Genomic DNA, 60,948 nt, shown 5'->3' with positions numbered 1-60,948 from the left:
CCAAGAGGCCAGTACGGGGCAAGCTCAATAGGTGTCAGCTGAATGAAGGAATGTAGGAATGATTTAATTTTTAAAAGGGGTTAGCGCCAAGCTGGAGGTAGGGGGAAATGTTTCACGGCAGAGGAGTGAGCTGAGCTTCTTGGAGTGTTGTCTTCATAGAACCGAGCCTGGGTCGGGCTGATGTAATGAACCAACCTGTCAGAAGAATCTCAGTAGAAAGTAGGTCAGTTTCTTCCTGTCTCTTTAAGAACTAGAGGCTTGATTTCCGCGCCTGCGCATTGAGAGAGTAAACACCTCTCTTTTTCACCCACCCCCGCCCTATCCACATCCTTATTGCCCCAACCCAGCCTCCTCCCATTCTCCCCTTCTTCGGGTGGGGTAATGGTCCGTTCCAGGGAGTCTGGCTCGTTCTGGAGGGTAGCGAGCGTACAAATGGTACATTTCACTGCCTTCATTACCTTCCGCTTTTCGCGGCTTGTCTGTTCTACTTCCCCCTACCGAATGAAGCTCAATAGGCTGGCCCAAAAGAAGGCGGGGGAGTCGGGTTGAGGGGACCGGTCTGAGCCGGTCTCCGGCGCAGGCGCACTGCGGATAAACAGGAAGCGGGAGGTAGGGGCAGCTGCAGAGGAGATCCAGGAGCTTCGGGAGGAGGCAGCGGGAGTACGAGGATTATCGGAAGGGCAGCAGAAGCTACCTGAGAACGAGAAAAGGAGCCTTGGCCATCTGCCTCCAGCGAACGAGAGGTCGCAGCCTCGCTCTCTGCTTAGGCTTCCGGCTCCCCAGCTAAGGCTGAGGCTGCGGCTGACAAAGGGCTCGCGCTGGTGCCGCCGCCCTTCTCATCCGGGCATTAGGGTCCCTGCGGAGAGGGAGGGGGAAGGGCAGAGGGGGAGGGGAAAGAGCGGAGGGGCGCGCGCTTAAAGCCGAGGCCCTTTCTGGGGCTCTCCGGGCCGGCGGCCCTACGGACGGAGGCGGAGGAAGACCTGCAGAGGTGGCGGCGGCCGGGGGCAGGAGGATGGTGCAGAAGGAGAGCCAGGCGGCGCTGGAGGAGCGGGAGAGCGAGCTCAACTCCAACCCTGCCGCCTCCGCGGGCGCATCGTTGGAGCCGCAGGCAGCTCCAGCCCCTGGAGAAGATAACCCAGCCGGGGCCGGGGGAGCAGCGGTGGCCGGGGCGGCAGGAGGGGCTCGGAGGTTCCTCTGTGGCGTGGTGGAAGGTGAGCGTTGTGGCGCGGGCTGGGCAAGAACGTCCTCACTCCCTCTCCACCCCAGTAGTAATACGTTCTTTCCTTTTTGCGGGGGCAGGGGGCTCTAAAAGGGGGTTATTCCCTTGGGTCTGCAATTTGACCCTGCTGAAATGAGGGAAGAGGCGAGAGGATGGGCAGGTCTTTTTTCGCGTTCTGAAACGGCGTCGAATTTCCTCCTGGCTATTAACAAGCCTGACCCCACCCGCCTCGGGCTTGGAGCCAGGCATGCTCCAATGGAAGCGGTGTAAGGAGCCTAGTCTTAGGCTCTGAGTTTTACGTCTTTGTACCTTGGTATGTTGTTCTCTAGGGTGGTTTGTGTTAAAATGGAGAGAGGTGTGTAGTTTTGTTGTCCCCACCCTTTCGAAAAAAGACTACCGTACAGGTGTGCTAGTTGTATTCCTGGAGTGAAGAGAAGAACTGTCGTCTTACAGTTGTACAAATTCCTTTTTGCTTAGAATTTTTGTTTGTTCTTGTGTTTTTTTGTTTGTACTTGTGTTTTTGTTTTTTTGCTGGCCAGTCCCGAACCCCCCACCCTTTGAAGATTGATTTGCAGCCTAGAAAATTGCCCTTTGCCAACTACTGTGCCTTGCCTCTGAGGGATGAAGCTTTGACTTTAATAGTATCTGAGATACGGAATTTTAGTGACTGCAGAAGAGGTGTAAAAGTTCCCTTCTCACTTCCTTCCCGTTTCCATTTAAAAGGAATGATGGACTTTTTTGGTGGTTGGGGAAAATGACCAGAAGATTGTATCACAGTTCATGAATGTAATGAACAAATGTTCGGCTGTGCATTCTAAGCTAAGCATGAATCAGTTTCATTATTGCTCTTTCCTGGAGTACAGCATGTATTTGAACTTTCTGAAGTATTTTGGCTGACCCAGGGTTTCTTAGCTGTATACTTTATTAGTTCTCCCCTATATGTGGTGGGCATAGGAGTAACACTGTAGAAAATACTGGTCTTTATGAAAAAAACAGAAAGATGTGGAAAAGGAAAGAAGGATTGTCCTCTTGGTTGAGAGCTTTGGTACTCACGGAGTATTCATTTGAAAGATGGGTGGTGGTTATGCTATATTAGATAAAGTTTGATTGTAGGAGAGAACAGACTAATTGGCAGCTACCATAAGGAATGAAACGATTCAGCAAAGTTAACTGTCTTGCAGAATTTTCGGGAAAACAGAATGGAAAACTGCCTGTGTATTTGACTGGAGTCAGTGTTTATGAAAACATGATTGCTTTGTTTGATTTATCCATTGATGTATATATAGAGCTAGAATCTGTGCTTTGTTATGTAAGATCTTGGGGTGGAGGGTGGGAAAGGAGTGCTGGGGGATTAGAAATTTTAGAGCTAGACTAAAGTGAATCTAAGGAAACTTGCCTGTCCATTACACCTTCAGTAATTATGGAGAAAAGTTAGTTGTGGTTTAGATCAGTTGGTTTGTTTTTCAGAATAGTATTAAAAGGGAACTAGTTTACTTAGAATTGTCTTATCTGTCATCTTTTCTCCTTCCAATTCCCTAGTATGTTTTCTTGGTGACTGAGCACCTGATATTTTTTTGGTGTTTGTTTTGCTTTTCTTTCCCTCACAAACCTTTGTTGATTTTATTTATTTATTTATTATTTTTGAGGTTAATTTGTGCTTTTATTTGCCAGTATAATTTAACTACAGTGGCCTGCAAACTTTTTTGATCTAAAAAGTACATTTTACATCACAATCCAACAAACGCACACACATATATAATATGTATACATATATAAAAGTGAAACAAAAGTTTTGCTAAAAACATCTACCCTGAGTGTTAATTTTTTTTTTTTTAAGACTTTTTTTTAAACCAAGTATGAACTGCACTGACACATCATAATCACCAAAGCCCCCAGTTCATCTTAGGTTCAGTTTAATGAAGTGAATAGTGTTGCACGTTCTATGGACAGACCTTTGTTGATTTTAACTCATGTGTAACAGCACTGCTTCCTCTTTGCGGTGCCAATTAACTAAAACCATGAACCTTACTCTGAAAGAGCAAAGGTAGGATTCCTGAAGATTAAAGTGTTAGTCACTTGAAAAAACAAATTTTTTTTTCATGTTGAAGCAGCTCTAAAGGAAAGTTTAATGCCTACTACTTAAGAGAAAAATGATAATGCAGTGTGTTGTAGGAAAGCTATAAAGACTTGTGAAATTTACCTAATACTTTAAATCACCTGTAAGAGAGTAACCATTGAATTGTCAATCTGGACAGTTTCATGTATTAGTATGTAACGAATTTTTCTTTGGCCTGTCATTGTCTTTGTGGTGCAGAGTAACCATTCTATCTAGAGTGGAGCTTATTACTGTTCAGAAATTTTGGTTTTTGAGTTAGTTTCTTAAACTGTGTGTGTGTATGTAAGGAACATTATGTGTTCAAAACACAGTTTGAACCACTTTTATGATACTCCTGGGAGGTGGTCCTTATCTCTTGCAGATGATTAGACTGAGACAGGTGGAAAATAAAGGTTAGGCAAGCTGTAAGGTGTGATTAGCACAAGCCACAACTCTAAATACCAGTTTGGTGCTTATACCACTACTTAAGTCATCATTCTGCAGTTCTGTTTCTTGCAGTGTGCATTACTATTGCTTTGCCCCCATCTAGGATACTCTGGAGTGAGTCACGTTCTTGAATTTTCAGTTGTTCATATACATTTGCTCTGGAATTGAGATTGCTTGAGAGTTTCCTGTTTGGGCCAGTTCCAATGTTGAATTTGTTGAGTGTAGTTTAAGGCATTTTTTGGGTCCCTTTTATAATTTTGGGAACCAAAAAAAAAAGAAGCCATCATAAAACTAGATGAATCAGATTCTTTTCTAATTCTGTCCCTGGTTTTTTCCCTACCTTACTTGTTTTCACCCCTTCCCCCTCTAAAAGTGGTTTAACTCCCCTTCTAGGTAGTAATTGTTATTATTAGCAGTTTGTGGTTACTTTGCTTCCCCTTTCCCCACTGTAAGATTGAGATAATCTTTTTAAAAGTTAGATTTAAATATATTTAGTCTTTTTTGGCAGTGAAAAGAGATGATGTTTAGTTATTTTTAGATGACTTTATCACATAAATAATGTGTTCATGGTAGAAAAATCAGAAAATTTACCTAAGCAAAAAGGGAATTAAAATCACTGTAAAATATCACCCCAAAATACCTTAATGTTTTACTAAACATCCTTCAGATCTTTGTATATTGTACATATTTTTTACAAAGTGGTATTGTATGTATTGTAACCTGCTTTTCTCAGTAGATTATCACATTCTTATAATTTCATTCTTACTTTGGATCTAGGATTTTATGGAAGACCATGGGTTATGGAGCAGAGAAAAGAACTCTTTAGAAGGTAATTTTTTTATTATGTGAAGGAGAGTCTTAAACAATTAACATTTCCTTTTTTTTTTTTTTTTAACATTTCCTTTTGTTTGAGGAAATACACTGAATAGGCCAGGTGCAGTTTGATGATTTCTCAGTTGCAGAAGTTACTTTACCTTGGTCTTTTTCCTCTTCTTCACCTAAGGCAGTGGTTCTCAAACTTTCCTGGGAAAGCTGGATAGGTTTTGGGCTCATCTGTCTTACTCAGAACTGTTGTGTTTTTATTTAAGACTGTTTATAATAGGTTGACATTCCTTATAATATTTAATTTTTTACAACTCCACTGGATTACAAAAAAGTTAAAAGCTACTGCCCCAGAATATTAGCTTTTTAAGAGACGGAGCTGCTCCAAGAAAAGGAAAAAAAGTGAGATTTACAGGTTATACATGTTGCCTGTTTATATACATGTAATTTTTTCTCCTCTTAAGGCTCCAGAAATGGGAATTAAATACATATCTGTATGCTCCAAAAGATGACTACAAACATAGGATGTTTTGGCGAGAGATGTATTCAGTGGAGGAAGCTGGTAATCTTTTTCTTTTTAATCCATAAATTCTGAGTACATGAAGAAAACAGCTATATTTTAAATGTAGTTGTACAAGAATTAAGTATTCCACTTTCACTTTGTAGGTAGTTTTCTTTTATATGGTTACTCTGTGTGTTAGTGCATGTTGAAAGAGTAACTCTAACAATGTGTAGCCATGGTGTGATTTACAGGTATACCAGTCTGACTTCACTTGTTCTGTGGTCATAAATTGTGCTTTTTAACTTCTGCCAGTGGACTAAACAGTGGGCCATTAGACAAAGAGGTGCTGAAGCAGGGCTAGGCCTAGGGCAAGGCAAGTGAGGGGCCTGCCGGCAGTGCAGATTTTAAAGGACTCCAAAAATCAGTAATCAAGATAAATAATACTTTATTATCCATTTTTTAAACCAGAACTAATGCAAAAAATCCACGAACAAAATACCAAAATTTTAAATAAAGATAGGGTTAGTACTACTGATCCTTTTGCTTCAGGCTCAAGTATGGCTTGGTCTTGACCACTTGATTTCTGTTACTGGTCCTGTCTTTATTTAAAATGAAGAAGGGCCTCACCTTAGTCTGGGCCTATACTGAAGTGAAAAGCCATCCTGAACTATCCTTGTTACATGTGTTCTTATGTCGAGTTAGTTACATAAAGTTCATAAATAAGAGAAGTAAATTAGACAAGTGGTGCTTTTCTTTGGGGACTTGAGTGAATGGGGGAACATTTTCATACCTTGAATTAAATGGTAGCTAACAAGATATCTGGTTACAGAGCCCAGTCAAGGCACTGAAGGCAGAAGGTTTTCTTAAAATATGAAAAGCAATTAAAACTCAATCTAGTGTTGTTGTTTACTACTCTATATAACTTAAGTGTCTTCAACTTGATTATTTTCTGGTGATGCTGGTAATGAAATTTAATATGATCAAAATATAGTCAAATGACTATCTTGAGATACCACTGAAAGTTATTTAAGGATATATCCTGTGGTATGGAATAGTCAATTTACTTAGGAATTATGGAATTATGACATTATGGAATGTCAGTTTACTTAGGAAAATTGTCTTTCACATTTTAGAGACTTAAAACTGTGATGAATATTTTTCTTGTAGTTACAAAGATGTCAAGATTGTTAAGGCCATCACTTAACCCTGGTTCTTAAGAACACATTTTTCTTTTTTTCCAAATTATAAAGTTGCTATATGTAGATGTATTTATTTAGGAATTCCAGTTGTACAGAGACAGCAAAAACAAAAGCATACCTCTCAAATACTATAGGAAATAAAAATGTTTTGTATTCAGTAAGAGAATTGATGCTTAATTCAGTATTTTTGAGAAATGGCAATGCTTTTATTGAGTTCAGGGTGACGTTAAATCTCATCAGGTTTGTGCCATTACGTATTGTCACATTGGACCTGACAATTTTGTAGAATTTAAGGGACTTTTTTTTTTCTTGACTCATTGAAAATTGGAGAAAATAACCTTCAGTTTGAAGGTGAAGGCTCTTTTAGTTTTTGTGGTGCTTTCTTAAATCATGGACTCTATTCTTTAGAGCAACTTATGACTCTCATCTCTGCTGCACGGGAATATGAGATAGAGTTCATCTATGCTATCTCACCTGGATTGGATATTACCTTTTCTAACCCCAAGGAAGTATCTACATTGAAACGCAAACTGGACCAGGTAATTTCCTTACTTTTTCATTATTTTTCCCTGAATCAGTACATGAAACTAAAAGTTTTCTGAGTTGCTTTTATGATGTAAAAAGGAAACCAAATTCATAGTACTTCTTTGTTTCTGTACAAATTTTTTTACTTTAACTCTTTTGATAAGAGGAATATTTTCTAAAGTGAGTCAAAAGAGCTTTACTGGAGGTACCATTGCGTCTCAAACTTCAGTTTGCATAAGAACTGCCTTAAAACAGTGCTTAGAAGTGATGCTTAAAAGGGTTCTTATAGGCTCCATTCCCAGAGATTCTTAATATAGACTTGAGGTGGAGACTTACCTCAGATTCCAGGAAATTCTGAGTGGTCCAGAGTCACATTTCCAGAAACTCTGTTGGGTGCCTGACTGAATTTCTGAGTGAGGTTATAGAAATAGGTTCACTCAGTTATATGGACAAGAGATGTAATTCAGTTTGGACATGATTGGCTAGTTTCCCAAAATGAGAAGAAAAACTAGGTAAACGTGTAAGCTGTTGGTGAACCTGATTGGAGTCTAAATTCTACTTAACATAAAAGCTGCACATGTTTTTTGGTAAAGTAAGTGTGCTGTTTTTTAAAATATATATATGTTTCTTTTTTCTTTTTTTTTGGCCATGTGGTATGCGGGATCTTAGTTCCCTACCAGGGATTGAACCCACACCCCCTGCATTGGAAGTGCGGAGTCTTCACCAGTGGACCGCCAGGGATGTCCCCTATATATGTTTCTTTAAGCAAAAGTTTATATTGGATTTCCCTGGCGGTCCAATGGGGACGACTCTGTGCTTCCAATGCACGGGCTGCGGGTTCGATCCCTGGTCAGGGAACTAAGAAATCCCGCATGCCACGCAGTGTGGCCTTTAAAAAAAAATATATATATATATATATATATATATATATATATATATTATTGGTATATATTATTGGTGGCATTAAAATGGCTGGTAAAAAATTTAAAGTAGTTTGGGAGGTTCCTGGCGGTCCAGGGGTTAGGACTTGGTGCTTTCTTTGCTGGGTCCAGGTTCAGTCTCTTTTCGGGGAACTAAGATCCCACAAGCCGTGTGGTACGGCCAAAAAAAAAAAAAAAGTTAAAGTAGTTAAATTTCTGTGAATAAGCTTTTAAAAGGTTATTTACCTATTTGATCATATTCTACTATGTTGGTCTTTCTGATTGATGGCCTAGATTTATGTGCAAATGTGCAAAGAAATTAATTAGCATCAATGTATCTTGACTGGAACAGGTTACTTGGGTTTGTCATGTCTTAGAGTTTATTTATTGTTCACGGGTTTTTTTCTTTTTTTCTGTTTGGTTTTCTATAGTTGGCAGTGAAGGAGGTAGAAGGATAAGCTGCATTATAGAAGCTTTGTTAGACATACTGGCACATTGCATTCAAACCCAAATGAAAAAATGGGTCCCACAACTGTCTAGCTGTTTAACATAGAAAATATAAAGGCAGTGGCTTGGCATTGAACATTCTGTTAAGGAAAATATTTGACTTTTAAGTATAACTATTAAGTATATACTTTAATATTTGAAATCCTGTGCTTTTTACTCTGTAAGATGAGCTGGTAAAGCATCTTGTTTTTTTTTTTTTCTTTTCCTAGGTTTCTCAGTTTGGATGCAGGTCATTTGCCTTGCTTTTTGATGATATTGACCATAATATGTGTGCAGCTGACAAAGAGGTATTCAGTTCTTTTGCCCATGCCCAGGTCTCCATCACAAATGAAATTTATCAGTACCTAGGAGAGCCAGAAACTTTCCTCTTCTGTCCCACAGGTATTGTATATAATAGCTTTATATTTAACTAGTCTTTTTGAAATATATAACTTTCAAAAGACCATGTATGGGCTTTATAGTGTTGTCTCCTCTCCCTTTGGTATATAAAGGTAGGAATTCTTTTTCTAGAAGATATTTCGGCACATCTTAAATTGGAGAGATTTTAGGGATTAATAAATGACAACTGAATAGGCAAAAGATTTTATGTATTTTTTTTGGTACTGGAAGTATATGAACATTACATGTTCAGGATTAGAGGAGGGGATAGTATTATAAAAATGAAAGCTAGAAAAAAGCAAATTTACATTGCTTTTAACTTAGTCACTTCTCATATCCTCCTACTTGTTCCTTTTTTCTGCCCTTGCATATCTGTATCCCTTTTCATTCCTCCCACTCCCATCTGGGCTCTTAACTTCCAGTAGTCAGCATAGAAAGCTTAATAATTTTTTCTCCCTTTTTCTTTTTTCCCCCCTCTTATCTCTCCCTGGTTCCTTCCATTGAAAATGTTTTTTCTCTTTTTTTGCCTCTCAAAATTCAGCCTATAAGAAAACTTCCCTAGGCTTGACTTCTTGTTCAGGAAGAGTTAAAAAAGTTCTAAGAAATTTTAGACTGATTTATTTAACTGTGTATATGTCTGTCTTAGAGTATTGTGAGCCATGAACCTTATCTCAGTGGTCTGATACTATGTGAATACTCAGTGTTTAATAAGATCATACTTGGTAATTACTTAATTCACTGCAAATTATAATCAATTGTAGTTGAGTACTAATAGCCAGGAGCCTAATATTGCATTCTTTCTATTATGATATTATGAATCCAGTCTGTTTGGCCTCTTATTGTAACTGAGAAATGTAGGCAATTCAGAATTATGTAGAAAATGCTAAAAATTCTAATTATTTCTTTAGTAAACTTGTATTTCTGGTGACCATAGGACCATAAGGATTGATCTGTCCTAATACTAGAGGAAGAATATCAGATTTTATGATTTGATTCTTTTTTTTTTTTTTTAAGTTGAGTCATAAATGAACTACCCACTTGAGTTTACTTCTTTTGGGATGTAACATGGAGGCCTTTTATCATTTGGATGAAAATAATTTAGAATTGGTAGACATTTTTATCCCTATTCAAAAACTCATGACCATTTCACTCCTGACTGTTTTACTGATTAATTTTTCCCCCTACATTCAGAATATTGTGGCACTTTCTGTTATCCAAATGTGTCTCAGTCTCCTTACTTAAGGACTGTGGGTGAAAAGCTCCTACCTGGAATTGAGGTGCTGTGGACAGGTAAGTCTTATAAGATTTAGACAGTAAAACTTTTAATTAACTAGGACCTTGGGAGTTGGTTGTTCTGGTTAATTGGATACTTTTATTTATTTTTAAAGTTTATTTTTATTTTTTATTTTTGGCTATGTTGGGTCTTGGTTGCTGCACGCGGGCTTTCTCTAATTGCGGCAAGGGGGGGCTGCACTTTGTTGCAGTGTGCGGGCTTCTCACGGTGGTTTCTGTTGTTGCGGAGCACAGGCTCTAGGTGCGTGGGCTTCAGTAGTTGTGGCTCTCGGGCTCTAGAGCGCAGGCTCAGTAGTTGTGGCGCATGGGCTTAGTTGCTCTGCGGCATGTGGGATCTTCCCGGATCAGGGCTCAAACCTGTGTCCCCTGCTTTGTCAGGTGGATTCTCAACCACTGCGCCACCAGGGAAGCCCCTAATTGGATACTTTTAAAAAGCTGAGCCTTGGGCTTCCCTGATGGCGCAGTGGCTGAGAGTCCGCCTGCCGATGCAGGGGACGCAGGTTCGTGCCCCGGTCTGGGAAGATCTCACATGCTGCAGAGCAGCTGGGCCCTTGAGCCATGGCCGCTGAGCCTGCGTGTCCGGAGCCTGTGCTCCGCAACGGGAGAGGCCACAACAGTGAGAGGCCCGTGTACCGCAAAAAAAAAAAAAAAAAAAAGCTGAGCCTTAACCAGAACATTTTGTTTTAATTCTCTTTCTTTTACAAAGTACACATTCTTCACTTAGTATTAAAAATATCTTTGAGGTTTTATAAAGCAGAAACTAATACACCATTGTAAAGCAATTATACTCCAATACAGATGTTAAAAAAAAAAATCTTTGAGGATTTTTCAGTGAGTCTGAATATCAGTTACTGGTAAACAATAGATCTGTAGGGATCTGGGCTAACAGGTATTGATCCCAGCACTAGGAGAAAGTTGTATTTTATAAAATGAAAGCTGTAATGCTGGATTGACAGTTAGTAATCGATGAGCTGTATTAGCTTTCATTCTAAGAATTAAGGGCAGAAATCCTCCCGGGGTTTAGGTTAATTAGACTTTGTCTAATTGAGGATATATTATAATGGTAAAAAATGGTTAACATGGAAATTTCTTTTTTACTGATGTATCACTTTGCGGAAAGTTACCCAAACCTTAAATATTCCTACCTTTTAACCACTAATTCTATTTCTGAGAATCTGATCTGAGGAAATGTAGGGCAAGGGGAATAAAGCTGAGTCAAAGGACATATTGCTGTGTTATTTTAAAAAGAAAAATTGTTATAAAATATAACAAGGAAAATAATTATATGCAGTATATTTTGAAGAACCATGTATGAGAGTCTTTTTTTTTTTTTTTTTGTGGTACGTGGGCCTCTCACTGTTGTGGCCTCTCCTGTTGCGGAGCACAGGCTCCGGATGCGCAGGCTCAGCGGCCATGGCTCACGGGCCCAGCCGCTCCGCGGCATGTGGGATCTTCCCGGACCAGGGCACGAACCCATGTCCCCTGCATCGGCAGGCGGACTCTCAACCACTGCGCCACCAGGGAAGCCCAAGAGTCTTTTTGTTGTTGTTTTTGTTTTTAAAAATTTCCTCTGAGGATTTATTTATTTATTTAATTTATTAATTTATTAAAACATCTTTATTGGCGTATAATTGCTTTACAATGGTGTGTTAGTTTCTGCTTTATAACAAAGTAAATCAGCTATATGTATACATATATCCCCATATCTCTTCCCTCTCCCTCCCTCCCACCCTCCCTACCCACCCCTCTAGGTGGTCATAAAGCACTGAGGTGATCTCCCCTGTGCTATGCGGCTGCTTCCCGCTAGCTATCTATTTTACATTTGGTAGTGTATATATGTCCATGCCACTGTCTTGTATGAGAGTCTTTTAATAAATGGTGGTCATTATTTCTAGGTCCCAAAGTTGTTTCTAAAGAAATTCCAGTAGAGTCCATTGAAGAGGTTTCTAAGATTATTAAGAGAGCTCCAGTAATCTGGGATAACATTCATGCTAATGATTATGATCAGAAGAGACTATTTCTGGGCCCATACAAAGGAAGATCTACAGAACTGATCCCGCGGTTAAAAGGAGTCTTGACTAATCCAAATTGTGAATTTGAAGCCAACTATGTTGCTATCCACACCCTTGCCACCTGGTACAAGTCAAACATGAATGGAGTGAGGAAAGATGTAGTGATGAGTAAGTAGATGACTTAATTCTTGACTTTGGGAGGAGAGTTGGGATTAAGTAGAACCATTGGCAAGTATGCATTCTTTTGTCATCAGGATTTAAGAGGATTTTTTTAAGGTGTTGTTTAGTCCTGTGAATGAGATGTATATGATAGAAAAAGGGCTGCTTGGACTGCCTTTGCACAAGTTACTTAATAACTTCTTGGCCTCAGTTCTTTGTTTTTAAAATGTGTCTTAGCCTTTCAAGTCTGAGTAACTAGACAAGGTAGTCTTTTAGTGTTCCTATTATCCCTTGAATAATTCTGATTGAATTTGTGTTTTCAGGTGATTTTATTAAATGGTGTATTTTAGATGGCTAAATATTCTCCTCTGAGTTACTTAATATATAATTTAAGTTCAGCTTACATTTATGAGACATTTTCTCATTTTAGACATTGGCTTACTGATTTTTATTTATGAAAAATTCCGAATTGAGTTCCAAGTAGGAGAATGCTGACTAGTTGTTTATTCACTAACATTTAAACACCTATTTATCAGACACTAAGGATGCAAAGAATAAAATAGTCCCTACTTTGAAAGAATTTAGTCTGGTGTTAGATAAAGCAGATAGGCATTTAGTCTGGTGTTAGGTAAAGCAGATAGGCAACTGTACTATAGAATGATAAGTGCTGAGATTATTATCTACAGAGTGCTAGGGGGAACACAGGAGGCAGTGATAACTTCTGCTAAGCGAAAGTGCTGGTAAATGATTTCATAGAGGAGGAGTTACTTACACTGGGTTGAAGTATGAGTAAAGTCTGCAGGGCATTAAAGGGTTGGTGGGCTAGAGATGAAAATACTAGACACTGAAAATTTCAAGTTACCTGAATTTTGGCCCATTGGGGGGTATTGAAATGTCACATTATGGTGCTTAGTGGTATGTAGTTGAAAGTTGTGTTCTGTTTCTCAGTTCTGTACCCCTACTTCCAGTTCTGTTTATTGAATTAATGCTTCCCTTCAAGGCTCAGTCATTGCCACCCCCCTCTCCCCAGTAAAAAACACAGAGTTAGGGATATAATCTCAATCCTCTCTGTATACATGGCTGTTCGTATCTACCTCTTTTAAGGCAGAGCATGAAGCATGTTAACGACTAGTGGACATTAGCCAGACTGGCCTGTGTGCAGGGAAATAAGAAGGAAAGCTAAGAATAGTGGGATTTGAATACGAAGCCAAAGAGAGTTCAGACTTAATTTTTTCTACCGCTATCCTGGTTCTTTTATATGCTTATTATCTGTGCTCATATGTGGGCTCTATCAATTTTCTCTTCTCCCCTCAATGCATTTATTAATGTGCCCATTATTTTTTCATAATTATTTGCCTTTTTAAGTTATAAACCCCTGAAGGGTAGGGAATCTTCTTTATGGGAAGTATAGTGCCTTTAACCTTGCATTCCCAATAATTGATAATAAGTGGACATTTATGACTGCCTTGTCCAGTGATTCTAAAGTTAATGTTTAATATTTCAATTGGAATTTTACATTTAGCAATGCATTTAGATGACTATTCTGGGTGAAGCGGTTCAGTGAAGGGTCTTGGTTGTGTTTGCATATTATGCTTAAGGTTTGTTCTTGTTCCAGTTCTTTGCTTCTCTGGGTTTACTGTAACAATTAGTGTTTTGTAATGAAAACTGTTTTTGTGCTCTTTCTCTCTTTTTTGCAGCTGATAGCGAAGACAGTACTGTGTCGATCCAGATAAAGTTAGAAAATGAAGGCAGTGATGAAGATATAGAAACTGATGTACTCTATAGTCCACAGATGGCTCTAAAGTTAGCTTTAACAGAATGGTTGCAGGAGTTTGGCGTACCTCATCAGTACAGCAGTGAGTTTGGCCTTTCTTTGTAAGGGGGTTGGATCACATTGTTTGAGACATAAAGTAAAGGACATTTGTGATGTGTCTTCTTATAGGCCTGCCAAGCAAAATGAAATTTAGGAATCTAGAGGATAAGGTTTTTTAAGTTTTACTTTTGGTCTTAAGTAGCTTTTATTTTGATGGAATGCTAATTTGTTTTTTAATATATATATATATAAATTTATTTATTTTATTTATTTATTTTTGGCTGTGTTGGGTTTCTGTTGCTGCTCGTGGGCTTCCTCTAGTTGTGGTGAGCGGGGGCTACTCTTCGTTGCAGTGCGTGGGCTTCTCATTGTGGTGGCTTCTCTTGTTGCGGAGCACGGGCTCTAGGCGCGTGGGCTTCAGTAGTTGTGGCATGCGGGCTCAGTAGTTGTGGCTCACGGGCTCTAGAGCACAGGCTCAGTAGTTGTGGCGCACGGGCTTTAGCTGCTCCGCAGCATGTGGGATCTTCCCGGACCAGGGATCGGACCTGTGTCCCCTGCATTGCCGGCGGATTCTCAAACACTGCGCCATTAGGGAAGCCTGCTAATTTGTTTTTAAAATATCTTTTTTTGAAGTAGTTTTTAAATACACAGCTTCAAAAGAGAAGAAAGTAATAGGTGTTGGCATGTTTATGATCTGTGTTTCCCCTCCTCTCTTCCCTTCCCCACCTCCCAGTGGTTTAGAGATATTGTACTTTCTTGGGGCTCAAATTATTTGGAATCTCAAATTGAGGCTCTTAGTTAGAGATATGGTAAGAAGAAAACATTTCTCTAGATCTAATTTGTTCTGTTTCTAATTCTGATTATCTCTGGCAATTTGTTTTTATAGGTAGGCAAGTTGCACACAGTGGGGCTAAAGCAAATGTAGTAGATGGGACTCCTCTAGTTGCAGCACCCTCTTTAAATGCCACAACTGTAGTTACAACCGTTTACCAGGAGCCCATTATGAGCCAGGGAGCAGCCTTGAGTGGTGAGCCTACAGCTCTGACCAAGGAAGAAGAAAAGAAACAGCCAGATGAGGAACCCATGGACATGGTAGTGGAAAAACAGGAAGAGACAGACCACAAGAATGACAATCAAATACTAACTGAAATTGTTGAAGCTAAAATGGCAGAGGAATTGAAACCAATGGACACTGATAAAGAGAGCATAGCTGAATCAAAATCCCCAGAGATGTCTATGCAGGAAGATTGCATTAGTGATATTGCCCCGATGCAGACTGATGAACAGACAAACAAGGAGCAGTTTGTGCCTGGTCCAAATGAGAAGCCTTTGTACACTGCAGAACCAGTAACTCTGGAGGATTTGCAGTTACTTGCTGACCTATTCTACCTTCCTTATGAGCATGGACCCAAAGGAGCACAGATGTTACGGGAGTTCCAGTGGCTTCGAGCAAATAGCAGTGTTGTCAGTGTCAATTGTAAAGGAAAAGACTCTGAAAAAGTGAGTATGCTTAATTTACCTGTTTCTCTGGCCTGGATGGGTCCCCATGCTGTTGATACAGGGGAGGTCTTAAATGAGAATTGACCACATCTTAGAATGTGTTCCGTAAAGTAGGTACGGACTCTGCTGAATCTGATATATACAGTTTCTTAGTTTGACCTTGTAGTAGCTAAGAATGAAGGAAAGTCAAAATTGATTATATTAGGAATATTGGTCAGTTTGGGGAGACAAACTTTTATTGTTTGTCTTTAAAAGTTTAAGCCCATTGATTCTTTAATGTTTAGTATAAATTTGCAGGTACCTGATAACATAAACAGCTTAGTTTATAAACTGTGTTTTAGATTGTTGTTAAACTTTCAATTTTTTGAGTGTTTTTATTGATCCTCAATAGATTGAAGAATGGCGGTCGCGGGCAGCCAAGTTTGAAGAGATGTGCGGACTAGTGATGGGCATGTTCACTCGGCTCTCCAATTGTGCCAACAGGACAATCCTTTATGACATGTACTCCTATGTTTGGGATATCAAGAGTATAATGTCTATGGTGAAGTCTTTTGTACAGTGGTTAGGTAGGTATACCAGGAGTAATCTCTTCTCAGATACATTGTCCCTTAAAAAAAAAAAAGACATTATCCCACAGGGAGAAAAACATATAGGGAGTTGACGAATTTCCAGCTGTGTTTAAATTCTTTGCCTAGATTTCAAAGGTGTACCCATTGTTACAGACTTGAGGTGCAAGCCTCAGTAAATATACCGAGTATGTTGATTTTTCTCCCTTGGGCTAATTCAGCATAAATATCTTGAAAATGTGTTAGAAAGTACTGACTTTAACTTGCTCTGACTGAATGCTTCCTGGATGGAACCATGTATACCACTTTTATCTGATTTGGAGATGAGACACTATGAATTGTGACTCTGTAAGCTCTCTGCTGCTTGCTGTGTCTTGATGACATTAATGCTGTGTTTAACAGAACAATTGCCGAAATGACCTAAGGGGGCCTGGAAAGAGGAAGCCATCCTCCCAGCCCTGTGCGCATGCGAGCTTTAGTGGTAGGCTATTCTGGTGCTACTTGGTATTATTTCACAGAGCTTTTTCTTTATGTTTCTACCAAGTAATTGGTTTTAGCAGGGGATAAAAATTGCAATGCCCTGAAAACTCTGCTTCATTAAATGGACTTCTCTTTTGAAAACAGTGATTTTTTTTTTTTTTTTTTAAATTTTCAAACTTGGTAAAAAGCACCAGCATGGCCAAGTTTCTCCAGGGATCTCATTTCATTTCCAGGTTTTCAATCCAGCTATAAGGAATATCTAATGGACTTATGCATAGCACACAGCAGGCAGCAAGGCTAACTGACATGTCATAGTTTTCATAGTAGTCACAAATACTATGATGGGTTACATACTCTTGGCTGTGAAATAGAAGTGTGAAACACGGTGAGCTTAGAGTAACTCAGGAGTAGCAGCAAAGAGATTTCTCACTTTCTGCATATATACTTTTGGACTCTTAAATATAAAAAAAAATTTTTCCTGTGATACAACTAATTAGCAGCTAAAAATAGAGTCTCTCATTGTTAATTTGAAAGTAGAGGGAATTCCCTGACTGTCCAGTGGTTAGGATTCCACGCTTCCATTGCAGGGGGCATGGATGGGCTCGATCTCTAGTCCGGGCACTACCTGCAAGCCATGAGGCACGGCCAAAAATAAAAAATGAATAAATGAATTGGGGAAAAAGAAAATAGAGAATTTTGGGTTCCTGTATATGTAGCACAACAGGTAAAAGAGAATTTTGACCTCCTCTTGTTAAAAGGCTCCAAGATACCTCTTCTCTATGATACACGTCTGCCCTTAGGCTTAGGAAAAACCTCTGTATTGATTGTTGGATGATGGCATTTGCCTTCCAGGCTTTTGGCCAAGAGGATATAATTAACCCTTATAGGGATTGAAGTTCTTAAGTTTCGAACCTGTAATCCGGATTATTAAGTTTGAGAAAGTGTTGCTTAAAACATTTGATACTCAGCTTTTCATTCAAGAATTACTAAAGATTCTTGATTATATACAGTACTGCTGCTTTTTCCTCTCAGGCTTTACCTCTGTACTGTGCAGTTATGGGGGCAGCTTTCCCAGATTGTATATAGCTGTTGTACAGTCTCAAGGTCAGAGCATCTTAGAAGCTTTAAATAATCATCTAGGCATCCACATAGCTTTACAACAGCTCACGACAAAGAGAGTATTTTCATGGTTCTGTAGTAATTTCAGGGAGTTACTGATTAGTACCCTTTCTTTTCCTCTAGTCTCCAGTCCAGCTGGCATTCAGTCCTTTAAAGAATGTGGCTATACAGTACTTTTGATTACTAACGACTTCTATTATCTTCTTCCCCATTGTGTACAGATGGGAGAATCCTCAGCACAAGTTCTACTACTATTGGATGGACAGCGGCAGATGTTCACAGCGCGTCATGATTAATTAGTTTAACTTAAAAGGTTCTGTGAGGTAGCTCAGGTAGATTTAAGGGCAGTAGGCATGAACTGAAGTCACGTTTGCGCAGCGACTGAGGCATTAACCATGTTTTCATTTATACAGCTCTTCGTACATGCAGCTTTTTATTGTAATAGTTGGAAGTGCTAGTTATGTTGTAGTCTCAAAGTGGGGGGTAGGGGAAATTGGCTCATCTTAAAGTTTGAGACGTGTAGTTTTTTCCTGCAGTGTAAGTTTACACTGAGCTATGGAATGGGGCAGGTTCTCTTCATAACCTAAATTTTGACCCCCTATTTCATATTTATTTTACAAATATTACATTATATCTATATATTTTTAAGTACCCCTACCCCTGAAAAATGACAACCCTGGATATAATCTCTTAATGGGCCTGAATTGTCAACAAAAAAATTGGTTTGCTTTGGGACTGTCTGACTAGCACACTGTGTATTGTACTGATGAGACTGTTAACTTGAACAGGAGGTAGAATGCTGTCTTCAATTGGAAAAGAACTATATTGCGCTGCTTTATCTTGTCAGAAGACTAGGCAGGTGATTTTGATTTGGCCTCCAAATTATCTTTTAATTATCTTATTAGCTTCCTTTATTGCCTATGGAAGGCAATTATAATTTGCTTTTAATTATCTCTTATTATTAGCTTCCTTTATTGCCTGTGGAGTTGGTTAAGTGGTGACCTTAAATGCTGACTTTTGGGCCTCAAAGCTTGCCACTCCATGTGTGAGCTAAGTGCACTGCAAAGATGATAGTGGTTGATCAGAGGAGCCAGATACTGTCATACTTTGAAGGAAAGTATGTTTTAGCTGTGGACAAATTAGGAGCATCAGTTGGCTCTCCTTAGTTCTCAGAATCTGTCAGACTGATACTGTTACTAGCCAAGTCTGAATTTGGATTGTCCTTGTCAGAAAAGAAAGAAAAAGTACTCATTGTGTTTCATTGTCAACTTACTGAATAATTTCTTTTACTTATTCTGCTGACCTTAGTTTTCTGACAAGATTAACCCCTTTCCCCCCCTTTTTCCCTTCCCTGTACCCTTCCTCAAAATGTAAAATGTGACTTCAGACAAGTTTAATTCCTTCATGGGCTGTGATAATAAAATGTCTCGTCAATCTCACTTCACTTAACTTTAAAGTTACTGTAATTTTGCTACAGAGCAAGCAGCTGCCTTGATTTTTACAGCTGTACCTAGGGAATATATAAGCGTGACCCAGACAAACTTGACACTTTTTCCTTCCAATAATTTAAGAAAGGGTAGAACTCTTTCACTAGAACAGTGATTATTCATTGATCAGAGGAAGGAACATCAGTATTGAAATTCCATTACAAATTAAAAAAAATTATTATCACAGCCTTGTCCTGAAACCCTGGATTATTATTGTTAGAGAGCTGTTTCCACAAAGTGTTTGTTAGTTTGTTGGACGTTTGAGACCCCAGGAAATCCCCTTTCTCGTAACGTTCTCCGCTTGGATCTGATCTCAACAGGGTGTCGTAGTCATTCTTCAGCACAGTTCTTAATTGGAGACCAAGAACCCTGGGCCTTTAGAGGTGGTCTAGCAGGAGAGTTCCAGGTATCAATATGAATTCACAACTGAATTGACGTTTTCTTTGTCTTATGAGAAACCTTGTGTTGCGCATCAGATGGCTGGAAGGATTGGTCTGCCGAAGGCTTTCTAGTCCCAAATTCAATTAGTTACATAGCTGGATTTTAAATCAAATTTTCCTCCTCTTTCGCAGTAATTTCTGAAGGAGATGCTGCCAATTCCCCCCCGCGCCTGCGAAGCGCAGCGGCTCTAGGTATACACTTCACATTGTTTCTTTGCAGGTCGCACAGCATTTTAATCTGCGCCCGCAATGCACAATGCGCGCATGCTTGTCTGCCAGTGGAAACTCCATGAGCAAAAAGGATGAATGATTATGCAAATGAATGGCGAAAGGGCTTTTGGGTATTTTCCCAATTATTTTATAAGTAATACTTGAAAGAACAGTCCAGGAATGAAAATTTGAACAAAATATGAAGTTTATTTGGTGTTGGAATTTGTTCATGGACTTTCAGGTGCTCTACTTTTCTCCCCCCAACAGGTGCTCTGCTGCGCACAGCAAACTGAAGCGCATTGCTTTGGGGATAAAGCGTCTCCTGGACAGATAACCCTCTTCAGACCAAACCTCTCCTCCTGACAGTCTGTTCTGCCATCTTTTAGTGAGAGATGGTCTATATAAGATTGGTTTAAAAGATAGATTTGTCATAATTGGAATAGAATTTTTTTTTACTGTATATTTAAATCCCCAGTAGTATGTCACTAAAGCTATGTAACTCAGTTTGGGTAATTTCTATTCAGAAGCACTCCCCTCCCCCAGCAAAGAGGTGTTTTTATTAGTAAAGCATAGCACACCCCTCTTCTTTAGGTCTGCCTGCAGTAGCCAGTTAATGTTAAGTTGGTAATCTGCAGTGCACACTCATTAAAAGTAAATATCTTCCCAACACTGATCATCTCCCCTTTTTTTCTCCCCACAGCGTTTGCTGCCAATTGATGGGGCAAATGACCTCTTTTTTCAACCACCCCCACTGACTCCGACCTCCAAAGTTTATACTATCAGACCATACTTTCCTAAAGATGAGGTAATCATCTACCTGTCAACTTGGTGTATGGTTATGGTGAACACTTAATCCTTTCCTTTGAACTCCCTGGTTAAAAGAATCAGTTTTGTGTCTTAAAACTTTAGATGGAGAAAGTTTAACTAAAACATTGAACATGGGATATTTAAAGAAGAGCTGAAGGAGTTTAGACTCAACATCTCGTGTCAGTTCTTTTAAAAAAAAAAAACAGATGAAATGTATTCACAGTTGGAATTACTGAACGATGTCTGAATGATCAGTTGTTCTCAGCTGATTTTCTCCTATATATTTTCTGCAGTTTTCAGTTGTGAAGTGCTTACAGGCTGCTTGATAATCAGCTATAGAAATAAAAAGCATGCCTGCTTAAAGACAATAACATGTTTTAAACATTTGGGATGTATAGAAAACTGAGAGAGACTCAGCCTCATAGTTTGCTGGATTTTGAATCCACTACTTACTGTCTAAAACTATCCCCTGCAAAGCAATTCTCACTGTTTACTATAACCATGCTGTTTTCTACTGGCTTTACAAATATGACTCAATAAATCTCTATTTAACAAAGCAGAGGTGATATTTATGACAAGCCAAACGTTTTGTTACTCCCTCTTCTGGAATTCCATTCTGACTTATGAGTCATATTGTTAAATTCTGTTGCCATTTTTCTTGATGTGTTGCTTAACTAGATTATATTTTCAGGCTTCCGTGTACAAGATTTGCAGAGAAATGTATGACGATGGAGTCGGTTTACCTTTTCAGAGTCAGCCTGACCTTATTGGAGACAAGTATGTGATGAAGTATTCTGATTTGTTGGATTTGGGAGTAGACATTTCATAGCCAGGTTTATCAGGTTGAGGGGAGGTGCTGACTGGAAATAGAGTTTTTTAGAAGTCCTACTTTAGTTGTAATAAAATCTGAGCATTAATATGTGTATATTTTCAGTTTGTATTTACATCGAATGTAGTTTCCATGCATTGTCATTCGAGTGTATTGGGCCTTACATCACTGAATTCTAATGTTTTGTGTTAGTAACTTAACTCACTCTGGTCTCTTTTCTTGTGAGCAGGTTAGTAGGAGGGCTGCTTTCCCTCAGCCTGGATTACTGTTTTGTCCTAGAAGATGAAGATGGCATATGTGGTTATGCCCTGGGCACTGTAGATGTGACCCCCTTCATTAAAAAATGTAAAATTTCCTGGATTCCCTTCATGCAGGAGAAGTATACCAAACCAAATGGTGACAAAGAACTCTCTGAGGCTGAGGTAATACACAGATTTAGAATTATACAATGGTAATTTTTTAGAAAATAAAATACTTATTAAAAAAGCAAGCAGATATATCTTAAAATCCCAGTGCTTACTAAATTTCTTACAGAGAAGAATTCTTAGGGCTTATTCTTATTAGCATGGTATTTTCCACTGTTCCCTACGGTTTTTGATTTGGAAGTGTTGTTGTAATACTTTCTCAAGTAAAAGCACAACATAGACAATTAAAGAACCTTCTTTCTCCCTCCCTTTCTGTTTTGAAGCACCAAACTTAAGGATGTTATGGTCTCTTCTTTGGGTACTCAGGGCAAGTTTAGGTAATTAAAAATCTCTCATTTGCGTGCTAATGAAGCTAACTTACTTTCTCAATAATGCATTTCTCATGGTAATTAAAAACTAATAGGAATAAACTTTAAAAATAGTTTCTTCTTGAGGATAATTTTTATTTTCAATAAATACTTTTAGAGAATATACTTGGACTCGTATTTGTGACATTGTCTCTATGTAATAGGAGGCTGGGTTGGAGTAGGCTCCCTTACTTGGGATTTCATCGACATGACTGCAGCATGCTGGTGATTGAGCTGTTGATGTGTTGCTTTTCCATATGTGACAGTTCTCAGCATAGGAACCTATGAAGAAAAACCAGTGTGTCTCTTATAAACTTTTTTGTAAAAAATTGTGGTAAAGCATACATAACATAAAATTTACTGTTTTAACCATATTTTTTTAGTGTACAGTTCAGTACTGTTAAATACATTCACATTTTTGTGCAATACAAACTTTTAAAAAATTGTTTTATTTTGAATTATTTATTTTTTACTTTGAATAATTTTAGATGTACAGAAGTTACAAAGATAATACAGAGTTCCAGTATACCCTTCACCCATTTTCTACATTTGTCCTAAGTCTGAGAAACCAACTTTGGTACATTGCTATAAACTCCTCACCTTACTTACCAGTTTTTCCACTAATGTCCTTTATCTGTTCCAGGATCCAATCCAGTATACCACATTACATTTAAACAAACTTTTAAAAAAATAAAAATGCTTCAGCTAGAATTATAAGCTAATTAATTCTGCATGTGGTAATTTTATAATTACCAGAAGAGTTATTGAATATTGCTTTCCTTTTCCTGTTACTGAGTTCTGTAGTTGGGATATATGGATTCATAATGAGTAGCTACTGAAAGTCAAGAGATTCTTCCTAAATTTTACAGAAAATTATGTTGAGTTTCCATGAAGAGCAGGAAGTGTTGCCAGAAACTTTCCTTGCCAACTTCCCTTCTCTGATAAAGATGGATATTCACAAAAAAGTAACTGATCCAAGTGTAGCCAAAAGCATGATGGCTTGCCTCCTGTCTTCACTGAAGGCTAATGGTGAGTACATATTTGTAGAGTTGCTGGTTATGTGGGGTTATGTGGGGACAGGACTCTATTTTAGGATAAAAAGAAAGAAGTGAATTTACATTCCCTTCACCATTTATGGTTTTGCTTCTGAATTATTAGTGCTGCAAGAATTGGATGTGTATTAATCATTGAAAAATACTGCTCTTTTACACTATGAATGCTTATTTTTGAGCCCCAATTAAATGAGAAGTGTACGTTTATTTTGCTAGAAGACTTATAAATGATAGTTGAAAATTAAACGAACCTCGGGAAGACTTCATTTAGGAATGCAGAGTTGCTGATGTTTTTTGAGTTTGTTACTTAAACCTTCAAAAATACTTTGCTGTACCTTAGTGGTATGAAAACTTTTTCTGTAAAGGGCCAGATATTGAGTATTCTAGGCTTTAAAAAGGCAACATACAGTGTTCCATTGCATGTTTTTTGTTTGTTTGTTTGTTTTGCGGTACGCGGGCCTCTCACTGTTGTGGCCTCTCCCGTTGCGGAGCACAGGCTCCGGACGCACAGGCTCAGTGGCCATGGCTTACGGACCTAGCCGCTCCACGGCATGTGGGATCTTCCCGGACCGGGGCACGAACCCGTGTCCCCTGCCTCGGCAGGTGGACTCTCAACCACTGCGCCACCAGGGAAGCCCTGCATGTTCTTTTTTTAAACAACCTTTTAAAGCTGTAAAAAAAACAAAAACAACTTTTTAGCCTTTGGCAGTACAAAAATGGGCAGCTTGTTGAGCACTAATTAGAGGGTTCTTGATGTGTGAGGATGCACTTTTGTTGCATCTTTATATCATTTGATTCAGTGGTGTCCCCTTTGTGGGATAATTTAAACAGCTCTGTTCGATGAAAGTATAATTCTCAGTGTTGTGCTTGGAACTGAATCATGCAGGTGTATGAGGCATGTCTTTAACATATAAAACACATTCTGGTTGTATTGGCTTGTGACATAGGCTGGAATAGGCTCTGCCCTGTGGGTCCCTCAAAGATACTTTACATAAATATAACATTCAACAGAGGTATCCTTTGCCTTGAGGTTTCTTACAACCTCTTTGCCAAAAGATTTTCTTTCTGGGGAAGAGTGTTACTCACCATGCAAAAAAAATTTTTTTGAAGTATATTTGACAATTAAGAATTGTATATATTTAAGGTGTACAATTTGATGACTTGAAATACATTGTGAAATAATCACCATATTAAAGCTAGTTAACATATCCATCACTTTAAGGTAGTTATCACTGCAGTATTGATGAATATAAATATTGACTTTTGATATAAATTTCAAAAAGTATGAAATTTAGAGGCTGGTATAGATAAGCCAGTACTATGATCTTTTTGAAATATATTAGAGATTAATTACAATTCATATTCATAATTCTACGAATTAAGTGACATTTATATTTTGATTCTTTTTTTCCCCCCCTAGGCTCTCGAGGGGCTTTCTGTGAAGTGAGACCTGATGATAAAAGAATTTTGGAATTTTACAGCAAGTTAGGCTGTTTTGAAATTGCAAAAATGGAAGGATTTCCAAAGGATGTGGTTATACTTGGTCGGAGCCTGTGACGTTTGTTGGCACTATGAACTGTTGGGAAGTCTCTTCACTTCACCTGGTGGGTGGTGGTTGGGGTCTTCATACAGCTCAGCCTCTGGAGCGGCAACAGATCGGCTAATTCAGATTGGAAACAAAGAGGACTATGTAAAACTCACTCATCATGCTTAGAGACTACTCGCTGGTTGGAAAAAGATAGTATTGCTGTAAATCCTGTATGAAAGAGATGTGGGCCTCCTTATTGGGTTTTGTGTTAGGTGCTGAGACCTCTTACGTGGGCTTATAGGGAGGGGGTCTTCAATAAATGTAGTCAGCACTGTTTCTGCATCCAGTGTGGTTGCATTTCTTACCTAAGAGTAATCAAAATCATTTGTCATCCTCCTTGGCTTATTAAATGAAATGTACCTCATTCTTTGGGGACATGGCAAAGATGAGAAAGATTTGGTTTCAGAGGCTTCAGGGTGGAGAGTCCGAGTGGGATGGTTATGGCATAGTTTAAGCTGAATAAATGATTTCAATTTGGGCGGTTTTTCTGCTTTTTGTAAAGCCTTGGCCAGTTGTCTCGTGACCATTATTGGTTCAGGCATATTGTGCTTTGTAGGGACAAATGTGCAGTTGTTTGTGGCAAAAGCCTAAAAGTGACAAACTTGTAAATTATTTTGTATATAAACTAAACTAGCTGTAACCTGACTATCCTTTGTGTTTACTGTTTTTGTAATTTTCCTTTTGAAAATGAAAGGGTGTGATTCAAGATGGCACTTTGAATATGTAAATCAGTGGAAAGTGTATTTTCTTTACTTTTGTCTTTGTTTTTTTAGAAGTTTTATTATTTTCGAAGTGCCTCCCACCTAGGGCTAGGCCATGACCACTTTGGGTACCAGAGTCTAACTTCATGGGACTCAGTCTGTTGCAAAGTGCCGTCACTTCTGGAAATTAACCTCAATTCAGGTCAGCATGTGAAATGTTAGTTTTGACTTCTGGCAAGTAGGGTTCAGGGACTGATTGATCCCATTTGCGCACAGGTCAGTTGTCCTTTAATTTCAAGACCTGTTACTACTGGTTTTATTAAATCAGAGTCTTTAGTTCTTGCATGTTTGTATCAAATTTAAAATGAGCACACTTTAACCAATGACTTACGGTTACCCTTTTCTCTTTCCTTTAACCACAGGTTCTGAAAGCTTTCAAGTATTTTAATTTAGATTTGGTGTGTTTAAGGGTTCTGAGCATGAGGCTTGCAGGTAATCTCTGCAGGATTCATTTTTTTAATCATGGCTGGCTGGCTTCTCCATAGATGGTTAACAGTATTTTGTTATCTTGCTTCCCTGCAGTTTTGTATCAGCAGTTTAACTTTGAGCTGAGAGCGGGGAGGGTCAAGGAGAAGGAAATTTAAAACATATTTTCTTTCATAGATTTCCATCAGTGTGGGCTTTGAAAAGAGAGTCTTTTAAAGCATTGTACTTAGTGACTTTCAACCAAAGCCTGTGAGTGTGAATGGGTGAGATGAACAAAGGAGGCCTCTTCACATTCAGGGTTAGAAACCTGCAATTGATAGCAGGATATGTAAGGTATGTTGGACGACGGGAACCAAGTTTGCGTTTTCAAGGGCTGAGATGAAGGGAAGATTGCTACAAGATACTGTTTAAAACGGCTTAATGTCATTTGGTTTTTAAGTACATTTTGTACACTAGTGGACAGTTCTAGCATTTTATCTGGAGGATTCATTCCATGGGCGTCATCCTGTGGAATCAGGATTTTTAGCAAGTTTGCTGCAGCTTTATCTTGGCTTTTAATAAGTTTGGCTGGTGTTCTGGTCACAGAGCTAACTATGAAACATGTCCACGCCGCTAGGATTGTTCAGTGCTATGCTATCTATCTTCTATTGTTACGACTATTTATTACGGTTGGGTGGTATTCCATTGATTGTTTAGATCACAGCTCAGTTCCTGTAGAAAACGAACTGTAAAACCATCTGAAGACCATACAAGAGGCAAAATAAAACTTGAAGTGAATGTGTGTGGTCGTGTACTGTGTAAACCTCCTTCCTGTTTCTGCCTCTTACCTTTTCTCCTGCCCTTGCATTCCCGAGCAAGCGTTCCTCCTTTCCACAGCTGTTCCAAGTTAGGGACTGGATCTTAAAGGCAGTTCTCTCCCACTTCCATCTCCACTAAAAGATTGCCTTCCATGTTTTCCTCAAGGCAAAACAAAAGAAAAGTAGACTGGCTTTGGCTAAGCCACCCTCTTGCCACAATTATAACCTGGGGGTAAATTAGGGCAGCTAGTTTGAGTGAGTTCCTGCCACCTAATAGAATAAGGAACACAGTTGCCTGATAATTTGGTCAGAAGGTGAAAGTTGGGGGCGTAGCCCAAATTATGAGGCGGGAGTCTAAGACAGAAAGATGTTCCTGGACTAGCCAGCCTCTGTCAGGATAAGCAATTAGTCCCACGCTTGAGCTAACGTCCTGTGCTAGCAAGCACCAGCATCCAGCCAGCATCTGAAGTTCAGTGAAGATACGCCACCATCTGGATAGTGAGCTGAAGGGTTGTTAAGAGCAGGGAGTACATCCAGGAGAGGATGGAGTGGTTGGGATACAAAGTACCCGGAGCTGAAAGTCTTCCTTCAGGCTCCTCGGTTCCCTTGAAGGGAAGGCAAATCTGAGCGTATTCGCTTTTACAGGAAAAACGCTGCACTCACTGTATCTCGCCTTTGCTGGGGGAATTGGAAAGGTTTCCATTCTCAGATACTTCTTTAACGAAAGCTTACCCTGGATTGGGAGAGGGGACACTAGACAGAGTGCAGAACTAGAGAAAATGGAGGCAGGAACCGCCCTCAGAAAGTCTTGAAGTGAGCAAGGACGTTAACATTACTCCCAAGTTGATGCTTTTGTGATGTTACTTGCTCTCTTTGCGGTCTCACAGACGCAACAGGTCTGAGGCTCCTGAACGAGACTGGGCTGATGGGGCCCCGGACCGGGAGCGCCTCGCGAGCGTCTCCTTTAATAGGCGGGGCCGGAACCCCCGCGAGTCCCCGGCTTTGTACGTGTCGGGGGCGGAGCCGCAGACGGCCCTTGCAGCATGGCCGCCGGCGCTGCCGCCGCCTTGGCCTTTCTGAGTCAGGAGAGCCGAGCCCGGGCCGGGGGGTTCGGCGGTCTGCGAGTCCCTGCCCCGGTCACTATGGACAGTTTTTTCTTCGGTATTGAGGAAAGGAGGAGCTGAGGGTGGTGCGGGGGCAGAGGCAGGACTGAGGAACAGGAAGGCAGATGGGTGCAGGACGTGGGTGGGGGCGGAGGGGGCCTCGCACGCGGCAGTTGGAGCGGAAGGGGGTAGCCAGGCCCCTGCCCTAGTCGTGCTGGGCGGGGTCCGGGCCGAGCGCTCCAGGTTTTCCTGAGGAGCGGGCGTGTGAATGGCCGGTCAGTCCATGGCTGCACGTGAACGGGATTCGGAGAAACGCCCCCGCACACTCACCCTGTTCTCTCTTCCAGGCTGTGAGCTCTCAGGCCATACCCGCTCTTTCACCTTCAAGGTAGAGGAAGAGGATGATGCGGAGCACGTGCTGGCTTTGACCATGGTAAGGGGCGGGTAAGGGGAGTGGCGGGGAATAGGTTGACCTGAGCGGGCCTCTACCCGCGTGTCTCTTCCCCTCCCCCGCTTTACTGGGAGTCACCTCCTCTGCTTAACCCCCACATGGGGGTCCCCTGGCCAGGTGATCCAGGGACCCCTGAGGCTGGGCAAGTCGTAGGGTAGATGTCTCCGTTTGTGGTCTCCACCCTCACTGGGGAGACTCCGAGGCCCTGTGTACCTTTCCCAGCTCTGCCTCACCGAGGGGGCCAAAGATGAGTGTAATGTGGTAGAAGTCGTGGCCCGGAATCATGACCACCAGGAGATCGCAGTCCCTGTGGCCAACCTCAAGTTGTCCTGCCAACCCATGGTGAGTTCCCTTGGGGGATTGGGAGATGGGAATTGAGGACTTCAGGATTTCTCACAAGATGGGGTGGGCCAGGCCTTCATCCTTGTCTTCTTCCCAGCTCAGTTTGGATGACTTCCAGCTCCAACCACCTGTAACCTTCCGCCTGAAGTCAGGTTCTGGCCCTGTGCGGATCACTGGGCGGCACCAGATTGGTGAGAGTCTTCTCCTTTGCCTCCAGTAGGCTCTCCATCAGGACTCCTACCCCACCCCAGCCTTATCTCCCAGTGCGGTTCCCATACAGACTCTGTATGCTGTGCCCTCCACTTACTGTCCTACTCAAGCCGTTCTTCGTGGAACCTGTCTCGGCTTCTTTAGCTCCAGTGATGTGGACTCCTTTGGCTCTTTGTTATCTAGTTTAGTATCTGAGGTTTTTCCCACCTAGACCATAAGTTCTGGGAGGTCAGGGTCCCTACAAGCTTAGAGCCACAGGGCATGAATAAATGACCTGTAGTATGAAGGGGGTATGGCTTTAACTCCTCTTCCTCCCTTTACTGCTTGTGTGTCTACCAGTTACTATAAGCAATGATGTTTCTGAGGAAGAGAGCGAAGAAGAGGGCAGTGAGGAGGAGGAAGCTGAGTTGTGCCCCATCCTGCCTGCCAAGAAGCAGGGGGGCAGGTTCTAACCCTCCCTGGTGAGTTGGGTGGGAGGCATGCCCAGCAGGGCCTGGGAGGGGACAGGAGGAGCAGATTTGGACCTAGATGCTGACCCCTTGTTTACTCTCTTCAGGTCAGCTAGCTGCCTGCCACATGCACCATGCACCAGGTTCCTGTACAAGTTTCAAGAATTTTGTGTCTTTTCCATTGAAGAGGATGGGTAGTGGTGGGGTGGGGTGGGGTGGGCGGGGTTTGGTCTGGTGCTAGGAGAGAGGGGGGCCCATTCTCCATAGTGCCCTGGTGCTCTAATCCTGTACCACATCCAGAGCTTCCCTTTTCTTCAGGAGTGGGAGGAACTCTGAACTTCCATCCTGACCCTCTCTCCCCACTTGCCTGTGAGGTTGGAGGTCAGCATCTGAAGCTCAGGACTACACATTTTTAACATTTTTTTACATTTTTGGATAAAGGTTGAAATAAAGTGGTGTGGAGTTTTTTCTGCAGCTCATTTGTGTGGCTTCTTTCCCTGCTGGGGTGGCATTCCCCTAGGGACCACCAGGTGGCACTGTGGCAGCACAAAGGGTGGCCCTGGGCCTGGGGGAGGGTGAGGAAATGTGGGATCCTGCTCTTCCCAGGGCCCTGGGACTAGCCCAGGCCTGGGCCCCAAATGCCTTCCTAGAAGAGGACCTCCCAACACCAAGCTCGTTCCCAGTCCTTAAAGGTGGGGGAGGGCCATCCCAGGAGGTTATCAGCATCAAAACAAGGGGTCTGGGCTTCTGTCAGCACTCAGGCTGATGGGCAGGGGGACAGATAAGGGGGCTTAAGCAGCACGAGGAATGTGCATCCCTAGCCCCATGAGGGGGCTCAAGCCCTGAGAGGGCCTGTGAGGGGTAGGGTAGAGGCCAGTCTTTGCTCCTCCTTGCAGGCATGCAGGCCATCTCTGAGCCAGCCTGGGCCCTTAGAAACCTGATTCCAGGGGCCAGATGGAGGGGGCTGGCCAGATTGGGTGACAGGGAAACCAGAATCTGGGTGGCCTGGCATATGGGGGTAGAGAGGAGCCCCTGGGATTCAGCCTCCTGGGCTAAGGGGTTCCTGCCCCCCAGCCCTCTGCCTGGTCTGTGTGTGTGTGGGGAGGCAGTCTCTGGTGCCTGAAATAAGGTGGTTCTAGGGCTTGGCTGCTGCTGTGCCAGGAAGAGAAAGGGATGTACCTGGTGTGAGCAGGAGTGTGTATATGACCAAGTCTGAGGTCAGCAGTTCAGCAGCTGTGTCGGTTGGGGGGTGGGAAGGGTGGTCTCCGTGCCCCATAAACAAACAAACAAACAAAGGGTTACCTCATGAGACAGCCTGGGGCCAGACATGCTGAGGAGGGACAGAGAACAGTGCCTGGTGGGACCCGGCCCACTCCCTCCACTCCCTCCCACACTGGCCTCTGGGCAAAGGAGTGAACAAGTGGGAGGGGTCCCTAGATAACCCGAAGAGGCTGGTATTGGGGCAGGTGTGGTAAACTTTGGAGAGTGTTTCCCACAACACTGAAAAGCACTCCCTCCTCAACACATCCCTGGAGGAGTTTCCCTTCTCCCTGTGGTGAGGACCAAACAGGTCCGATTTTTAACCTGGCTTTTTCCTCAAGTTGAGGATAAAGGAAGATGATCCCTCTCTGTGTTGCGGTGATCAGGGTCGCAGGCCCCTTTCTCTTCTCCAGGACTTTCTTGAAGTGCTTCCACCAGGAACCGGGGTGGAGGGGGCAGCCAGAATGGAACCATTCACCTACCCGTGGCTCGGGGTCAGGAGGTAGAGGGGAAGGTGGAGCTGGCGCCCTCTGGTGGGCGAGGTTGAAACCGCCTGTGGCCGTGCGGCTTCCCGCGCCGCCTCTTTAGGGACTCTTAGGGGTACGCCGCGGTGCAGGGTCCTACGTGCCCCGCCAGTGGTCTGGGCGACTAAGGCCGACTTCATTCGTTCGTTCGTTCATTCACGCATTGGAAGGGCTCCTGTTAGAACCCTTCCCTTCCTCCTCTCGTCTATAGTCTCCAAAGTCCTTGGCACGTGCATGGTTGAAGGCGCAGTAGCCTGGCTGAGTGCAGCGAAGAGTCATCCCTCGTGGGAAGCCTCCCCAGCAGACATATCTACCCCCCTGTGCGTGGCCCCGCCCAAATATTTACCCCCCGCGACGCGGCTGATCTCTCATTGTACGCCTTTGCTGGTTTCTTGGTGGGTCTTTCCCGCTGCCCCGGCCGGCGCCGAGCGCTCTCCTGCCCGCGGTGGGGGCCCAATCCACATCTGCTTCGTCCAGGAGTTTCCCGGCCCGACGGGGCGCCCGGCGGACAGAGCTGGGAATTGTTTTTTCTCCTTCCCCGCCCCCGCCTCTCCTCGATCCCCCTTTCTGCCCTCTCAGCGCACAGTAGGAGAGTTGCCAATTCACTTTGGCCCCTGAGAGCTGAGGGATGAAGGCTTACGCCGGGGTCTGCAGACTCTTGGAGGAGGGGCAGGACTGTATTTGGGGGGTGAAGTGGGACGACTCCCAGACCCGGGCCTAAAGTGCTTAACACAGCCTCCGCGATTTACATTTGAACGGTCGGCGGAGGGTCTGCGGCGCTTTGAACGCCGGGCGCAGGAGGCGCGCGTTTGAGCGAGCGGCGATCCAGGCGGCCCCGGCCGGTTGGTGTGGATTTGAGGGGCCTGGGGTTGTGCTGGGGGGGCGACCGATGCACTTGGAAAGAGGCTGAAGGTGTGTGTTTAGAGGGGCTATTTGTGTTGGCGAGAGGTGTGTGTTTGTGTTTGCAAGAGGCGATGGACACTGTGTGTGTGTGTGTTTGTGTGTGTGTATGTGTATTTGTGTTTGCGGAGTGTGGAGGCAGCCGGGAAAGGTGGCCGGCTGTCACTCAGCGATCAGGTTGACAGGCGCTCCCTCATCAGGGCCAGGGAGCTCTGATTGCAGATTCGAGGAAACAAAATAGCAATTGTAATTACGGGGCTTTGATAAGATAAAGGAAGGAGCGAGCTGGCCGGGAGGTGAGTAAGAGAGCAAGGGAGGAGAGAGCGGCCTGCTGGGGCCCCGATGGAATATTTGCATCTGTCACTCACGGGGGTGTGCCCTGGCAGTACCCGGTGCCTGATGCGGAGGTGTCCTTATTGCTGCCCCCCTCCTTCTAGAGACAGGGACTTTTGGGGAGATGAGAAGAATCCCCCCAAATCGACGAAGGTCCAGTTGGGGGAAATTCTCCAAATATAAAGGAATTCTGGTCTGTACAGGCCCCTTGGTGGAGGTTAAGGTGTAGGACTCAAACCCTGACCTCCACACTTTTAGGCCCTGGATTGCTCACCTCTGGGGGAGAGGGAGGAGGGTGGATTAAGATCATTGAGGTTCAGCCCAGCTCCTTCAAAACATTCTGGGGCTCCAAACCAGGGTTGGTGGAGACAGGTTGGACTGTCTCCACCCCAGTCTGGGGAAGGACAGGTGCCCAGAGTGACTCAGGTTGTGACTCCAGGACTATGCACACTAAGGATGGGCTGGATGCCCTGACCTCTGTCTGGGTCCTGCTGCCTGCTGTCCTCATCAGACTGTTTTCAGAGGGCTGGGTCCCTGGTGAGGAGAAGGCCCTTCTCATGCTCTGCTCCCCATCTCTCCACTCATTGTTTAATGCATACAAATAAACATTTTCAAGGGCCTACTATGTGCAGGGCATGAGGTTAAGATGGTGAACATCTTGCCTGCTTGAAGCAGTGCAGCTGGGGAGTTAGACACCCAACAAGTGGCTGGCAACCTCTAAGACAGAGGAGCTCAAATGAAGGAAATGTGCTGGTCTGGGCTGTGGGCACCGGAGCCCACCGCACCTGTCTTCCCCCAGTGGGCCCACCTCCCAGTGGGGTTGAGAGAAGATGGTGCAAACCCAGCCCTTGGCAAATACAAGTGCTCAGTAAATGGTGGTGCTTATGATTATTATCTGTTGGGAGGGTGGTGAAGGCAAGCCTCCCCGCAGAGGACCCACATGCACTGAGGTCTAAATGCTCAGCCAGTTTCCCCATTATTCATTCATCGAATACTAGTTGCAGAACAACCCCTGCCCAGCTCTCTGCCATGAGCTGCAGCTTCTGAGCTAGTAAGACATGGTCCTTGCCAGGCGGTCTGTGTGGGCAAGAGCCAGTTGAGGGAACAGACTCCTGGAGGTGGGTAACAGGTGGGCTCAGGAAGTCTACTTCTCTGGGGAGGGATGAGATCTTGGGACAAGTCTTCTGACTCTGTTTTCCCATCTAGACCTCACTCAGTGTTAGCGTTATGGCTGGGAGTGGGAAAGGTAGGCCACAGAGAAAGGGGAGGTAGGCAGAACTTTGCTGTGCTGCCTACTGCCTCTGGCCTAACGGCTTCCTGGGACCACCCCAACCCCTCCAGCCCAGTCCCCAAGGATGTGGCCGGGGCAGTAGGGCAGGGGAGGTCTTGGGTGAGGCCAGCAGCTGGGCAAAGCATCAGTGACTCCACCTGCTCCTCAGAAGTATCTGTCCCAGGGCACCTCTGCCCACCCAGGCTGCTCTCAGAGAAGCACCATGGCTCAGGGTTTCCCAAAGCCCCTGGAGGGAAGCAATGAGCGGCTGGGAAAGGCTTAGACGGCTCCTTACCTTCTTGATACTCCCCCTCCCCCACAGTTGACACAAAGCCAGCAGTCCATGTCTAGTACACAGTAGGTGAGTAAATACCTGTTCAATGCACAAATATTGGGACTCTGAGAGAAAAAGCTGGGCAACCTGGATCTAAGTCCCTTCCCCAGGAAAAGCAGCTGAGAGCAGTTATTTTTGCGCCCTCTGCCTGCTTCTTTGGTGGGGGGGGTGAGGGTGGTGGCAGTGACTCTGGGTCTTACCAGGGACCTCTGGGCTCTCCCATATAGTTGGCTGTGGTTCCTCTCAAGCTTCAGGCTAGTGTGTATGGGGGCGGGGGGGGGTACAGGGGCAGGGGTGATGGTGATAATGGGGGCAGGAAGGGGAGGAGAAGATGTTTCTCCATCTCAGGGCCTTCTTGGAGACCGAGCAAGACAGGGGAGACCGGCAAGGCAGGGTACTCAGCCGAAAGATGGGAGTGGGTGTCGGGTCGCCGACGCAAGCATGCACTGACAGAGAGGAGCGCACAGCAGTTCACTCCAGTGTTAGCAGCCGCTTCCAGGCGTCGGGCCTAAGCGAAGCACACAGTAGGCGGCTCAGAGAACCGCCGTATAGCCTGAGGCGTAAGTGGACAGGGTCCCACGGTGGAGACCGGGCACCTTCCCACTCGGGCTCACCGGCGGTCCAGGAAGCTCCAGCCGAGGGTCTCGGGACTCCACGGGGCGGGAAGCCCGAGGTGCCCCCCATCCCCGCCCGCCTGGACCCCAAGAGCGCGCCAGGGGACAGACCGGGGTTGGGGGGAGGCGCCCACACCGGCCGCCCCCCCCTCCAGACGGTCCCCAGACCCCTCCCCTCGCCCAGACCCCCAATCCCATACCCGCCGGCCGCCCCGCCCCGGCCCGCCCCGCCCCCGCCCCGGGCTGGGTCCCGGCCCCACGCTCAAAGCCGGGGGCTAAAAAAAAAAAAAAAAAAAAAAAAAAAAAAAACCCCGGCGCCCGGACGCCGGCCCCCCGCCGCCCGCCGCCACACCCCTCCCCCTCCCTTCCCACTTACCCACCCCCCCCTGCCGGCCCGTTACCCTCCCTCCCGCTCCGGCTCCTCAGCAGCCAGCGGCCACCGGCTCCGGCTGCGGCGCAGAGGCACTCGGCGCGGCGCGGCGAGCTCGACATTCCCTGGGACCTAAGGAGCCGCGTCGGGATCGCCCGGGCTCCCGCCCTCGAGCCTTCCTCCGCCGCCACCGCCGCCCTCGGCTCGTCTGTCCGCGGCCTCCCGCGCACCGGCGTGATCCCGCCGGGGCTGTGCGTGCTCCCCGGCCGCGCGCCATGGGCAGCCCCCGATCGGCGCTGAGCTGCCTGTGAGTACCGCCGCCCCGCGCCCCCGGCCGCGCTCCCGCCCGCCCGCCGCTCACCCTGCGCCCCTCTCTCCCCGCCCGCTTTTGTCTCCCACAGGCTGTTGCACTTGCTGGTTCTCTGCCTCCAAGCCCAGGTAAGGCGCGCTGCGCGGAGGCGGGGGCCGGAGCCGGCGGGGGACGCCGGGGGGCAAGGTCGGGCAGGGGCAAGAGGACCGACCCTGCGGCCACGCGGCGGGCTGGAAGGCACCTTAGAAATGCAACCCCTAACTACCCCGAGGAGGGAACTAAGGAACAGAGAGGTAGCGCCTGCCTAAGGTCACACAGCCAGCGAGTGGCGAGGCTAGAACCCGAGGTCTCGGAGTCCAGCTCTGTCTCCCACGCCTCCCAGCCAGGTGGGGGTGGATGGGGAACTCTGCGGGCAGCCACACCCGGCCGCCGAGGATGGAGGCATTCGGGGTCCGGGGGCGTTCGTTGTCAGAGGTACGGTGACTGTCTCAGGGACCCTCTCCGCGGCTCTCTGGGGAGGCTTGCGGCGGGACTGGCCGAAGGATCAGGTGCCTAGGTCCTCTGCGGTCTCAACATTTGCTCCGTGAATTTGTCTTTATAAATGTCAGGGGTCGGGCAGCGCTGCCTCCCGACTTAAAAGCGCCCTGCTCTTCTAGGAAGGCCCGGGCGGGGGGCCTGCGCTGGGCAGGGAGCTCGCTTCCCTGTTCCGAGCTGGCCGGGAGTCCCAGGGTGTTTCCCAACAGGTGGGTCCAGATCCTTCTCCATCCCGGGCTCATCCATGCTAGGCTGGGTCTGTCCGACTTTCCTGGGTGGGGGTGGGGGGCGGGTGGCCTGAGCTGGTATGTTGGGGGGACCCCAGCCGGCTGCCTGGGGCAGTGGAGGGAGGTGCCGGGTGATGGGGGCCACTTGGGCCCCTGGGCAGAGTAGCATTATAATGGCGTGTTGTGTATTTTTCAATTTCCTAAAGGTAACTGTTCAGTCCTCACCTAATTTTACACAGCATGTGAGGGAGCAGAGCCTGGTGACGGATCAGCTCAGCCGCCGTCTCATCCGGACCTACCAACTCTACAGCCGCACCAGCGGGAAGCACGTGCAGGTCCTGGCCAACAAGCGCATCAACGCCATGGCAGAAGACGGGGACCCCTTTGGTAAGGCGAGCTGCGCTGCAGTGGGGTAAAGGTAGCCTGTGGAACGGGCCCCTCTTCCCCAGGCTGCCCTGCTACGACTGGACCTACCAGTCACATCTGCGCTGGCCAGAGGCCTGCACGCTCCCCAGCTCAGAAGGGAAGGAGTTAAGGCGAAAAAGCATCTTGGGGGTCAGCTGGAGAAGAGAGGGTTGGGGAAGGGACCTCGGGGAGTACTCGGCCCACAGGTGCCCCTTCCCTGCCCAGCAGATGAATGAATCCAGGAATCTCCCTTTCCACCTCCCCCTTTCATACCCCTCCCCACTGCAGGTGGAGGCAGAGGGTTCAGGGGGAGGGGGCCCAGGTTTAAGGGAAGCTCTTGAAAGAGGATATGTCGCCAGGGCCCACAAAAGGAGAGTGGGAAAGAGAAGGGAGAGAAATCCCTTCAGCTCTCCCAGCTTGGGGGGGTGTTGCTGTGAACCTTTAAATACTTTGATCAGAAGGGTCAGTTACACATGGGGACTAGGCTAGGAAAAGGACCCTCCCCTCTGCACTTGTCCAGGAACCCAGGCGGTCAGTCAGAGTGGGGCTCCTGGCTGCCGGTGGGGTGGTGAGTACAGGGAGCTACTGCGAGGTAGAGAGGCTGAGGACTGATTGATTTCTAAAGCATTCAATATTCCTTCCTTGAAACAAGGCCAATTTCCAGAGTCCTGGATGTACCAAGAGAAAAGCAAGCCCTCTGGGCTGCTGGTGTTGTTTTTAGAGAGCGATTATTGTGAGTTTAAAAACCTTTAAATAATGACCAAGTTAAACAAGCATGAAAGGAGAGGGGAAGACTCTATTAAAATGTAATAAAAAGGTGAGGCGTTTTAAGAGCTAAGAAGAAAAATGAAGAATGATATAAAACAGAAAAAGAACGAGGCTTTTTTTCAGATGTGGAGTTTGAAAGGAGTTGCAAGTCTGTAAATGTTAAAAAAGAGGTTCAAGATTGTTCTCTATGAATCTCTGGAGAGACCCCCGCGTCTGGCAGAGCGATTAAAACTCTTCTTACTTTCACCTTTTTTAACATTTCCTGAATACTTTCTCCTCTTCTCGAGCCAGTTTGGGGGATCGAGTATGTCTCGCTGCATTTTTTCTGCATCGACGTAGCTGACTTCCCTTCAAAGCTGGAGAAGGAGACATAATTTTCCTGGGATAAATCTGTCACTGGGGTGGAAGAATAGGTTTGAAAATGTTAAGCTTTCCAAAAGCCCAGTCGGGAAAGCTGCCGTAAACTTCGGCCCCAGCTCCCCAGATCCATCCAGGAAGGAGAGTGGGGGCTTTCTGCGGTGGGGTGGGGCTGGGGGTGGCCTGCCTGGTGGCCGAGCTCCCCCGCTGGGCTGGCAGGGCCAGCCTACCATCCCTTTGTCCCTCCAAACTGGCTACTTGCTGCCCTTCTTAGCTTCCAAGGAAAGGGAATGAATGCCTGGCTCCTCCTGGGTTTACTCCCATTGGAACAAATGGTCCAGCATCCTTGGGTTTTGGGGAGGGAAGAAGAGGCTAAGCTGCTCATGGGGGAATTCCTCTTCAGACATCAGAAGTCTGATGCCCACTTCTCTCCTTACAATTATAGGAGGCTTCCCAGTTTCCCTGGTCCCTGCCTGGTGAGCAGGAGCTGGAGGGCCCAAGAGCAAAGGCTTAGGGTGTATAGCCAGGACAGGAAGAATCTGGGGGAGAACAGCAGAGGAGTCCCAGTTGCTTCCTTATGGGCCCCAGGAAGGGACAGAGGGCTCCATCCCTATCTGCCCTGTTTGGCCAGAATTTCAGAATGGAATCCCCTCCCCTCTTCTCCAGTCGGTGTCCTTCCTGGCCCTTAAAAATAGTTGCTCCTTGCCCTGGAAGGCAGACCAGGAGAGGGATGAGCAGACTGGCTGGGTCCAAGAGGAGGTAGGTGGGAGGGGAGGTGACAGCTGCATTTCCCTGGCTGACTTGCAGCCAGACTGGGGACTTGGCTACTGGGTCCCGGCTCTGTGCTTCTGTGAAGGGGGGCAGGTAGTCACAGGCTGGGCAGTGAGGGCTGCCTTGCTGATCTGTGCCCATCACCTCCCATTAGTTTCAGGGACAGAGAAGGTGCCACCTTGTCAGTACAGGCTGGGAGGCAGACCTGGGAGTACCCAAACTTCTTTCTCAAGGAGGGAAAAGGCTGCAGTAGGGAGGGCAGGAGACCCAGCCCCTTCTGTCCCATCCCAAACAGCTAAGCTGGTCCCCACTCCCTTCTTGGTGACAGCCTCAAAGGGAGGAGTTGTGCAGAGAGTGGACAGGGACCAGGGCTTCTGTGGCAAGCTGGCTGTCTAAGGGGAGAGGGGAGTGGGAAGAAGGCACAGAATTCAGCTCCCTGTTTCCTGGCTCTCAGTGAGAGGCAAGCACACCTGATTTTCTCTCCTCACCTACAGAAAGTGTTTGGTCACTGGGGTGAGAAGCCCAGTGCTGCTGGAGGGTGAGAGAAAAGATTATTGAGTTGTTGATTTCTGAACACTGGGGCTGGGGACTGGGGTGACTGGGAAGCGTGGGGAAGAGATAGCATCCTCCCAGCTGGTTCTGGGAAAGCAGCCGGCCATGGGCTGTGGGTGTAGGGAGAGCTGTCTCATCCCTATCAGCTTCTCAGCAGAGCAGGGGTAGGGTGGTGTGGCCAAGGCTGTGGGTTAGAATCCGAGGCACCAGAAACAAGAGAGAGTGCTTTTATGTTTGACCTCAGGAGTGGAGGTCACCACTGCACCCCAGACATTTGTAATGATCTGTGAGGCATGTGCATATAATATTCTGAGTTGGAAGAATCCTCAGAGATCTTTGATTAGAAGCGGAATTCTAGTCAAATTAAAATTTACTTGAAGCCTCGACATAAAAGTTATTAGTCTGGTTTTAAAAGAGGGTCTTTTCAGTTTGATGGCTCCAAGACCCCTCTGCAGAAACCAGTTCATATGCCATGATCTCATTCACCCCCCTTCTGTAAACCCAGGTAAGAGGTCGGTCTGAAGCCCAGAAAGGAGACTTGACTTTCCCAGGGTTGCACAGCATGTTAGTGGCTGGAGCCCACGCCTTGGGTACCTGGCTCTTGGAGCAGTTGCTTCTGGGAAGGGCCAGCTGGGATGGGGACATGGAGCACTGGGGGTCAGAGCTGCTCATAACCACTCTCCCCCCACATTCCCTGACAGCAAAACTCATTGTGGAGACGGACACCTTTGGGAGCCGGGTTCGAGTACGAGGAGCTGAGACAGGCCTCTACATCTGCATGAACAAGAAGGGGAAGCTGATTGCCAAGGTGAGGTCTTAGAAGGAAGGGAGGGGGCGACTGGGGCCTGGGGAGCAGGCTGGGCTGGCTGAGCTCCTCCAGGATCCCAACAAGGTGGGCAGAGACAGAGGGCCACCTTGGGCTCACCTAATGATTGGATGGTGGGGGAGGTGAGGGAGGAGGAAGCTGAGAGATGAAAAGCTGTAAAAGCAAAGGAGGAAGAAGGCAGGCTAGGGAAGGGGCGGGGGGGGGGTGGTTGGTAAATTCCATATATCTTTTTAACAAATCACCAAATTGCTTTGCTATTATGTCCAATTACATGGTACCAGCATTTGGAATGTTCAGTAAGCCGCAGGCCCAGCCCCTCGGAGGAGCTCTGAAATGGCCCCATTAGTCACGGCTCCTCTACAGCCTCGAGCTCCCCGCTTCCTGGGCTTCTGGGGCTTGGGGCTCAGCATCTCCTCACCGGCCTTCCTTCCCCCATAGGGTGGCAGCCCTGGGGCTGCAGGCCGGCATCCTGAGGGGCTGAGGGGGGCAGGTGGGGAAACGGGTGCTAGCAGCTTGGGCCAGACTGGTGGGCAGGAGGCCAGGGTAGGCAGGGGCTGGGCCCCCTCTCTGCCTCTCTGTGTTGGGGCCCAGCCCCTCGGTAGACAGCCATGTGTCACTGCTACCCAGGAGGACAGGAAGTTGCCGGGTGGGCTGTGAGTTGTCAGGGATTAGAGAGCGGGTGCCCGGGCAGGGGGTGGGGCTGCCCACCCTGCCATCTGCTGGGGTGCCCACCTGCTGTCTGGGGCCGCCTCCCCTCTGCCTCTGATGGGGGCGGGTTCTGGACAGAGCCCGGTGACACCGTGTCTGGCCCCCCCTACCTGCAGAGCAACGGCAAAGGCAAGGATTGTGTGTTCACGGAGATCGTGCTGGAGAACAACTACACGGCCCTGCAGAACGCCAAGTACGAGGGCTGGTACATGGCCTTCACGCGCAAGGGTCGGCCCCGCAAGGGCTCCAAGACTCGGCAGCACCAGCGCGAGGTCCACTTCATGAAGCGACTGCCCCGCGGCCATCACACCACAGAGCAGAGCCTGCGCTTCGAGTTCCTCAACTACCCGCCCTTCACGCGCAGTCTGCGCGGCAGCCAGAGGACTTGGGCCCCCGAGCCCCGATAGGCCCTGCCCGGCCCCTCCCCGCCGCTCCCAGCGCCGGAGGTTTCCTCTGGTGCAGGATGAGGTCTGCGCTACTGAAGGCTGGGGAGGAGCTGGGGGAGCCCTGGGCCCTAGTTGTTGATAATTGTTTGCTGTTGGGTTTTTTGTTGTTTTTTTAAACAAAAGAGAGGCTCTATTTTTGTATTCCACTTGGCTGTGGCGTCTGACTTCTTAACTCTCAGGAAGGCCAAGTGAGTGGCCTAGACTGGGATTCCAGTGGGGGTTTCCTGGGGGTGGGGGGCTTTTTCTAGTCCCGCAGAGGCGCTCCTGAGACCCCTGCAGCTGCAGGGCAAGTCTGCTAGGCCGCCAGGGGCTCCATTGCACCCCCAGGTGGGGGCAGGGAGGAAAGAGCCTGAACTTTTTAGGTCAGATCTTTCAAGGGCGGGTGTCAGTGGAGGGTGGTTGGTTATTAGTTGCTATTAAATGACTGAAATATTTATTTAACTGACGTATTAAAAATGTGTGTTGGAGAGTGAGTCCTGGGGTCAGCGCCCTCCCCCCGCGCTGCCCCAGCTGGCAGGCGGCTGAGAGATGCAGCAAATCAGGCAGCAGCTCTGACTGCAGCCTCCCTTCTACCTAAGGATCCACACCTGTTGGCCGTCCCTATCATTGTTGCTGGAGGGGTTTTCTTGGGAGGACAGAAGCAGGGAAAGGAGCAAGAAGAGGCTCTTAGCTGGTCCTGGGACCTCTCAGACATGGGCTTTTAATAGGAGTCATTGTTAACACTTCCCCAGGCCACCCCTGGGCCAGAAATGATGACTTTGCTAGGACTGGAGTTGTAATCATGGATTCAGTGGGTCCTTTAAAAAGTGCCTTTCTGTGTATGCCTCGGTCTGTGTGGGAGACGGATCAGAGATGCCAGAGCTAGTTCTTTCTGAGTACCAGGCTCCAGAAAATGAAAGAAAAGAGCAGCTGCCGGGGTCCAAGGTGGAGGTATGTTGGAGGGGGGCTGCCAAGGCTGGTGTTGACAGTTGTGACATGAAACAAGTGTTAACTTTGGGATATCTGGTTAGAAAGCTATGAGCAGAAGGTGCTGAGCTCAGGCGCTGCAAAAGACCCCAGGGGACTGTGGTCCGGGGAGAGGCTGCCAACCTTGGAGAGACCAAGCCTAGAGGGAGTGGAACTGGCATTGGCCGGGAAGGGAAGCTCACAGGCCTAGAGCAGAACTCATCTCTGGCCAGGGGGAGAAGCAGCAGGTGGTAAGTCAGAAGGACTAGCCTGTGAAGAAGGACTACTATGGATGAAGGAAGACCAGGTCATGCTATGACAATGGTAGAGCAGGTCATTCATGGCGTGGGCAAGAGGACTGGCCTGTGGTGGGTGGAGGGGTGGGTTCTTGGAGGTGGACTGGTGAGATTGGCATCACACCACCCGGAAGAGAGCCCAAGCCCAGAGGCAGCAGGTCTCCTGAGGTCAGAGCTGGCCCAGTCATCATACCTGAGCTCTCATTCTGGTTGCTTACACTGCCTTCTTTGGGCTGGTCCCATAGCACAGTTACTGGACGAATCCAGAAACCTCTTCCCTCTGGGCCTCTGGTCCTTTGGGTAGAGGGCAACCCAAGGCTTCCTAACCACGTGGGCCTCCAAGAGTTGCAGCCACAAATCCCAGGCTCAGGCCATCCAGATGGATCAGGAATCCTAGGGCTCAGTGGGAAGCCTTGGAGAGGCTGGGGTACCATGGGGCCTCTTCTGGCCTGCTATGGGGGTGAAGGGCTCTGGACAGAGTAGGTTTCTCCTGGTGCATAGATATGGAGGATGTGGGGAGGGGGCTCTAGACATCTCTTTTCCAGCTCCCCCAGCTCTTAGTGCCTCCTCTTCTGCTCCATCCCCTCCCCTCCCCCTTTAATTAATTCTGGGTGAGCAGCCTGGCTTTATTGTGCAAGGAGCTGGGGTCTCACTGTGGGAAAAGTCACACCTTCTGAGCAGCTTCTGATGCCATGCAAATGAAGAGACCGTCCAGGAAACGCTTTCATCTGCACGGCCGCCTGTCCAGCCCCCAGCCCAGTAATTACCCACATTTCATTTGTTTGAGAGCAATTCCTGGGGGAAACCACAGGGTAGGAGGGAGTCTGGTGGGTGGATGGAATGTCAGATTCTCCCTGCCTGTGATCCTGGCCACAAAGTGGGGCCAGGCTGGGCCAGGGTGGTCACTGGCTAGGCCAAAGCTACCCTGAAGCCCACAGGCTGGGGATGCCTGAGTACTCCAGGGTGGTGGGGTGGAGCTGTGCCACGGTTGCGACGACAGAGAAGAGGTGGGTTGTCCAGAGAGCCGGACCTGCCTCATGGAGAAGGGAGAGATGACTGATGGGGGAGTAGAGGTGGACAGGAGGGTGGTGATCTTGTCCTTGAGGTGACCTGAGGCTTTGGGAAGGGGTTGACTCCCAGCAGGACCCCCAGCCAGGCACCCTGGGGAGCTGAGCCCAGAGCAGTGGGGCTGCGCTGGGCCGGAGCACCCACTACCTTGTTTATCTTTGCGTTGCTGCCTCCACAGAGCCCTCGCTAATGGGGTTTTACAGCCACTCAAGCTGCAACTGGCCAAGAATCAATCATTACCGGCACTTAGCGGTTTGATAGTTAACAGCCTGAACTGAAGCCAAACTGGTTGTTAACTGTGATAACAACTGATTTCAAGGGGTTATTGCCGGCCCAATATGCTCAGCCCATTTATCTCGGGGAAAACAAGCAGGGAGCTGTTGCAAGGCCCAGAAAAGGGAGGAGGACAGGGCTTTCCTCAGCCAAAAGGCCTGCCACTCTGTCTAGGAGTGGGTGCTGGCTGTGAGGACCCTGGGGGCCGGCTGAGGTGTGCGTGGAGGCCTGGCCTCCCAAAGGATCTGAGGATCTGTGTGCGGGCCCAGGTGATACACGCAGAAGGCCCTCTCCAGTCCTCCCTTCTCCCCAGTTCTGACCTCACCCTGATTCCCCACGCCTCCTCTCCTTCTCTTCTTACAGTAGTGGTCCCCGTGAGGCCCTCACAGGGACAACTCTCCATGGGGAGGAGCCCAGGCCTAGTGGCCAGGCCTCTACTAGTCCCCACTCAGCAGGGGCCCTGGACCTCTTCACCCATTCCTCCCTCTCCCAGGGCTGCCAGAGCCCAGCCAAATCCAAGCCAGAACCTCGCCTTTAATTTCAAAGCCAGTGATGACTCCACCCAAGCCTTGACTAGAAAGGATGCACTAGAGGTCTCTCCTCTCACTCCACCAGGTCCTGTCCATCCCTACCTGCTACCCTCAGCTGAATGGCAACAGGTGAAGCTATGGCCAAGCATCTTTCTAGAAAGCTGCTGTAGCAAAGGACCCCAGGAGTTCTCCACCATCTACAGATAGACAACCCGAGGCCCAGAAATCCCACAGCCAGCATGAAAGCTAGTTTGAAAGATCAGGTCTTAACTCCCAGACCCAGGCTGCCTCTTGAGGACTGCAGGTCTTACTCTAATTCATTTATTCAGTCACTATTTATTGAGTGCCTATTATGTGCCAGGCTCTGTTCTGGGTAGAGGGGACAAAGCAGGAAATAAGTGACAAAAACTCTGTCATTATGGAGCTCAAATTGTAGCAGGAGGCTGTGGGTGGGGTGAGAACAAACAGTGTATAGTTTATCAGACCCTGGCAACCACTACAGAGAAAAATAGAGGGAATGAGTGTGGAAAGTGGGGTAAGGTAGTAGCAATTTTAAGTAGGGTGGTCATAGAAGGCCTCACTGAAAACTTAATGCTGGAGCAGACACCTGATGGCGGTAAGGCATGCACCTATCTGGGGGAGGAGCCATCCAGGTACAGGGACCAGCGAATACAAGCTTGTAGCATCAGGGGAAGAGGAGGGAGGCCAGTGTGGTTAGAGCAGAGTGAAGGCAGGATACAGGTGTAGTGTGTGTAGTATGGATGTAGTGGGGTGGGGAGAATGATGGAAGCTGAGATGAGGCATATAAGTAGTGGTGATGAGGGCAGATCATGTAGAGCCATTGAAAAGACTTTAGCCTTGAGCCTGAATGAGACAGCAAACCATTGTGGGGATTTGAGCACTAGAGTGACATGATCTGAATTAAGTTTTGTTAATAACAAGATTGCTTTGGCTGCTGTGTTGAGAATAGACAGTAGTGGGGTAAGGGAGACTAGTTACGAAGTTTTTGCAGTAATCTTGGCGAGGGATGATAGGGCATTGGAGGTGGTGGGAAGAGATTGGAATTTGGGACATTTTTTGCAAGTAGGGATGTGCTGATGGTTTGGGTGTGGTTTGTAAGAGAAAAAGAAGAGTCTAGGGGTTTCCAAAGTTTCTAGCCTGAGTGACTGAAAGGATGGAGAGGCCCTTTATTGAGATGGAGAAGATTCTAGAAGGGGCAGATTTTGAGGGGAAGAGTAGGAGTTTTGTTTTGGACATGTTAAGTCTGAGCTGACTAAATAAATATTCAAGTGGAGATGTTGAGCAGGCAGTTGTATGTGAGTCTGGAATTCAAGGGAGAGGTCTCATGTGAAGATATAAATTTGGGAGTATTCAACTCACAACTTTTAAAGCCAGGGGATGGAATGGATTTCCTAGGGAGTGAGCGTAGCCAAAGAAGAGGAGAGAGCCAAGCCTGAGCCTTGGTATCCTCCAAACAATTAGAGGTCAGGATGAAGGGGGGGAACCAGCAAATACTGTGGCCCATGAGTTAGGTAGGAGGAAAACCAAGAGGATGTGTGTCCTGATGATATAGGAAAAATACACCAGTTTCTGAGCCCAAAGCTTTAAGTGGGCTTTGGGTAGAGTTTTACTGTCATCAACTGTCTCCCTTCCCTCCTATCCCCGACCAATCTCAGGGCCAAGAGGATGCAGCCAGCAAACAAGAGGGTTGTTGGTTTCACCTGGGGGTCTCCTTGACTCTTCTTTCAGCCTCCCCCTGCCTCTCATCCTGCCGCCTTTACCTCTGGAACACTACTCAAATCTAGTCCATCTACTCTTCTGTTTATCTACTGCCACCTCCCTGCTCCAAGGCGTCATCAGCTCTTGTCTGGCTTATGGCAACAGCCCCCAAACTGCTCTTCCTCTCATATCCCTCTACAATCCTTTCTGCACTCAGTAGCCAGAATTTCTAAAACGTAAATCTGATCATGTTACTTCTGCCATATCTAGAATTAAATTCAGACTCCTTTTCCATGGCCTGAAAGGCCTCCTCCATGCTCTGGGCCCTGTCTGCCTATCTAACTGTATGGCTTAACCTCTCTCCCTTTCATCCGCTGCACCCCGGCCACACCTCCTTCCTTCCAGCTTCTCAAACAAGCCGGGCTCCCATATGCTTCAGAGCCTTTGCACTGCTGTTCTCTCTGCTTGAAATACTTTTCCTTTAGGTTGCTGGAGGGCTGACTGCTCATTTTGTAGGTCTCTGCTGTCATTCTCTGCTCTCTTTTCTTTATTACACTTATTAATATCTGACATTATCTTGTTTTTTATTTATCTACCCATTTTTGGTTGGCCTGTTCCTCCCAAGAGAGCGAGGACCTTGACCTGGCTTATGATGAATATCCAGTGACTAGAACAGTGCCTGGCACATCGTAGGTGTTCAGCAAACATTGGTAATCAACTAGTAAAGTGAGAGTAGATGTGGAGGCTGTTGAATGGAGAAGGTGCATTGGGGGTTCTCTGCATCCGGGACTTGGGTCAGGATTTAGGAAATGCCTGAAGGTCAGGGAGACTTGAGGATGGTCCTGGGATGGGTGACCCTCTAAGCCCACCTGGACATCACAGTCTTACTAAAAGAGGGTTCAAGGCTATCTGGCACAAGCTCACCTCCTTTTTCTCAAGCCGTAATAAGTGTCTCCTAAACTGGACAAAGGAGCATCTAAGAGAGCCTGTTGGGATGGACGACTCAGAACCTCCCAAAATTCTGCTTCCTTCCCCACCGCTGGGTTTCCATAGCAACCAGAGGATTTAACAGGAGAGAGTGAAGGGGAATTAGGAGCTGGAGAGAGGAGGAGTAAGTGGTAGCAAGACAGATGGGGAGCTGGCAAGAACTCCAAGGGAGCCCCAAGTCCCAAGTTACTGCAGGAGGTTGTGCCAGTAAGGTCCCTCTGATTGCCCCCCTTCCCCATCTGGGTCTCTTGCTGACCCTGAAGAACTAACTGTCCATCTGCGCAGGCCCTAGGGCTCACCCTCATGTACTCCCCCCTCCTCCCGGCTGGCAGATGTTAGTGAAACAAGTTGCGGCCATGGGATCGGTTTGGGGATCTGCGTTCCTTTTCCCTCCCTTCCTTGGCTGCGTATGGTCGGGGAGGACATGGTGGGAGGAGAGTCAGGGCATGAACCTATGCCAAGCGAGGTCCCAAGCTTTGGCACTTGGGGATTAAGGCCAGACCCCCAGTCATGAAGGATCAGATGGGCTGTAGCTTGGGCCTGGCTGAAGGTGCTCAAACAAGGGTTTGGCCTGGACACTGATTTGAGGGAGTAAGAAGAAGCCTGCACAGAACTCAGCACTGTTTGCAGCCTCCTCCTACCTTGAGCTCAGAGGACCAGAAAACACCTGGGCCTTGAGCCTGGGAGCAGCAGAATGGTGAGCCCCCGAGGAGCTGGGGCACTGGGCCCTGATACCCAAGCCAACTGCCTGGAGAACCAGCCAGTGACTTTCAAGGGTGAGAGTAACCAGGGCCAACACCAAATTCCAGCTGTCCCTCTGTCTGCCCACAGGCACACAGCTCCCAAACACCCAGGCTCAAACCTCTACCTTCTTGGACTCCTCCTTGTTTCCAGCCACCGACATTTAATCATGTCAATTGGACAGACGTGACCAACTCTTGCTAAATCTTTCTTCATAGGGAAATCCCCCTGTCCCATCACAACCTACACCGGGCCATTTCATGCCCTCCCATCTTGTCTCCCTGCCCAGTCTCTCCCTGGGCTTTTTTGTATCGTCTCCCCGTTCCCTGCCTCCTGCAGCCCTCAGTAATGAAGAGCAAACTCATAAAACATTCATCGTGGGTAATACACCATGTAGGGTCTGCCTGATCGCAGTTCTGATAGGGGAGCCGGGTCAGTATTGCTGGGTCTTAGGCTTCTGAGGGCTGGGGCTGACTTCTGTGCCTTGGGTTCAAGTTCCAGTGACTTCCATTAAGCCAGGCCCAATCCTCCCTGGCGGGGTGGCGGGTCCTGGGTAGAGTAGAAGAGGGGCTTCCTGAGAGGAGGTGCTAGCAGTCTGGGGAGGGAAAGGTGGCTCCTGGGGGCACTCCTAAGCCAGGCATGACAGGTAGCTGGGGCTCTGGATAAAAGCTGGAGACAAGGTGAGCCGTGACCGAAAGGCTAAAGGTTTGTGCTGAGTGAGGAGAGTCAGGGCCTAAGCGTGCAGTGTCTGGAATGGTTATTTTTGCCTCGGGGAGCCCGGTAAGGCGGAAGTGTGCACAGGTGTGTGAGGGAGGGGAGGGTCCTGTGTGGGTGGAGGACGCTCTCCAGTAGCCTGCCCAGGAAGCAGGCCTCCGGGTGGGGGCAGTTTCATCAAAAGCAGACAGAGGGAAGGGAAGGGAGAGGAAGGGAAGGGAGCTGCCTCTCACTCTCCCCACACCCCTGGAGCGTGCACTGACCACTGACACTAATGAGGCACCCCTCAACCCCATTGCCGAGGCCTCAGTAAAGTCAGAGAAGGAATTCAGAGAAATGGCGCTGGGAGCAGCCAGAAATCAGCTGTGGCTTTGGAATCAGACGGAAGTAAGTTAAATCCTGGCCCTGCTACTCCCTGACTGTGTGAACCTCTCCAGGCCTCAATTTCCTTACCTGCAAAATGGGGAACATGCTCCACCCTATAGAGTTGTCACAAAGAGTGTGTAAGGGGTCCTGCAGAGTGTCCTAGCAAGGGTTCCTCATACATGGTGTCTGCTGTGGGGATGGGCTCTGGGGGAGGGGTCGGGCCAGTTGAGCTAAGGCTCTGGGAGCCCAGGTGTGCACCATGATGACATCCAAGCAGCACCATGAGGAGCCCGGAGGGCGGGCGAATCTTCAGGGGGCTGTGTTCCTGGGCCTGAGGTAGCCAGGAAGCTGAGTAAGATAAAGGGCACGTCCTTCAAGCACATAAATCTGACCTCGCTCTCCCTTCCACTCACTGGAGCAGGTGTGCCAGCCAAAGGCCTGGGCCCCGGAGACCTGGGAGAAGCGAGGACGCAGAGACGCTGTTGTTCTGCAAGGCTTCCTGCTAACCCCTGAGGCCCTCGTGCAGGTCCTTCCCGCCCTGCTCCTCGGACCCAGCCTTGCCTCCCTCTCCCAACCCCCAAGGCAGCAAGCTGGGGGGAGAATCAAGTCCGAGATGTCTGGGGTTGGGAAGAATTCAAGGAGAGAGGCACACGGAGAACACAGAGCATCAACACTCAAGACTTCTTATCTGTGCTCCGGCCTATTCTCTTCCCCGGGGCCTCACACGGATATATGACCAACCCACTGGGCACTTCCTCTAAGCCAGGCATTAAAGCAAGTGTTGGGAGGCAACGGTGAGCACGTGAGATGGACCCCTGACTCCCGAAGCTTCCCTTCCAGCGCCGGTGGCCGCCTTTAGGCAGTCAACTCTGATGAGGTATGGGAAAGGCCGAGACGGAGGAAGAGCAGGGGTTGGGCGAGGAAAGGGGTCCGGCGAGGAGGGCAGATGGCTTGGGGTTGAGGCCATGCTGGCTCTGAGGCCGTCGGGTGGGAGATCCTCCAGATGGAGCTCAGCTTGACTCCTCAGCCCCAGCTCAGTCCCGTGCACAGAGTATTGAGTCGCTGGGGCTCGAGAGGACAAGGCACGGCCCCTCCTTCAGGCCACCCCCAGGTATAGGGGTTCGCAGACGTGTAAACCTGTGGTTGCCGTACCACGGGGCGTGGACAACAGTGGGTTAGCACCAGGTCCTCCACTGGCTGAATCGTAAAAGCCCTCACAGAGAAGATAGGAGCTGAGAATGAGCAGCTGTGGAATCCTCAGGGTAATTCGTCTTTCCTGAACCTTAGTGTCGTCATCTAGGAGGTGAAAGGTTTGACCTAGATTATTTGTTTTCAAAAAATTTTTAGCGGCAGTACCTTATTTCCTGAGGAAAACCTGTATATATAGGGGGGTATTTCATAGAACAGATGTAAACGATACCTGCTGTGGGCTGCTCAGGGGTCGGGACCCCCTCAGGTTCACCCTTCGTGCCCGACATCCCCACTCGGGCAGGTGGTGAGGGAGATGGGGGGCCTGAGCCCGGCAGGGTCCTCTGTGCCTCCAGGGCAAGATGGTGGCAAGGAGCCTCTAGAGAGGAAGGGATGGGTGGGCTCAGGCCACAGCCTCGGCCCCGCTGGGAAGGTGCCGAGCTCTCTCCCTCCTCAGCACCTGGACAAGCAGGCCTGTTCCCACAGCCTCTCAGAGAGGCTCCCATCTCTTCCTGCAATGACCACTCACACCCAGGGATTATCCCAACCAGAAACTTCTATTTGGAACAAAGCTCCCAGGAATGAAACCTGAGCTGCCACAGAGAGGCTCCCAGGCTAACTGGGAAGCGGCCGGGAAAGGGAGGGAAAACTTGCAAAGCACCGGGAGCCTCAGGGAGGCTGTGAAACCTGAAGACCAACGACCAGCCAGCGGACTGGTGCCGGGAAGCTGCCACCGCCTGCTGCAGACCCAGGGGTCAGCGGAGCTGAGTGGGAAAACGAGGGGGAAGTGCACCCCCAGGCTTTCCAGGGGAGAGTAATTGGTGCACCTGTGGCTAGGACCAATATCCCCTGTGAGGCCCTCAGGGCTGGTCTGCAGTTCCTTAAGCCGCCCCCTCCCCTCCTCCCCGCCCCCCTCCCAGCTGCTTCCACTTACTCCAGGGGCCGCTGGGTCGGTCAGTGGCAGGCCTGCCAGGACACCCAAGGGAGGGGAGGGAAGAGTAAGAACCTCAGTTACCGTTTACTGAGCACGCATCAGGTGCCAGGGAGCTGTGTTATTTCTCATCCTCACAATAGCCCAGTAAGGTCAGTATGACCAGTGCCATTTTACCGTTGGGGAAACTAAGGCTAAGAGGAGTTAAGCAGTTTGCCCCAAGTGGTAGAGCTAGTTAGCGGTTAAGCTAGGATCTCCCTGGGGCTTTTGGACTCTGAAGTGCTAAAGCACCTTCTGCTTCGCCAGGCTCTAAAGTCTTCAAATCCCTTATTAGAGCCCAAGAACCCCAGTTAATGTCCAAATAAACTCTTTTTTCCCCCTCAAGCCATCGTGTGTGACCATACAAATGCTGTGAGTGGTCATTTCTCCTGTTTGGATCCTGGTGACCTTGTGAAAGTGATTTCACTGCTCTGGGGCTCAGCCTCCTCATTTGTAAAATAGGATTCATGATAATGCCTACTTACAGGTGGAGGCCCAAAACGGCAACACAGATAAAGTACTCGGAGCAGTGCTGGGCAGAGGAAGCACTCAATAAATGCTAGTCTTGTTGTTAGAAGGATTCCTCCCCCTTCTGCCCAGGAGCCCAGAGCCCTGAAGAAGAAGCCCTCAGCGGGCCAAGTGGATTATCCCAAGCTCAACCCCCACCCTGCCTGCCTCTAAGGGTTCAAACGTAGATTAGAAGGTACCTCAGAGGGCCAAGGACTTTGAGTATTCTGGGAGCCAACAGGGAATCTTTTCTTCCACCTCCAGAACAGCTCCAGGCCCTCCAAGTGGCTGAGATTGGCTCTTAGCTGAGCTACCAGGCTGCTCTGGTGTGGCTCTGAAGGCAGACAGCGAATCCCAACCCAGCAGAATGTTTTGTTTCAGAGGAGCCTTGAAGTTGATCCAACCTGGAAAGGGGAAAAGGTAAGGTGGTGGGCTGGGTCCCGGGGGCTGGGCTGTCGTCGTGTGGTACTGCCGAGTGGCAGGCAGCTTTGGGCTCTGAGGAGGAGTCATTTTGCTGTGTTGAAGGCCAGGAGCTTAGTCAGAGGCTGTGGCCTTGCCCTTCACCTGCGGCCTCTCTAGATCAGACTTCCAAGATGACTATCCTTTGGGGTCAGCACCAAGCACTGGTTCTGCCCCGTGGGTAGACAGACCCCGCTGGTCCCTGCTCGCTTCCGCAACATCTGGGCATCTGAAGGTCTGGCTGCTGGCTGCCATTAGTGACTGGGGCTTGGACTAAGAAACTAAGGATATCATGTTCAAGGACAAACTTGAAGTCAACTTTTTGTGATGCTTACGTTGAGCCTGTGTGGTCAGCAAAGGTGACAACTGAGAATGGGTAGTGAGCTGGGCAGGGGGGCACCTCCCAACATGGGGACAGGCTCCATGTGAAATGTGGGGCTTAAAAAGGATTCTTTCCACTGCCAGGCACCAAGCCCTAGGCTCAACTCCACCTCTCATCCACAGGGAAAGCAATTATTTTGTTCCTGTTTCTGGGGAGTTTACAGTCTAGTAGGAGAAACTGCATATACAAGTGATGGTCAGATATCAAATAGGCAATTAAAAATGGGTGTGCTTTTCAATTTTATTCCAACTGTTCTGTGAGGATGAGTCAGATAGTATTACCTTTTAAAAATAAGAAAATCAAGGCATGAATGCAATATCGATATTGTTATTGAGTCTATATTCATAAATGTTTTAAGCAAAGTGCTTAGGTACCAGGACCACAGTGCACTCGTGTGTGTTTGTGTTTGTGTGTGTGTGTGTGTGTGTGTGTGTGGTGTGTTCACATAAATATTCTTTAGTGAGTGCCTAATGTTTCAGGCAGTGTTTACATACTTTATTTCAATTATTCTTTCTACTGACCTTCTAATGACTCAATGTGCTAGGTATCAATATTTCAAATTTACAGAGGAGGAAATTAGACTTGAGCAAGGTTAAATAATGTCTCCAAGCCACACAGCTGGTCAGTGGCTGACCCAGGATTTAAAGCCAGATCTGTTGACTCTAGTCTTTCCAATCTGCAAAGCACACCAATGACTAACAATGCAGAGCAGAATGTAATGGAAAAAGTTACCTAAGACAGGTACCAACATGGTGCTAGAGAATTTCTGGCAGGGAAGATTTCCCCCCTGGTTGAAAGGAAGAGGCATTAAGGAATAGAAACTTACTTGCCCAAGGTCATACAGCTGATTAACCAGGAGTCAGGTAAAATTCAGGAGTCTGGGGCTTCCCTGGTGGCGCAGTGGTTAAGAATCCACCTGCCAATGCAGAGGAAATGGGTTCGAACCCTGGTCCAGGAAGATCCCACACGCCGTGGAGCAACAAAGCCCACGAGCCACAACTACTGAGCCCTCAAGCCACAGCTATTGAGGCCACGTGCCACAACTGCTGAAGCCCGCACGCCTGGAGCTGGTACTCTGCAACAAGAGAAGCCACCGCAATGAGAAGCCTGCACACCACAATGAAGACCCAACGCAGCCAAAAATAAATAAATAAATAAATTTAAAGTGTGGATTAAAAAAAAAATTCGGGAGTCTGGATTCCAAGATCAATACCAGTTTTGAATACTACCGACAATAAGAACTTTGAGAGGAATTCACCTCAGCCCTGTTTTGTTAAAGATAAAATTCTGAAGTCTTTGAAAGTCCCTCAGAACCTGTGTGACATTTGGATGAGCTGAAATCACATGCAAAAAGTGGGGAGGAGACCCACTTCTCCCTCTCCTGGGTGCCAGAGCAGAGGCAGGCCGGGACCCCTCCCCAGCCCCCAAAATGTTGGGGCTCATTCTGCAATCTTCCTACTACAAAGCAGCCAAAACAAAAATTTCTAAACAAAGCCAAAGATTGTTTCAAGTCACCTGCGTGCTCAAAAATCTTCCCTGTTTCCACTTGCCCACAGGATAAAATTCAAGTCTGGCTACAACTTTCCAAACTTATCTCTTTGTACTTCTGTGGGAGAGTCTAGTGATACAGATCTTTTGACCAGTTCCCAAGTACTCCATGCTCTCCCATGCATTTGTCTTCTCACATGCTGTTCTCACTACCTAGATGAACCCCTATGTGCCCTTCAAAACCTGAAATTGCCTCCTCCCCATGATATCTCCCAGGCAATCCTCTGTGGGCTCACGTGTTATTCTGTTGAGAACACTGAGCTATAACTACTTATTGATAACTATAATTCCTCCAGTAGTCTTGGAATATAGTAGGTGCTTCATAAATTTTGGTAAATACACGAATGAAGTCCCATCTGGATGCCTTAGTGTTTGACCTTGCCATTATGGGGCAAATAAGGGGGCTGCAAACATGATCTGAGGAGACTTACCAACAATCTCCAGAGTTTTGGATTCTTTGAAGATTAGAAGTAGTTTTAGAAAACAATAATAATAGCCACCATTTATTAAGTGCTTACTATCTACCAGGGACTGTGCTAAGTAAGCCCTTTCTTTACACGCCTCACCTCATTTCGTCCTCACAATACTACTCTGCAGTAGTGGTTAATCCCATGAAGATCTTATTCCCTAAATAAGTTCTTATCCCCATTTTACAACTGGAGAAACTGAGGTTCAGAAAAGTGAAGGAATGCCTTCCTTCACTTTAAACCCATATCTGTTGGCGTTTAAAACCCAAGCTCTTAACTTCCCAGATTTTCTGCCTCAGACTCCTCCCAGTGTGAACCTTTTCTTCTGTATTAATTGGGAACAAATCCCATTGCTCCTTCTGCCTAGTTAGAAGCACCACTGGCATGTGGGTTCTGAGCTGCATGGCACAGGGACTGGGGTTACACAGGCAGGTTGTGAGCGATCAGAAGTTCCAGCTTGATGTTTGTGCTGAGACCTTGACGTGCCCCCCTGAGGGGGGGGTGTCGCTAATCACTTACTTAATGACCACCCCTGGAATGGCCTAGGCTGACGGCTAAAGGAAAAACATAGAAAACAAAACAAAACAAAAAACTGACTTAAGATTGACTGGGGTTTCCCTCTTCAGGTTACAGGCACTTTGTTAGGAAAATAAAACCCCTCATTGGAAGCTCAGAAGGACTTCACTTCGAGGACTAAACCTGGGTTCTAGCCTGGCTTTTGTTACTAACCAGCTGTGTGACCTTGGTCAAGAGGCTTAACCTTATAAGCCTTTGTGAGTGGGCAGAAAAGTGGGCAAGGACACAGTACACTTAGGAAGGAAAGATCCAGATGACATCCAGAGAATGGGAATCTGAGTTGGAGTTTAGGTCATTCCCAGGAAAGAGGCTCCAGAGCTGCAGAAGGTAGTATCCCAGTGTGCTGCAGGGGCTGAGGGCCCACGGAGGAGCAGGCACCACGAGGGAGTGGGGAAACGGGAGAGGAAACCAAGAGCAGAAAAAGCTGCTTTCCTTGTGTGGGATGCCACACTAGGCCCATTCCTAGTCCCTCTGGGGAATCAAGTGGTGGGCATTTAGACACCCGAAGAGTTAACTCTCTGCTCCTTTGGGCCTCCCTGTACCCAATACACTCTTTTATCTCAGAAGTGGTTCTACTTCCTTTCACTTTAATGTCAACCTTCTCAGTAGAAAGTGAACTCCTGGAAGGAAGGAAACTTGACTTTTTAATCTATGTTCCTCGGCCCCTATACTGACTGCCTGGCACAGGGGGTACCATCTAATTGTCTGATAACTGAATGAATTGATGAGTGGATGAATCTTGGGTGAGTAGGAAGAGGTCCAATGTCACAGTAGAGAAAACCTTTAAAGCTTATTATAAAAGAGGAGGGACATTCAAGAAGAAACAGAGAGCTTCCCGGATGACGCAGTGGTTAAGAATCGCCTGCCAATGCAGGGGATTGGCAGGGACATGGGTTCGAGCCCTGGTCCGGGAAGATCCCACATGCCACGGAGCAACTAAGCCCGTGCGCCACAACTACTGAGCCTGCACTCTAGAGCCCGCAAGCCACAACTACTGAGCCCATGTGCTACAACTACTGAAGCCTGTGTGCCTAGAGCTCGTGCTCTGAAACAAGAGAAGTCACTACAATGAGAAGCTCGTGCACCGCAACGAGGAGTAGCCCCGGCTCACCACAACCAGAGGAAGCCTGCGCACAGAACGAAGACCCAACGCAGTCAAAAATAAATAAATAAAAGAAGAAACAGAATCTCAAATGGCTTGGGGGTTTCAGGAGCAGAAAAGCTAAGAATGAGAACATGAATTCACATAGTCCTTGGGGCCATGGTGGCCAGGGAATCCTGGGCTGAGTTGACTCTAGGCCATTCTTAGGCCCCTTGGGGAAGATGTAAAGGGAGGTGGCACACAGGGATCAAGTTCATTGTCTCTAGATGGACTGACCATACATCCTGGCTTATGCATATTTTCCTAGAGTAATTATTAATACCTCAGAGTGTCTTGATCCTGGTTTGGATGACAAACTCTCTTTTTTAGGTGGTATTACCCTCCCCCCATCTTTTTTCTTTTTTGTCGAGGTATAATTCACATGCCACAAAATTTACCCCTTTAAAGCATACAATTCCGTGGGTTTTTTGTATATTGACAAAGTTGTGCAATTATCACCACTATTTAACTCCATGGTTTTTAGTATATTGGCAAAGTTGTGCAGTTATCACCACTATCTAATTCCAGAGCATCTTCATCACCCTAAAAAGAAACCTTGTACCCATCAGCGGTCACTCTCCATTCCCTCCCTCCTCCCAGCCCCTGGAAACTGCTAATCTACTTTCTATCCCTAGAGATTTACCTATTCTTGACATTTCATATATCTGGATTCATATAATATGTGGCCTTTTGGGTCAGGCTTCTTTCACTTAGCATAATGTTTTCAAGGTTCATCTATGTTGTAACCTGAATTAGTACTTTGGAAAACAAATTATTTGGTCACTACGGATAGCTGTTAATATTGTAGCTATTACATTGTGGGTGTTGCCTTGGGGCCAAAGGGGAATTGAAATGGAGGAGCCAGACTAAGATTCTCTTACTGGAAAGGCCATTCTATTGTCTCAAGGCACAGAAACACTGATGGGGGATATGGCTGAGAAGGAGCCTCATTTAGGATTCTAGACTCTTTTTAAAAAAATTAATTAATTAATTTTTTAACATCTTTATTGGAGTATAATTGCTTTACAATGGTGTGTTAGTTTCTGCTTTATAACTAGCATTCTAGACTCTTGAGTTGGCACGTTTATTGGCTTTGAGCTCCGTGACACCCTGATAGAAGTTAGAACTGGCAACAATCTGATCTATTGCCAGCTTCTTGGAGAAAAGCAGAACTTAATGAATTAAAAAAATGAACCAGGGGAGAAATGAACCACAGGCTCTAGGTTTGAGTGTTTGCTCAGCCACTGGTTTTGCGTGAGTTCCTCCATGTCTAGTCTCTGTATAGTGATAATAAGGAAAATCCCAAAGCTATTAGGTTTTAAGATGCTTCACAGAATCTTCCAGTGTTCTCTGTGCTGTTCTGCAGATGTGTAATGCTAAGATCCACACACTTAGGGAGCTAAGTGTGTGGATCTTTTGAAAGGTACATAGCTCCCAACTGTATGTGGTTTTGAGCACTCCAACAAGTTGGGTAGCCTGTGTGCCAAGCAGTTAGGCCAGGATAGTTTGGGTATATCTCACACTGTTTTAATGGCACAGCGTTAATAATGAGAAAATATTATGGATGTTTCTGCAGATACATGACTACTTGTCTCGTTTTCCCTGATGCGTTGAGTTCTCAGTGCCAGTTTTTATATAGTTCTATCTCTCCTACACTACCCAATACAAAGCCTTACACACATAGGGGCCCCACGTGTACTGGAGGGAAGGGAAGACCAAGCAAGTAATACTTGTTAGTGTGTGGAAGTATTTCCTCATCTTTAGGGGGCTAACTAACAATCTGCCAAAGACTCGGGGACCCCACCTCAGGCAATCAGAAACAGTCATGGGGTACCACCAGACTCCAAACCAGGAGGCCCAGAGCGGAGCAGCAGGGCCTGTGAGTTGGCAGACCTGGGGAGGCTGTCCTTGGGGGAAAACCGAGGAGGGCCGGGCGTGCTAGCCAGGCCTGCTGTGCTGAAAGCAGCAGACGGGTAATTTCCAAATGACCATTTCAAAGGAAGGTTGAATTTCTCCCAGATAAGAGGGAGAGCAGAGAGCATGCCTATATCTCTAACCCCCTGAGCTCACGGCCGTGATAACAGCTGTGGGGTTGGAAACCTAATGCTGATGAAAGAGTTAAAGGGTGGCCCGGGCAGCTATCGGTGACAGCGCTAGGAACTGAGCGCGCTCCTGGAGCGCGGTTGGGGACTGGTGTGACTCCATGAATAGAGGCCACTCTCAGGGAGTTTTTCCTGGAACAGAATGGGGTCAGGGAGCCGCTTGGGGAACAATGGTTGCCACCGACTAGCTGAATTTCTTACAATCACACACCATACCCCCTGATCAAATAGCTCCTTTGTCCGGCTGATATAAAAACATGTCATACAATGATGATTTGGAAGAATGACACGGGTTTGCCTTTCACAGAGATCAGAAGGGCTTGTTGTGCAGCAGGGGGAAAAACATCAGAGTCAAGGAAAACCTGGAGAATAAAAGGAGCAAATGGAAACAGACAGCAACAATAAGAAAGGGCTGGGTGGCTCGAAAGGCAGACAAGGGCTTGGTTACCAGCAGGGAGATGGAGCAGCTGGGCAGCTCCGAGGAAGGGAGAGCCTGCTGGCTGCCCGGTAACCAGATTCACAGCGCCCCCTTGAAACTCTTGAGAAACTCAAGGAATTAAAGAATACTATTTGGAGGAAGAGATAGTCCAAGGTGGTTGGTGTACATAGGGCTGTGTGTACAGAGTAGAGGGAACACCTGAGCGATCACCCTACCTATACCGTTATTTTATTTTACAGATGGGGAAACAGATCTGGGAAAGGATGGGGGCTGAGTCGTTTACTTGGATTGTCTAGATTCAGGTCTTGTTTTACAACTGCTTCTCTTATTTCCTTGACTTTGAAGATGGAAATGCAGGAGCTTCCCAAGCATTCTCTGTTCAGAGAGTAGAAGAGAAGAGATGAACTGGGGCTCCTGCCTCAACCAGTGATTCCTTATATAATGGAACTCATTCAAGGCAGTGCCTTTCTGTGTGCCTCTGTTTCCCTGTCTGTAAAGTGAGGGCACTCCCAAGTCAGCCAACCAGCCAGCCAGCCATTAGTTCAGCCATCCTTTGTTTAATGCCTTCTGTGCGTCCCACCCTGGATGAGGGCACTACAGAGGGTAGGAAGGGAGAACCTCATTGAAAGATAAGCCACAGTCACTGGACCCAGTTAGGCAAATGCTATCCAGGTAGACTGTGTGGATACCAAACCTTGCTTCTCAGCTGAGACCTGTAATTCAGGTGGGCAGGTTTCCTGTCTGTTTCAGGTAGGTCAGACTGAGACTTTGTTGTTCAAAGAGAGCAGGCTCATATAGCAAGATTCCTGTAGCTCCCAGTCACCAAGTAGGTTTACAAAGAAAATGACAACTGTCAATGTCACTAACATTCGTCTTTAGTGCAGCAAGTGTAAATGGATCTGAAGCCTTTATATTAGATTTCCCTAGAACTATGTGGGGTTAAAAAGCAAGAGTATTTTGTGTTAATCTATTCTCTTTCATTCCCAGATCCTGAAATCCTTTACCAGTAGATAGCCAGTTCTCAATGCTACCCCTGTGGGAAATGTGGCGAGTGCCACTCTCCCCGTTCCCCAGCTGGGAGGCCTGGGTCACAGAAATGTTCTAAGCCCTGCAGTGAGGGATAGAAACCAAGACTGTCACCTCGTTCACTGCTCTGACTTCGGACTAAACAAGGCACTGGAAAGTAAAACTGGAGGTTAAACAAACAGTGCCTCTGGTATACCTCTGTCATAGGAAAGCAGAAATACTTTTATATTTTTAAATTTTAATTTGTTTAAATAGCCAATACACATCCATGGTTCTTCAAAACTTTCAAAAGAGTAGGAAGTAAGTGTCCCTCCAACCTCTGTTTCTTTTCTTTTTTTTTTTCCTAGACAAACATTATTGCATTTAAATCATCATAGGAACACTGTTAGAGGATGGGCGTTATTATAATATCCACTTTATTTTATTATTATTTATTTATTTTTGGCTGTGTTGGGTCTTTGTTGCTGCCCAAGGGCTTTCTCTAGTTGCAGCGAGCAGGGGCTACTCTTGGTTGCGGTGCGTGGGCTTCTCATTGCGGTGGCTTCTCTTGTTGTGGAGCACAGGCTCTAGGCGCGCGGGCTTCGGTAGTTGTGGCTCACGGGATTAGTTGCTCCGTGGCATGTGGGATCTTCCTGGACCAGGGCTCGAGCCCGTGTCCCGTGCATTGGCAGGCGGATTCTTCACTGCACCACCAGGGAAGTCCCCCAACCTCTGTTTCTATGCACACCATTACCTATCCTGGAGAAGACCAGTTACTGGGATCTGATGAGCTTTTGTATGCATTTATAAATATATACATAAAATATTTTTCCTTTCTCACGTTTGATATATAAACTATTCTGCACATACAGATGATGTTAAAATGAATGTGAAATTCACAGAAACTTGAGGTTGGGAGGACTATACAAACCCAAAGTTTGACACCAGGTCCTGGAGAGACTGCCCAGCACTCTCAAATTCAGCTGCTGGCTTTCTATGCATAATGCCAGAGGCAGGTGTATGAATTCCTCTGAGCTTCTTAAAGAGAACTCTCCTAAGATGTGTACTTGTGGTCCCACAATGATTTTTCCACATAAAAAATGGAAAGTTAGCCGGAGTTAAAAAATAGGAGGTCAGGGGTATCCCACTCCAGAGCCTCCTCCTTCACATAGGAACTGAGAGCCCTTTGATGTGACCTGTCCCATATAGGTTTTAGAGTTAATATTTTGAGTGCTTATTGTGTGTCAGGCTCTTAAAAAGTGATACGTACTTTTTATACGTTATTTTGTGTAACGCTCATCGCTTTATTATCTCTGCTATACCTCTGAGGCTTAAGTCATAAATGGCAGAGCTAGGAAAACTTGACCTTAAGTCCATGTTCTACCTTCCCACTTATTCCCATGACAGACTTACCTCTTCCTGGTACCTGAAGAATCAGATCCAAACTCCCCAGCCTGAATCTGAAGACTTTCCACCATCTGTACAATTTCTTTCCTAGGCTTATCTCTTCTCACTCCTTGTCATGCACTGCATGCTTGAGTCACACCAGATCACTCATGTTACTGGTCCTTGCATTCTTCCAGTCCCTGCACAGGCTGTTCCCTCCACATGGAATCTTTTTCTCTCCTCTCTGCCTGGCAAACTGCCAATGTGATTTTTCTAAAACTCAGTCTGACTGTGTTACTTCATTGTTTAAAACTTCTCTGTGTTTCCTCACCACCTAATGTGATCAAGAC

General features: G+C 46.9%; 3 protein-coding genes across 7 annotated transcripts; all 3 read left to right on the top strand.

Annotated features, from left to right (window-relative positions):
* Positions 1 to 582: 582 nt before the first annotated feature.
* Positions 583 to 26,709, top strand: OGA (O-GlcNAcase). 2 transcript variants are annotated; one of them, XM_029245057.1, is made up of 16 exons: positions 584 to 1,211; positions 4,539 to 4,590; positions 5,048 to 5,145; positions 6,693 to 6,823; positions 8,446 to 8,617; positions 9,806 to 9,904; positions 11,803 to 12,087; positions 13,776 to 13,934; positions 14,778 to 15,391; positions 15,783 to 15,957; positions 19,364 to 19,449; positions 20,394 to 20,498; positions 21,192 to 21,277; positions 21,559 to 21,751; positions 22,971 to 23,130; positions 24,574 to 26,709. In XM_029245057.1, exons 1-16 carry the CDS (start codon positions 1,013 to 1,015, stop codon positions 24,708 to 24,710), a joined length of 2,751 nt encoding a protein of 916 aa, XP_029100890.1. In that variant the 5' UTR covers positions 584 to 1,012; the 3' UTR covers positions 24,711 to 26,709. The 2 variants fall into 2 exon arrangements, 1 of the variants encoding a protein (XP_029100890.1); XR_003796997.1 differs by lacking the exon at positions 19,364 to 19,449 and having other exon boundaries at positions 583 to 1,211.
* Positions 26,710 to 27,755: 1,046 nt separating this feature from the next.
* NPM3 (nucleophosmin/nucleoplasmin 3) lies at positions 27,756 to 29,754 on the top strand. The gene is made up of 6 exons (XM_029245806.1): positions 27,756 to 27,886; positions 28,176 to 28,261; positions 28,502 to 28,621; positions 28,719 to 28,812; positions 29,171 to 29,292; positions 29,388 to 29,754. The coding sequence occupies exons 1-5, from the start codon at positions 27,769 to 27,771 to the stop codon at positions 29,281 to 29,283; spliced, it is 531 nt and encodes a 176-aa protein (XP_029101639.1). The 5' UTR covers positions 27,756 to 27,768; the 3' UTR covers positions 29,284 to 29,292; positions 29,388 to 29,754.
* Positions 29,755 to 34,968: 5,214 nt separating this feature from the next.
* Positions 34,969 to 40,914, top strand: FGF8 (fibroblast growth factor 8). Of its 4 annotated transcripts, none has more exons than XM_029245796.1 (6): positions 34,969 to 35,192; positions 35,287 to 35,323; positions 35,852 to 35,938; positions 36,163 to 36,343; positions 39,511 to 39,617; positions 40,460 to 40,914. In XM_029245796.1, the coding sequence occupies exons 1-6, from the start codon at positions 35,161 to 35,163 to the stop codon at positions 40,748 to 40,750; spliced, it is 735 nt and encodes a 244-aa protein (XP_029101629.1). In that variant the 5' UTR covers positions 34,969 to 35,160; the 3' UTR covers positions 40,751 to 40,914. The 4 variants fall into 4 exon arrangements, with proteins under 4 accessions (XP_029101629.1, XP_029101630.1, XP_029101632.1 ...); XM_029245797.1 differs by having other exon boundaries at positions 35,090 to 35,192; positions 36,196 to 36,343; positions 40,460 to 40,903; XM_029245799.1 differs by lacking the exon at positions 35,852 to 35,938 and having other exon boundaries at positions 35,090 to 35,192; positions 36,196 to 36,343; positions 40,460 to 40,903.
* Positions 40,915 to 60,948: the final 20,034 nt, after the last annotated feature.

This window comes from Monodon monoceros, unplaced genomic scaffold, assembly GCF_005190385.1.
Source record: "Monodon monoceros isolate NGI ecotype Baffin Bay Population unplaced genomic scaffold, NGI_Narwhal_1 Super_Scaffold_4, whole genome shotgun sequence".
Classification (NCBI taxonomy): domain Eukaryota; kingdom Metazoa; phylum Chordata; class Mammalia; order Artiodactyla; family Monodontidae; genus Monodon; species Monodon monoceros.
The sequence above is the reverse complement of the archived record's forward strand: the minus strand, read 5'-3'. Positions and strand labels throughout refer to the sequence as shown.

Bases quoted from the DNA above. Each gene is read 5' to 3' on its own strand.
- FGF8 (XM_029245796.1), top strand. From the start codon at position 35,161: ATGGGCAGCCCCCGATCGGCGCTGAGCTGCCT. The intron at 35,193-35,286 runs GTGAGTACCGCC...TGTCTCCCACAG, and splicing joins CGATCGGCGCTGAGCTGCCT to GCTGTTGCACTTGCTGGTTC. The intron at 36,344-39,510 runs GTAAGGCGAGCT...ATTCCCTGACAG, and splicing joins AGAAGACGGGGACCCCTTTG to CAAAACTCATTGTGGAGACG.
- OGA (XM_029245057.1), top strand. From the start codon at position 1,013: ATGGTGCAGAAGGAGAGCCAGGCGGCGCTGGAGGAGCGGGAGAGCGAG. The intron at 8,618-9,805 runs GTATTGTATATA...CCCTACATTCAG, and splicing joins TTTCCTCTTCTGTCCCACAG to AATATTGTGGCACTTTCTGT. The intron at 15,392-15,782 runs GTGAGTATGCTT...GATCCTCAATAG, and splicing joins AAGGAAAAGACTCTGAAAAA to ATTGAAGAATGGCGGTCGCG.
- NPM3 (XM_029245806.1), top strand. From the start codon at position 27,769: ATGGCCGCCGGCGCTGCCGCCGCCTTGGCCTTTCTGAGTCAGGAGAGC. The intron at 28,262-28,501 runs GTAAGGGGCGGG...TACCTTTCCCAG, and splicing joins ACGTGCTGGCTTTGACCATG to CTCTGCCTCACCGAGGGGGC. The intron at 28,813-29,170 runs GTGAGAGTCTTC...TGTGTCTACCAG, and splicing joins CACTGGGCGGCACCAGATTG to TTACTATAAGCAATGATGTT.